The 72,089-nt window shown below is 34.3% G+C and overlaps 1 protein-coding gene across 9 annotated transcripts; it reads left to right on the forward strand.

Moving 5' to 3' along the window:
* Positions 1-24,341: 24,341 nt before the first annotated feature.
* Positions 24,342-49,858, forward strand: LOC149568681 (uncharacterized). Of its 9 annotated transcripts, XR_016362631.1 has the most exons (7): positions 24,366-24,729; positions 28,209-28,256; positions 30,868-31,060; positions 46,064-46,245; positions 48,760-49,187; positions 49,328-49,375; positions 49,528-49,803. XR_016362631.1 is itself a non-coding variant. In XM_089821568.1 (5 exons), exons 3-5 carry the CDS (start codon positions 30,959-30,961, stop codon positions 48,797-48,799), a joined length of 324 nt encoding a protein of 107 aa, XP_089677694.1. In that variant the 5' UTR covers positions 24,366-24,729; positions 28,209-28,256; positions 30,868-30,958; the 3' UTR covers positions 48,800-49,803. The 9 variants fall into 9 exon arrangements, 3 of the variants coding, with proteins under 3 accessions (XP_089677695.1, XP_089677694.1, XP_089677696.1); XR_016362634.1 differs by adding an exon at positions 46,464-48,282 and having other exon boundaries at positions 24,342-24,729; positions 46,086-46,245; positions 48,382-49,858; XR_016362629.1 differs by having other exon boundaries at positions 48,760-49,375.
* Positions 49,859-72,089: the final 22,231 nt, after the last annotated feature.

The raw sequence follows: 72,089 nt of genomic DNA on the forward strand, positions 1-72,089 counted from the left end.
TAAACACAATCTCTATTGACAATGAAATTATAATCTGTGCCACATTGATTCCTTCTTCTAACAATAATAATGGGAAAATTTTGTATTGTGTGTGGCAATATTTTTGAAATCTATTGTACATTTTGAGGAAAACTTAACGTGTGCCCTTTGTATTAATATTGACCACCTGTTGCATGGATCACTTGTAGTATTGGGCTTACACGTGCAATCAACATTTCCTCTACTTGTGTCAATTTTGAAAAATCCTCTACTTTTGGCCTAGGATCCATATTATTTGAAGATGAAAATCTATGAATTCCTCTTTCTTGTCTACATCTATTGCATATAGGAGTTTCATAACTTTGGGATACTTTGATTCCAATATATGATTATTGATAGGCATAACACATCTTTGGGGTTCTAAAAACTATCTAGTTGAGATCTAAACTACATTTGGAATCTTTTCAAATCAAATTGAATTGAACCAATAGAATTCTGTACATTGTGGACACTACACTGAACACCTAAATTCATTTGTAATGAATTTTCATGTTGAGGTATTTCTTGAACATGATCTATTGAGACTGAATTTTCATATTCATCATTGAATTGAATATTTCCATTCAAATGAGGATAGGCAGTCTCATTTGGTTTGACATGATCCACTTGTCTTTCTTGACATTGAGAATTAGAGGTTTGTGCAGGTGTCATTTGATGAACATTTATTTGCAGAGTTGTATCCTCACTATTGTCAACTTCCAAATGTTTTACACTTTGATTCTCCTTTTTTTTTTGCATATCTTTCTCTATCAACTTTATTGCGTGTTCTTTTTTGCTTTTCTATTTGAGAGCCTATTTGTTGTTCTCTTCTTTGTCTATGATACTCTCTTTGGTATTCTTTTATATATAGTTTCTGTTGGTCTTCTGATTCAAAACTTCATTTTGGACATCCCATAGCTGATATTGAAAAAAATATAATATAAAAAAATAATGTATATTTTAATACAACTAACAAAAATATGATTAAATATATACTTCTATATAATTCATGACTAAGTAATTCATCTATCTATTTTAATATTGTGTTTGTATTTGTAGAATAGATGCTTACTTATCAAAGACACATTTACTTTTTAATTGATTAAGTAATACTCATACAGAAATAATGAATAAGAATATAAAAGTACATTTACATTGATCTGGTGGGACAAACATTATCAACAATTTATTTATTTGTAGTTTTTGCAAGTACATGAATTCAAAGAAGCCTCGGTGTTAATATCTCCTGTAACATTTGAGAGTTGAACAATTTATTTAGTTGTGGTTTTTGTAACTACACGAACTCAAAGAACCTTATTACAATATCTATTTGTTCAAGTGATGTAAGAAATCGTCACATAATATTTGAAAGTTCCTTAAATCATAATGTTTATTATAAAACATCTCTTTGACAAATACTTCAATGCTTCATATTTTGCAAATTGATTTTTCAGATGAAGGATGTTATTTCTCTAGATACATTGACATTAGTCTTGTCAACATCATATATATGTACTACTAGGTTCTCAATATTAGTTACCATCTCTTGGAAATGGCCACAAATTTTTTTCATTACATTTTCAATGGGTTTTTCTATGTACCCATTTGAACCTATGGGAATCGTAGGACTTGATGGAGGTGGCCCATTTATGGTGTCTTATGTATTTGATATTTGTATGACACTATTTTTTTCATTGAAACATAAGTCCATTGTATATCTAACCTATGAATATAATTAAAATTTATATCATGTATAATGTCAACTTCATAATTCAAATCTCTATATAATCACACAAAAATATAATACAATGTAAGAAATTTATTTATTAAAATAATAACTGAAAAATATTATTGAAGCAAGACAATAGATATAAAGTACCTGGATAATGATCTTTAAAGCAATCAAATGAGTTGTATGAGTAGTATACTAGATACCTACAATTTGAAAGAAAATAATATAGTATTAGTCTTGAAGGTGATGTGATTTTGAGCATGTGTTTTATTTAAATAAAACATTTATATGAAATTAACAAATTCAAAAATATTTTAAAAATTAAAAATTTAATGATTAATTTTTAAAATAATATAATTTATGAAATCTTAAACCATTTAAGATAATAGATACAAAATAAAGCTAAGTATTAACAAACTAAATATAATATAGAATAAGTTTGTTCTAAAGTAAAAGTTAAGATTAATCTATACCTCTTACTAATTAAAAAAGAGGTCTGCCTTGTAAAAGATGGCAAAAAAAGTGAAATTGCAAACAAATGCAAACGCTCCAATTTGAGAATATCGGCATACCAACAGCAGAAGAAACCTATTCTTCCTTTGAAAACCAATAATAGATATGAAGCCCTTTCATCGTAGAAATCCAACCAAAGCAATTCCCATAGCAATGGTGAAAGCAATTTTGAGACCTTGGTCAGGCAACATAACAAATGAAATAAAGAAATCCAAGAGAGGCAAAACTACAAAATCGAAGAAGGATGACAGATGGTGAAAAATAGGAAAAAATGAAGCCAATATCGACAAGAGAAAGTTGGAAATGAAGCAAGAATTCAAAGGCAAATGATTTTTTTTAGCAAAACTAAATATGCACCAGTCTATGAGAAAAACCCTAGCCCTAATATGGACAAAAATCCCTACCAAAAGAAGCAAGTAGAATGACCCAAAGTTATATTAGAGGCAAATTGTGTCCCTCTAGGGCTGGCATCAAAGAGTTTTTCCAAATTCATAAGCACACTCGATCATCTAAGGAATAAACATGACTTTAATCCACGAATAGCATCCCCTTCTCGAGGGAAAGCAGTTTATATTCTGCCTCATCAAAAGAATGATGTCAAGCAACTATAAAGAAAAAAGTAGCAAGAAACACCAGACAAAGATTCCCAATGAAGAACAGAGACTGTGAAGAACCCATCAAGGAAAAGTTCCAAACTGGTATGCATCATAGCTAAAAAATGGGGTGACAAGGTAAGTAACATTACCTCCTTTACAGATCAATATTGGTTTATTCTTTGTAGAAATGCTAAAGATAAAGAGGAAATTCTAAAATCAAATAACTATTTTTACAAAGGACATCACATTAATTTCTTAACATGGAAACTAAATTTTAACAAATATCACATTAAAAACATTGAATTGATCAAATGGATGGAAAGTGCTGAAATTCCATTAGAATTAATGGAGGAAAAAAATGTTAAGAAAATTAGTAATTCATTAGGAACAGTTATAGGGTTTGAAGATAATATAAACAAAGCAAATACAATTAGGGTTCTAGTAAAATTAGATCTAAATCATCCAATAAGCAGGAAGATTATCACTAACAGATCCATCTATTACCTAACTTCTAAAGAATATTTTGGAGAAATCAACAAAATTGTAGATTCAAACTTATCTAAATCATATTTCAAAAATAGCATTAAAGATAGCATAACCTTAAAAAGATGCAAAAGCAAAAAGAAAGCATGGGAAGATGAGGCAATCACAGAATCGAAAAACTACAGAGGAAATCAGAATGCAAAGAAAGAAGCCAACAATCCAAATAAAAGGTAGCTAGAAAATAGTAAAGAAATAATACAAGAGGAAATTGATGGATTGAGAGGGAATGATTGGATGGATAACATAAACTACAAGCACTCACTAAAAATTCAAAAGGTGTAAGGGCTGTCATTCGGAGAAAGAGACTATAGAAGAAATGGACTCCAATGTTACAAAATTAAACAAGCTCCTTCATGAAATCCTCTTGATACAAAATGATCTAATAGATTAGAGTGCACTAGTAGAAGAAATCCACAAGGAACACAAAGGGAAAAGGATAAAAATTATAGAAACTAGGGAAATATCTAGCACTAGAAGGGAATAGATGGAGAAATTGAGTCACGAGCAAATAAAAGATTCAATAGAAAATGCTTAAATTGTGCATCAGGCTCAAAAATCAAGTAAAGAAGATGAACAAACCACAGATAACTTACAAGAAAAATGTACTCAAAAAGAAACTATAGAGGAAGAGGTCATCATCCCACCAGCAGATTTTGCTCAGTGGAGCAATATAACAATCAGGGAAAAAGGGAAAAAGAAAAGCTAAAAATTCTGGCAAACTCCTAGCAATGGAAAGGATATGTTTGAACCGGCCTTAGAGAATATAGTATTAGATTAAAAAAGGAGAGGGTCATCTATAGAGCAGCCACATTCTTCAATAGAAGAACAAATAATGGGGATTGATTCATAGAATAGCCCTAAAGAAGATAGTGGCAACAAAGAAGTCAAGGACACTAGGCTAGATCGAACCTCAAAAAGCAAGGAATACCATATTTATAAACTAATGATCAAAGAAATTATATCAAAAGATTTTTAGGAAATAGAGGACTCAACAATTGTGAAAAAAGTAATAAAAGAACAAAATCTTGAAAGAATAGGCATATCAGTGAATTAGGAGGGAATGAAAACTCCTAATTGTGGGAAATCAAATCAGAAACATGGAAGGAAATCACTCAAAGAACTTAGAGAGGCAGCTAGATAGGTAAAGGAAAAAACCAAAACCTTTGATATTCTACAAAGTGGGAAGGGGTCCTTCCCAAGGAACAATGAAAATCACAACTTGAAATGCTAGGGGCTTAAATGCCCCTAGCAAAAAATGCTTGTTAAAGCGTAACCTCACCTTATTTGATTCTGATATCTCATTACTACAAGAAACCAAATTAAATAAAGAAGAGGGAATAAAACTCAGTCAGAAATTGGGAAAATGGAAATAAGAATTTCATCAATCATAGGGAGCCTCAGGAGGACTTGGAATGATTTGGAACCCTCAGCAAATAAATATTGAAGTACTCACCAACCATACTAATTGGATGGGAGTGAGAGTAGTCAGCATAAAAACAAATTTGCAGGTAATCATAATAAATGTTTATGGGCCTACCCAAACAACAGGCAAACTAGAGGTTTGAAATGAAATCAACACTTTTATCAATTCAATTCATCTTAGGAGGTGAATTCAATGTGATTTTAAGAAAGGAGGAAAAACATGGAGGAAGTAATCCAGCATGTAGAGCCATGGAAGATTTTAAAAACTAGATCCAAAAGGACTCCCTTATTGATATCACTACAAAGAATAGAATTTATACTTGGAATAACAAAAGAAAAGGATTCAGTTACATAGCAAAACATTTGGACAGATTTTTTCTAAAAGGTGAGCTCAATATGGATAAGCTAGTAAATGCAAAAATACTAGTAATGGCAGGTTTTGATCACTTCCCAATGAAATTGGAAATTAAAGAGTTGATCAAACCTAGAAGGAATCCTTTCAAATGTGAGAAAATGTGGTTTATGGACAAATCATTTATGGATTAGATTAGAGAATGGTAGTAGGAGGAACAGTTTCAAGGATAAAAAATGTTTTGCTTTGTATCAAAGTTAAAAAGTATTAAAGATTTTTTTTTAAAATGGAACAATACACATTTCAGAAATATCTTTAAAGAAAAACTAGATATTGAAGAAAAGATAAGTAATTTGAACAAAGAAATCATTAAGAAAGGTATGAATAATGAAGCCTATCTTCTTGAAAAAGAATACCTACTAAAACATGAAGAAATTTTAACTAAAGAAGAGATATTCTGGAGACAAAAATCTAGAGAAAAATGGCTACTAGAAGGTGACCGTAATACAAAAAAAATTCATAACAGCATTTTCCATAATATAAGCTTTATTAACATATCAAAGATTAGGAGTTTGGAGGGGGAGCTAACTGAAAATCCAAGAAATAGCAGATATTTTTGTCCAATATTTCAATGACACACTTAACAATTATGACTCATCAAATAGAATAGCCCAAGAGGAGATGCTTAAATATATTCCAAAGTTGATTTCAGTAGAGTATAACAGATTCCTTAACAAACCCTTCTCTCTTCAGGAGGTCAAAATAGCACTCTTCAATATCAACCCAGACAAATCACCAGGTCCAAACGGCTTTCAAGCCCTCTTCTTCCAGCAATGCTAGGACATCCTAGGATAAGAATTATGGAAAGCCCTAGAAGCTACACAAAATGGAGGATCAATATTAGCTAAAATTAATCACACCTTTATCACTCTTATTCCCAAAAAAATGAAAGTATAATGCCTAGGGACTTTAGACCAATCACCTTATGCAACACCATTTACAAAATATTTTCAAAATTTTTAGTTAACTATCCAAAGAGATTTCTTCCAAAGCTTATTTTGGAAGAACAAACAGGCTTTGTCCCTAGTAGATCTATTTTGGATGGCATCTCCATCATTCAGGAAACTATTCATTCAACAATTAAAATCAAAGAAGCGAGCATGTTATTAAAATTAGATATTCAAAAAGCATATGATAAAGTAGATTGGAGATTTCTTTGTAAAACCTTGAAGGCCTTTGGTTTTTATCAACATTATCCTTCAATGTATATCAACCCCCAAAATTTCCCTTCTTATAAATGGTACCCCAGAAGGTTTCTTTAACATCTCAAGGGACATTAAATAAGGAGACCCAATCTCCCCATTTTTATTCATCATCATGGCAAAAAAGTTTGGAAGAGTAATCAAAGCAGTGCAAGCAAAAAGTAAAATTAAAGGTGTTAAAGTTACTAAAGAAGTAGAAAACACAACCCATCAATAATTCACTGATGACACAATACTTGCAGGTGTCAGCACCTTAAATGATAAATGCTGAGAAATAAAAAATCTTCTTCTTAAATACAACTGAAGATATAGAAGATCAAATTGTTGAAATATCTTAATGGAAAGAATGCTTCTGAGAGGGGGGGGGCGTGAATCAGAAGTACTAGCTTCTATCCTATTTTTCACAAATCCTTAATAACATTATATTGAAATGTACTTGCATGCATATCAACATTAAGCAATTATGAAAAATACATGTACATCACCACATAACACTAGAAATTTTGGTAACCCAGAAACCCTCCAGGAATAAGAAGGTAAAACTGGGGTGGAGATGATACCCACAAAAATTACTGCAGCAATAATGTTTAACCACTTCTGATGGTTTGCCCTATTAAAGGCCTACCCTATTAAAGGCTTTACACTATATCAATAGTGACCTGGTTAAAAGATTTACAAACACTTTACAAGAAGTGTTACCTTGTTAAAGGATTTAATCACCTATTTAAAGGATCTACAAAATAGCTGTTAAGCTAACCTATCACCATAGGATTTCCTTTCTAATACAGTTGCTAGAGAGTATTAAGTAAAATAAACCTAATAGTTTACAATCCTTTGATTGTTGAATACAAGCACTTGATCTGCTTTCTCTGATCTTGATCCTCTGAGATCTAATATTCTTCACTCTGAAAAAAAAAAGGTTTCCCTTACATATCTTCGTCTATTTTCATACAATGAGACTTAGTCTTCCTTATAAAGACATTTGAAAACTTAGGGTTAGATGTGGGTCTATGATCCATATTGAATCTCTGTTTCCCACTCATTCCTTGCACTTTTATTATTGGTTGCATGCCTTCTCCATTTTTCTTATTGGTTGCATGTAGATTGCATAGGAAATACAAAAGATTTGATCTTATCATTTAATCCCTCGAGATTCGTCATATGTCGGCCATGAAAATGGTTTACATCTAAATTTGTAAAGTTACAGACTTACATGTGTATTTTTTATTACTCGGCACTTACTGATCCAGATGCTCGGCACATGTAACAAATTGGCTTACTCGACTCCTGTTGTGTTTCTGTATTGCTCAGCATCGTCTATGACTCGACACTCAAATATCACTCAGCACTTGTATCATGCTCGACATCTAAAATCATTCGGCACTTGATCTTCACTCGGCACCTGAAGTCTACTCAGCACCTGAAGATCACTCGACACCTATTGGATTTCCTGACTCGGCTCATGTTGTGGCTTGGCATACATAGTGTGCTTGGCTCCAATGTATAAAATGGTTAAGTGTGATGACACTCAAGTGTCAAAACCATTTTGAGACTAACACAAATATGTAATAAACTAGGGTTCAAAAAGGGTAAATTGCTATTTAAGTATCTAGGAATATATCTTGACAAGAGCAATAAAACCAACCCTGGTTGGGAACACATCCTCAGGAAAATTGACAGTCAAATAGAATCATGGAAGGGAAGATGGTTAACAAAGGCTAGAAGGACTACTAAGATCAAATCAATTTTATCGAAAATTCCAACATACCAACTCTCTTATTCACATTTACCCCATGATATTAACCTAAAAATGGAAAATAAATTGCACAATTTTTTCTAGAAAGGTCTGGAGGATAAGAAAAAAGTGACCTTAATCAGTCAGAGTAAAATCTATAAACCTAAAATTTCTGGGGGCTTAGGACTCAAAAATATAGAATGGCAGAATGAAGCTCTTGGGGCTAAACAAGTTTGGAGACTGTATCATGAAAGGGATAGGAAATGGGCTAGAATACTATACAATAAATATCTTGATCCCATGGATAGCACATATTCAAAATGAAAAAACCTCCTAAAGGCTCTGCGTGTTGGAATTTTATTATCAATTGCAAAAATCTGATTTCTAAAAACCTTACTTGGGATATAGGGAAAGGTGACAATGCTTTGTTATGGGAGGATTCCTTGAATAGACACCCCCCCCTTGATCTTTTTAGATTCAACATCAGAAGCAATAACTCACCTCAAAATACTATGGGGAACAAAGGTGAAAGATTACCTAGAGGAAGTTGACTCTAACACAGGCAGGATATTGAAATGGAAATCCTTCTCTAATTGTAGACTTAACCAATCGGATAGAGGAAAAATTAAAAGTATTTTAAAGAATCAACCAACTTCTATTAAGAACAGGGAGGATAAACTAATATGGGCTACATCAAAGGATGGGATGTATAAAGTCAAAGAAGGATATAAAAGGATTACAAACTCATAGAGATGGGAAGCCAATACCCTTCCAATCAATCTTTGTTGGGACCCAGTAGGATTTTCTAAAGCAAGTATGTTCCTCTGGGCTACTATGCAAATGAGAATACTAATGGAAGATAGGATTTAAAAAATGGGCTTTGAAGGCCGATCAAGATGCATACTATGCAAAGAACATGAAGAAAATGCAAAACATCTTCTTTATGGGTGCATTTTTTCTCAGAAATGTTGGAAGTGGCTCCAAAGTAAATTAAATTGGATAGCCCTGTTTGCAGGCAGATGGATAGATCATCTGATGGGTTGGCCCAAAGAGGCTTCAAATAAAGTCTACGGAAAATTATGGAACATCTCCCCAACAATTATAACATGGGAATTTTGAAAAGAAAGAAATCACCGCATCTTCCAAAATCAAAGCCTCTTAGAGCAAGCTCTCTTCGCAAAAATAGAAGCGGCTATTTTGGAAGTTATGAATAGTGATCTTAGGAAGAGACCTAGAGAAGAAGGATCATTCTTTGAATGGGATGCAAAGATCAATAAATTATGGCCTTCTTTTATTAACACCCCCCCTCCCCCACTTACTATAAAAAGAAAAACAATCTAGCCAAACAAACATGTAAATGGGAACCCCCTCCGCCAGGATGGAAGAAATTAAATTTTGATGGGGCTTCGAGAGGAAATTTTGGTAAGGTAGGCATAGGATGTATCATAAGGGATGATAAAGGTAATTGGCTAGTAAAACGATCCAAATCGCTAGAAATGGCATCAAATAATATTGTAGAACTAGAAGCAGTAGAAGAAGGGATTAAATTATGTATAGAACTAAAAATAAAAAGGATTATGATTAAAGGGGACTCCTAGATTATTATATATGCTCTTAGAAAAGGAGAAACCCCAAATTGGATATTGAATTCTAAGCTTGAACCAATCATCGAATTGCTTACTAAATTTGACGAAGTAAGGTTTTTGCATATTTACAGAGAAGGCAACAAGGAGGCCGACACCTTAGCTAATTTAGGAACTGATGGACTTAATTCCTTATCATATAATTTTATCTTATAAATCATTACAGAAAGTGGCTTCAATCATAGCTACTTCATATCTTGTGTGAGAACTTATTAATAATGAATCGGACCTAGTACCTAATTTTGAGGAAAATCTCTCACTCGAGTTAAACAATCTTCGAAATGATGTTTTGTGAGGAGCTTTGGCATTCATTAGGATGTCATTTTCATTATTATGTTCTCTAGATCTTTCTCCCTTGTTTATTTAATCGTGGATTATAGACTCTTCTTTTAGTTCAACCTAGCCTGCAATTGGTATGAATTAAGATATAGCCTGCAGACTACATTTTAGGTCCTCCATGGATACCAACATTTGCCTTTTCCATGCTTTTGAAAATTGAACGATGGCTTTCTGAGGCCTGATCAAACAGGAAAGATGGAATAGGTTGTTTCGGCCTATTGACAACATGAGTTGAGTTGCAATTAGCTGAGCATTGGGAGAGGGGGTTTTTAACTACGAGTATTCATAGAGGACTAATAGTGAGATCATAATGCTCTAGGTAGGGTGTTTAGCTAGGGTTGGAGTGGAGAAATGGGATATCATCAAATTGACATATAACATCTTTGACCCCTGCTGGTTAATTGGGTTGGAAATAGTGATTGCCAACATTGATGCAAGGCTTTGGATTCCTCTCCCTAAGGCATACATAGAGCTTGAAGTGGATAGCCCGAAACTAGCTAGAAGCTCGAGGCATCCTTGTCTGGTCATAAGGGACAATATTCAATCTTTTAGAGAGTGGCCGAAAATGGAGGCCAGTATCAATTTCCTATTAAGGTGGAGAGGTATCATTGAAGACCTTGGCCAAGACTGGCTCACTATTTACCTTAGGGCTTTTGATGCATATATACATCCGGACGTTGATCTCTCCAACTTGGAGGATGTGGAATTCTACCTGCCCAACTACAACAAATCAAGTAAAGGAAGGTCAGCATATGAATTTTCCCAAGGCTCAAAAGCCAAAAATTTGCTTGAGGCCTCAAAAATTATCATGGTTTTTAAGAAAACTTAGAGTTTTTTGTAGTTGATGGGTCACTTTTGTAGTAGATATTGACCCAGTATTATAGTTTTTAATCTATGCATAGATATGGGTTCCCTCTCTATTAATAGTTTATTTGCATTAATTCTAGAATCAAATACTAGGATTTAGGACTCTTTTTACATTGTCCTCTTCGACTGTACGTTGCAAAAATTTTGATATTGTATATAACGACTTCAATATAAATGAAGATAGTTTTTTTTACTAAAAGCAAGCCTTAAGATTTGGTTTTCATTTGCAATCTTTTCGATTTCATTATCATTTTGGTTATTTTCTTCGAGCTCTTGTCATTTGAATTAGTGGCACCCCCAATTTCAGTTCGATGACACGTGATCTTTGCATAGTTTTTTGGTTTATCATATATAATAGTGAATTAGCAATACGATTTCAGTTTGATTCACCTCGCAATCTAGATATGATAGCATTATCAAACACATATTTATTGCTTAATATATTAAAATTTCATTAATATCTGCTAACACTTGGAGTTGGCTCCCCTGGATTCCAATCATAGACATTGTTAATTAATGTTTACTAACCTTAACATTTTTACTGGTTATTTGTGATGCTTTTTATACGGGGACTCAGTAGTTCATATTATAAAATATTTTGAGATACACCAGAAGGATTTTGTTGTTACATTTTTTACTCTCATTTTGATGTAATAAATTGGGGTATGCCCCTTTTATCAATGTATAATATAGGACTTCAGTTCTAGGCAAGACTAGAGGTTTTCTTTTCCCGTTCTTTACTTCCAGTGCTTGTCAGAATGGTGGACACATTGTACTTTTAATTTTTAATTAATTAATAAATAAATCAAGGCTACGACCATTTACCGATCAAAAAAGAAGCGGTTAAGATTAATCTTAAATTTATTTTGTATCTATATCATATATGACTAAAAATTAATTTTTAATTAATAAATAATAAGAAACTTTGAAAAGATATGATCAATCTTATGTAAGATATTAAAAACTAAACGTTTCTTGATATGATAAATAAGTTTTGATTTTGATTATAAAATATCTTATACTTTCAACTTGAGATCATACTCAACAATTCGTCAATCATGATCTCAGCAATTCGTCAATCGCAATGACTTAAAAATTAGAAAATTTAATGATTACTTGTATAATTTAAAATATTACAAAATCAAAATCTTCATTAAATTTTTCAAAGAAAATTTCATGGAGTCACATTCAAAATCATTTCGTGCTGACACACCCTATGAAAATACGTATCAAACAGAGTAATCCGAAAATATTTCAATCTAATTTTATGATTTGCTTTTGATTATAAAATATATTCTACTTTCAACTTTTGATCATACTCAGCAATCCATCTATCAGAATGAATTAAAAATTAGAAAAATTAATGATCACTTGGATAATATAAAACATTACAAAATAAAAATATTCTTTAAATTTATCAAAGAAAAATTCATAGAGTCACATTCAAAAACATTTTGCTGTGACACAACCCATGAAAGTAGACCCACTAACAAAGGTATCAAATAGAGTAATCTAGAAATATTTCAATCTAATTTTATGAGGTGTAAAAACCTGACATGATCGATCTTCTGCATATTTTTATCCAAAAATCCTTCTTTTAAGAATCATAGGTCTTACAATAAAAAAATAGTTTTAATAAGAACGATGTCCAGATTGATTCAAGCACATAATCCATATTCTCATCAGTTTTGCTTTGAATTTTATTTGGGAGAAGAATTTCAAATGAAGGAGAATAGAATAAATTAGCAAATCAAATTATACGATAAAGCATTTTAAGTTATTTACATATATAATAGAGTAGAAAATAAAATAACTAGATGATTTGATTGTTGAAAGGAACTATTGTAAAATGATACATTTCAACAAAACTTACTCAAAATAATAAAAAGAAAGAACAAATTCACTAACCTGTGCACTTGATTTCTATGGGGCTATTGTTTGTGAAGAGTTAATGGTAGATTTACCATTTATAAGATTTTTTTAGTAACGATGTCTCCAATTTTGTGGAAAAATGATGACACAATACAAGTAGTTGAAGGGTTAAAATAGAGAATTGGACTTGTCAGCCACAAGTATTTAATTTTGATCTGTAGTTATAATTGAAAAATGATGATAGAGTGCAAGCCTAAGAAGGGTTAAAACGAAGAACTGCAGTTGTTAGCCTGAAGTGATCATTATAAACTGTCAAACTATAATTGATATTTATTGCAGAAATATCAATGCAAAAGTCAAACTACAATTGTCATTGGTAAGTATTTCTCACTGAATAACTATGGCATTTATCGTAGAATCATTAATGTCAGAAATTGCACAATTAGGTGGATCCAACTTGATGTGCGGTTGATTGACAAGGTCACATGAAGATGTCAAACTGAAGATGAAAAATTGTAGTTGTATCTATTTTTTTGCCTATACGACGTATTTCCCACCATTACTTCTATCATCAAAATAACTCATTGTAGCTAAATGTAGTTTTGATTACAACGATAACTTTATTTGGGTGTTTGAGTGGGGATTCAAAGTAGGTAGAGCAAGATCATGGACACGAAATATTTCATGATCCTTCTTCCATTATAGGATGCCTATCAGCGTAATAAATATAAAAGTACATTTATATATGTAATTTCATAAGTAATTACATATCCTCAAATTGACTTAATATCCAACTATAAGATACATCTAATTGGCAATTCAAATCTTCATATCCAATTTTATAAATGCATAAATACAACTAGTAATTGTACCTAGGTGGGGATTATTAAATGTGAATTTCAAAATGAATTAAAAAAAGGTATATATATTATCCTTATTAATATTTTCTTATGATATTATGCGAATAATGTTTATTAAGTTTAATGTTGATAATTAGAATAATTTACCAAAAAAAAATAGTAGGAAGGAGCTAAATTATTTGTAGGAATGATAATTGGGTCATAAGTTAGGAAAAATAAATATCAAGAAATGTGAACAATATTTAGTGATCTTACTTATTAAAAATGTTAGTTTTTGTAATGTTGATAATTATAATGATTTACAAAAAGAGAAGGAAGTAGCAAACTATTTAGAGGAATGATAAGTTGGTCACAATTTACATAAAATAAATATTAAGAAATATAAAGACAATCTATCTAACATTTACCAATATAGAGTGAAAATAAAATTGCCCAATTTTAAATACAAAATCCTTTACAACAACAACATATTTGTCATATCACTTTGGCAAACACAAAAAATGAGAATATAAGACAAACAAGAAATAAATAAATTTGGTTTTTTTCAATAAGAAGATCAACCCTATTCTTGCCTCTATAAAAATACATAATATGAACCAAAGTGCTTCAAACTATTCAAACTAACAACATATAAGTCTTTAAATTGAAAAATAACATAATGCTACGCCATGCAAGGATGATAATAACATTCTTTATAAAGTTTGGATAGCCTCTCATGTTGTTACAAACTAGAAAACAAAAATTAACAAAAAATATAAAACTTAGTGTTTAGCATCTCCTCCCAACCGCTTTGACAAGAGTGTAGTGGCCCATTCCTCCTTGAGGAATTTAAACAACTTCTTGTAGTCTTCATTATTCTTCTGATTAATTCCAATGATCTGCTCCTAAATCATGCAAAGGGTGATAGAGAAAGCATGCATGGCCTTTATTATGAACTTGTCAGAGTCCTGGATGTGCTTGTTGAACCCTTTTACATCTTTCTTAATCTCTTGCACAAAACATTCAAACATCGCAAGCTAGTTTTTGATATTTCCCAACATCCCACCCACTTTAGGGGTGATGGTGCAATCTTAGGAACCTCCTGAAAAGTAATTTGTAAGGATGGGGGGGAGGGGAGGTGTGGCCTTTGTGTCAGGGGGAGTGTTAGGATTAGCAAGGAAAAAATAACAATTACATCCAAATGTATTCAATATTGAAAAAAAAAAACATAGAAGAGAACACAAGACACAAAGATTTAATGTGGTTCACTCAATCCTTAGGCTATGTCCACCAAATAGATAGTCCAATTTCTTATTATTATCTAATGATTACAACCTTATTTCAATTTGTAATCCCTTATAGCTCAATATTGCCTCAAAAAAGCTACAACCTAATCACACATTATTGTTAAGTTTGTAGTTGCAGTTGGATTGATTTGATCATGAAATACATTGTTGATGGTAAATCATCATTAGATATATATTCTTGTGTGTGTGTGTGTGTGTGTATTATACATATGGTTATTTATATTATTAATATATTAACTAATGATGATTGACCATAGAGACATGTCTCCTCTCATATTTATGAGTCTTCAAATCTGGATTTGGAATACACCAATTACAATGGCAAAGTTAGTACATTTGTAGAAAATGATCCATACAACATTAACATGGTATCAAAACCTGATTGCAAATGAATTGAATGAAATGACATGTTCACCTTGAAATTTTAAAATTCCTTTCTGTCAAAGGAATTCATCATCATACCATCCAAGAGAAAATGAGGATTCATATAGATGGAGATATATATGATTATCTCTTTTAAAAAGTCCTTGCATTGTGTGAGAAACTCATCATCTCATGATTTGTTCCATGTGTGTGTGTGTAAAATCAATCAAATAGAGTGTAGGAGAGATTATGAGGAATAAATATATATCTTTCATGATCAGAGGAACATGGGAAAATATGAAATGGAAGAAGACACACACTTTGATTATATTCAAAATGTCAATAGTTAGTAGACCAAAATCACAATTAGTGTCTGAGATGCACAATCAATAAAGACATACAACTCAGAGGTAATTGGTAGTAAACCAATGTAGGGAATGAAGTAGGTGAGGAACATATGCATAGTGTCACACATCGATCATGAAAATAATGCTCATTTACCTTATTGATAATACTTTTTTTCTTATTTTAAAAAAATTTCTTGTACCATTTGGTGTTCGATCAAATGTTGCACACTCTGCACAAAAACATAATCCCTTATGCATACATGTACTCAAAATCCTTCCTAGAGTAGACACAATTATTTTTCCATATATCTAAGAGCATTCATCAATATTCAAAATACCCCTTATGTGTAGAGTCAAAACTTCATTGCTTTTTACAAAGGCGCTTATAAGACATATCGACTATATTGAGAGTGTTAAGCATATTAAGAATGGGTAAACTTGTTACCTGCATCTCTTCTTTTAAAAAGAAGAGAGTAGCTTGCGAAGAAAATTTATCTGAGATAGATCACATATCTAAATTAAGTGTAATTTTATTGTGCATGATGTTGTCCTGTATTTTGTCACCACAAAATGCAGGTAATAGTACGAATTTTTTTGAAACAAGTTCTGCATCTCTCTAAGTTGAAATTGATATTTGAATGCTTAATGTTGATCAATCAATCAACTCCAATTCATATATCAAATTATTTTACTGGAGGCTTTCTTCAAGTCTTTTTAGTTTTTCTTTTTGTCGAGCCTATGCTTGATTTTTGAGGCCTTCACCATCATTTTCTTTTCTTTTGAGTTTGTGTTTGTTGGTTTTTAGTCTTTTGGTTTTTCTTAAATCATGGCTTTCAGTTTCTCCTTTGATTTGATCTAACATAGAGCTAAATCAGAGTTGTCAGTCAAGAGATATGGTCATTTTAGTGCCCAAAAAGTGAACCTTTTTTATGCAACAACACGAATTAAATATATCATGTCATGTTATATTTTTAATTTGATATTCACTTTTTCAAAATTATAACTTAAATTCACTTTATGTTATGTTTTTAAATTTACTTTATCAATTAAATTCCCACTTAAAGTAACTATAGTGCACTTAATGTTATATTTTAAAGTTGAGTTTACTTTTTGACTTTTCACTTAAGTGACTATATTGACTATATAGTTCAATTTAATTTTTAGCATTTAAATCAAATGCTCTAGTAAATATTACTTTTTAAATGATATTTACATGTTATATTATTAATATAATATGTAAATATAATTTATGTCCCACTTAAGTAATATTTTAATGAATTTAAATTGACATGTGTTTATTAAAATCATTTAAAATATCAAAAGTTGGCATTTTATATGTCATTACATGTAAAATCCATCAAAAGTGGACCTTTTACATGCCATTGCATATAATTTTCAACTTAAAAGCATGAATCCATCAAAAGTGGACATTTTATATGTCATTGCATATAAAGTTCAACTTAGAGTGGACCTTTTTGGTGTCATTGCATCTAAAATGTGAGCTTTCACTTAAAATATGCAATGACACAAAAATGTGAGTTTTATATCTTAAATGTGCTATTGCACCCAAAATGTGAGCTTTCACTTAAAATATGCAATCCATCCCAAAAGGTGTGATTTGCATTATGTAGAGTTTTTAAAACATGCAATCCACCCCAAAAGGTGTGATTTTCCCCTTATGCATATTTTAAAACATGCATTGTCTTCTAAAAAGTGTGATTTGCACTAAAGTTCATCTATTTGCTCCCAAGAAACCCATTTTTGGAAGAACACATGCAAAGAGCCTCCAAGAACCCGATTTTGAAGATTGTGGGAGATTTACTTCATGATTTTCCATGAAATCTTCTCTACTAGGGTATGAATTTATCTTGCTAAAAAATATTTTTTCAAACTCCTTCCAAGGGCATGTTTTTGGAAAAATCTTCAAAAAAATACCACTTTTGGCTCACGTTTTGGCCCAAAGAGGAATCAATTTGTCATTTTTAGTGGTTTGCATTGCATCTTGGCTCACATTTTGGTGCTTGGAGGCCAAAACATTTTTGTTTCATGCCTTTTATGAATCGCGTTTTTGCTAAAAATGCGTAGAAAATTGAGGTTTTTATCAATTTTTATGCATTTTAAAGTCAGTTTTTTGCATTTGGATCCATGTATTAGCATTTGGGAAAGTCATTTTTGCATTCACAATTCAAAAATGACTCAAAAACATGCATTTTTTGGCCACATTTTCACAAAAATGACCTAGATTTTTTTCATAAAAAAGTCACGTTTTTGTTCAAAAAAACTCAAAAAATGGCATTTTCAGCCCATAACATTGATCAAGAGGGGTCGTTTTGAGTTTTAAATACATGCTATTGTCTTTGGAGACTACATTTTTGGCATTCTCATGTCAAATTTGACCATTGAATGAACATTACATGCAAGTACAGAAAAAGTCAAAAACTTGTTTAAAAATCTAGATTTGAGGAAGAATTAGTCTTCAAAATCTATAAATCTTGCTATTTTGGCTCATAACCTCCAAGTAAGTGGACATTTTCAAAATTGCTCATCAATTCATGCTTATCTTGCTATTTCCATGCATATTATGACTTGTCATTGCACGCTTGTCCACATATATGCCATGAAAAGTGCATTTTGCCTTTAAAAATGACGAAAACTTTCATTTTCACACTTTTGGAATTTCTCCAAATTCTAAATTCAAATTTGCACTTGAAAGCAACTTGCTTGTTGACATGTTTAAGACCAAAGGAAAGTGTTTATTTTGTGCTTGTTTTTCATTGTTTGCTTGTTTGCTTTTCATTTTTCTTCATTTTGGAGAAGTTACAAATTCTTTCCCAAGAACTTGTTCTTGCCTCACTTCATGCAAAAGCATCATCACATTCTATTTCCATCTTCCATGTCACAACACTTCACATCTCATCTGTCAAATGCGATTACATGTATTCTCATCCACCATCCACATGTGCATGTAATCTCATTTTCCACTTCCATTTTCACTCATCTCACTTTCCGCATTCACTTGCACAAAATGATTACATGAAAAGTCTTACGTGTAATTACATCTTCAAAACTTGTTTTTGACTTAAAATCACTTTTTGAAAAGTCAAAAAATGTCACATGCATGTATTCCCATATACTTGGACCTTGCCTTTCCTCAAAGACGTCTATAAAAGCTCACTTTGCCTCAAGGCACACATTGCATTCATTCATTCCATATGCACTTACACCTCCATGAGAAAATACATGTTATTCCACTTCTCATGTCATTACGCATTTCATCTTATCCATCATCTGTACTTATATAGAACTCATTCTCCATCCGCATTCACATGTCATCTCACTTTCCATTCCTCATTAAATGTTGCATTTACATGTAATCCATTTTCCATGCAATGTCATCTTGAAAGCCCAAATCACTTTTTACAAGTCAAAAGTTCTCATTTGCATGCATTCCCATGTGCCAAACACTTCAAAAAATGAGTTAAAGGCGTTAATGGAAAGTTATTCCGAGTTTACATCTAGACATCATCAAGAAGGTTTTCAAAGAGTCAGAGAATCTAAAATGTGTCAATCTACAAAGGAGAATTCACGACAACTTGAACAAGAAAAAGTTTGATCACATCAAGATTTCAAATGACAATGGACAATTCATCAAAGAGAGTTAGAGGCTATCAAAAGATGCAACACCATGGTTATCAAGGTGAATGTAGTGGCACAAAATACAAGAAATCTCAATCTTGTTATCATTTGGGATTGCATCACCAAGTACAAGGCCCTTCAGAACAATCTCTAGGATTGTTTCAATTCTCTTCTATCTTTCTTTTTCTTCTTTTTTCATGTTTGTAATTGAAGAGAATATATCAGATGAAAATGTGTAATTACATGTAATATGACTTACATGTGTAATTACATGTAATGCAAGTTACATGTGCAGTTGCATGTAACCCAATAATTTTTCTCATTAGTTAGATCATGTCAAAGTTGGTTGAGTTGCTCTCACTTTTTCCTCCACCTTTTTCTCAACTCTTGTGCGTATATAAAAGAGTTCTCCCCCATTGTAAAAATCATCTTTTGTTGTATGCAAGAAAGCTCTGTCACATTTGTGCAAGCATAACTTTGATTGTGTAGTACAAATTTGGGAGAAAAGTGAATAAAAAGAAACAATTGGATTCAAAGATTTGACTGGAAGCAATTGTGATAAAGAAAATTAGATGCTTTGACTATAATTTGTGCCTATTGTCTTTGATTCATGTTATTATTGTGTGTTCAATAAAAGAGCATAGTGATTTAAGAAGCAATTGGAGCCAAAGCTTTGACTTGGAGTGATTGTGGCAATATATAGCTAGGAGCTTTGACTGTAGCTTATATTACCATCTCAAATTCACGAAAAATAGTTAGAATTCTCTACTTCTAGAAGTCTTTGTGCCCCAATGGTAGAGGTTATTCTTATAGAATAGGTTAAATAGTACTTAGAGCCAAATTGATACACTTTCAAGTAGCCTTTGAGTTAGTGTTAGTATATCGGTATCACCATTTACAACTTTAGATAGAAGTATAGTTTGAGGTTTCATCTTGCCCATTTCTCGCTCCACGGGTAAGTGGATTCTTTCCTGAAAGCTAAGAGGAAAGAATATTAGTAACACCTCTTACAAAATCTCTCGACTCCTTGCTTACCTTGAGTTGATCCAAGGAACGGTGAGAAGGGGGAGCCTTCCCTTTAAGGTAGGAGAGACTCTAACTCACATGTTGTGGTTGGTCATCCTATTTTGTGACTGTATTTTACCCAAAACTATCAGTTGCAAAATATCCACCCAACACATGACAAGAAAATAATTATTTACAAGAGGCGAGACCATTATACCCAGTGAAACTATTATATCATGGCTGGGTTTTCTTTGGACTTTGTACATACTGAGAAATTATAATTTGAAGTAATTGGTGTTGCATAAGATTAGGTATCGAAGCCAATATCACCTATAAATAAATGTGAATTGATACTCCTGTCAAAGCATTACATTTTACTCTCATTCATTTGACACAATATGAAAGATTCAATCAACACTAGTTTGAATAACTAAATCACCAAAGTCTTTTAGTCTAGCTCTTGTCATCAATAACATATTAATTGGCCCCACTATTTGTGTCTTGTGTGTTCTGTATTGACAAGAGTTTTTAGTAGGAGCTACATAGGGGTGTCATGCCCAAAATTTACAAGGCAAAAACCTAACTACAATTTTTTTTTTTTTTTTTGAAGATAGCCTTTAGGATCTCACATAAGGGACTATACATTGTCAACTAGGTTATTGATGAGCCAAATATTTGGGATACCTAACAGTTATGTTTATAGGGTTGCATGAACTTTCAATTCCCTAAATGTAGTGATCCTTACTGGGTTGGTTGAAGGTTCATCTCTTAATTGGCATTAGAAACTAGGGAGTAGTTTATTGATACAACTTTATAATCAGATGGAACGATGGTCACCTTCTTTGTGTTCTTGATGGTAGTATACATTAGGGTTTACCAGTTGTTTTGTCAAGGGGTTCAACTCAATATAAACCAAGATTTCTACATCTAGGGTGGGGTTACATTAAATGGTATACATATTGAAAATATAATGTTTGTGTTTTGCACTTGATTAAGGGTCAAGGTTATATTATCAAACATATTGAACCATGACTAGCTATCCTACATAAGATGCATCATTACATTTCAATTCCCAAATTATAACTCATTCACCACTAATATTGTAGAGCTAGATAATTCCCATTTGACCTTAATAACCTACATCTTAGATATCTTATTTTGTTTTCACAATTAAGTTTCTAAACATGCACCTTGCTTAAGTGTATCGTATAATATGAATTCAAGGTTCATTAAATAACATGTGGTGATACTGGTACATCCTAAGTTTTAAGTGTGATAACTAAATTACATGGAACAATATGATTACCTAGCAACATAAGTGATATATATATATATATATATATATATATATATATATATCACTTATCATATCTGTAACATTTAACCCTAAATGATATTTCAAGCATCATCTCTAATGACTCGATCCCCTCCAATTGCCAATCTGTCTAACTATATATTAAGAAACCTCTAATTAGGTTAAAAATTATTATTATTTAGTACCAATTAATAACAACTATACTAATTTTTAGTTTATTGATGAACCGTATATTTCCTAGAATAATTCCTAGCTAACCACCTATGTTAGTTACTAACTTAATTAATTTATTAATGTTACTTACTAATTAAATTACTATTACTTATTGTTACTTTATACTTCCTCATTAACATTAATGGCTACAAGGATCTACCTAGATCTATAATATTTAAACTCATATTATTTTAGAAATTTAATTCATATGTACATATATAATATTGCTACATAAATAATAATACCCACCTACACTTAAAATTCCCCTAACTACCATTGGATTTCTAAACCCCAATCGTTTAATCCCCAAATCATACTATTTACGAACTATGTGATTGGATAGCATTAAACACCTATTAATTCCAATACTATTTACTAACTAAAATGCTAAACCTGAATCCACATAACCCAACACTCTATCCACCCACCCTTTTCAACATAACAATTCCTTTTAAAACATCCTATAACCTTAACTTTTAATACTTCCCTAACCTCACATTACATATTTACCAACTCAAACCACTACCAACTTTTAACACAACACTAATATATTTTCTAACCCTACACCTAACTATGCCTACGCTCTTATCACTAAGCTCTTACTAAACAAACCAATACCCTAACTCCAACACTTCCTCCTTAGGGTCACGTGCTTCCCAATTCCTACCCACATGGCTAGTGGGGTCGGTGGGGTGTGGGGGCTTGTCTCAAAAAGCACACATTCTTCCAAATGGAAGGCACAACACTCCAAAAAACATGGGTGAATGTTTGGGGTAGGGTGAGACCCATTTCCCACCTCCCAAACCTTTAGGGTCTATTTGGATCGCAGATTTGAGTGGGAATTGAAATTTAGAATCTTCAAAAATTTCTAATCCACTGTTTGGGTTTGCAAAATAGAAATTGGAATTCAAAGAAATGTGGATTCAGTATCCCCATTTGACCCCCAAAACAAGAATTTTGTCTCCCCTCAAAATACTTGTTATTTGGAATTCCCATTTTAAATCCCACTTTTTGAAAATGAGGATTTCAACTAAATTGAAATTTAATTGGGTTTGACATCTAGATGTCTATTTGGGAGCACCTACTTTTGCACATATTTTTGAAATTTAATTGAGTTGTAATCGAGAGAGTTGAGGTGTTTCAAGAAATGATACCCTTTGCATCTACTTCGAGCACCCTTTGAACGCCATTTTGTAAAAATTAGTAGGTGTCGCTTGAAGAAATTAAAAAGATTATTGCAGATATTCATACAAATACAATTTTTTTAATTGGGGGAAACATTTCGACTATTGTTGCACTTGCCCATATGTTTGGATTAAATAAAATAACTAGTACCACACATATCTAATTTCTTTCGTATTTCTTTTAATTTTTTCTTGAATTTTTATTTTACAATGAACATCGATATTTTTGGCATGTGTGGAGTTGGAAGCACCATGAACAGGTCCTTGAACAAAATGGAGGTATGAATCGTCTTTCTCACTGTAACTTTTATATTCATTTTTTGAACCAAATAGGCTTGGAATAACAAATTTCGAATATCAAATATTTTTGGGTTTGAATCAAATAGTCCCTAAATAAATTCTAGAAACCATAATACGAATTTTAAGTTCCAGAATCCCAAATCAAGGATTTTAGATTCCTATTTCTAAATCATATTCCAACAACCAAATGGGCTCTTATGGCCCAAGGTGCCTTGGCCATTAACATGATTTTCATGCCCAGTACACTCGGCGGCTGAACTGGCCACTCACGCATTGGTTCAGGAACATGCAGAGGAATTAAACTTCCGTTTGGTTGCAGACATATAAATTGAGAATAAGAATACATATTAGGAATATGAATGACTATTCCAATAACAATTTTTTTTTGGAATGGACATAAACTCATTTTAGAGTCAAAATGGAAATATATATTTCCATTCCCTTTTCCAATTGACGGACCAAATGAAAAATAGAAAACATATTCCTAATTTCTTAATCCTATTCCGACAACCAAAATATTTGCTTGGGATTGGAATGAATATCCCGGCAAAGCATATAACTTTGTACGAGAGTGACAATTTGCATCTTGCATGGAGTCCATTAATTTAGCCGGGTCGATTTCTGAGGACTTACCAAACGAAGTCTAAGTTACATATTTTCGTTGTTTCATTGTGTACACTCGACGGCTGAACTGGCCACTCATGCATTGGTTCAGGGAAATGCAGAGGAATTAAACTTCCGTTTGGTTGCAGACATATAAATTGAGAATAAGAATATATATTAGGAATATGAATGACTATTCCAATAACAATTATTTTTTTGAAATGGACATAAACTCATTTTAAAGTCAGAATGGAAATATATATTTCCATTCCCTTTTCCAATTGAGGGACCAAATGAAAAATGGAAAACATATTCCTAATTTCCTAATCCTATTCCGACAACCAAAATATTTCCTTCGGATTGGAATGATATCCCGGCAAAGCATATAACTTTGTACGAGAGTGACAATTTGCATCTTGCATGGAGTCTATTTATTTAGCCGGGTCGATTTCTGAGGACTTACCAAACGAAGTCTAAGTTACATATTGAGATCAATTACAGAGCCAGGGCAACGACACAAGAAATGACGGATGTTGGCAGTAGTATTATTTTGCATACTTTTCGCTGTCTACGCTGGCTTCAAAATAAATGGGTGAACAAGAACTCTAATTAAAAAAATTGGGAAAAGGAAAATTCATGTTTCAAGAGGAATTGTTGTCAGATTTACACATTTGCTGCAGTTTTAGCTGAATCTATCGAGGGATAGGAAGTTTACGACGCAAGGTAGTTAATTTTCTTCTTTCCCTTACATTTTTAATCAAATTGCATATTTCGAAGCGAATTAAATGCGGGCTTCACTGGGTTACCCAATAAAGAATTCATGCATTCCAACTATGCCTCATTTCCCAAAGCTACTACAGACTGAATTTAGTTTACTTTCTCTTCTAGCTTCTACTCTCCCACCTTTGTCGAGGTTTCTCAAGCCTGCAACTGTAGGAAAATAAAGGGAAACGATGGAAAGAACCCAGTAGCTCAGTACCATATGTATTAGATTATTTTATGATTAACAATTGTTTTGTTCCGACATATATTATTAGAGGAAAATTTGCATTATGAAATGTCTTAATTATACTAAAAATTCTAGTGGTTTTAGATACAGAGATAGTAAGTTAATGGGATGGCACTTGCTAAGTCATTAGAATATATTGATCTGTTCCTTGCATGTTAATATCTCTCTGTCTCTGTTATTTTTCAATGGACTCTTGTTATCAACTTATATTTGGCAGTTATTCTGCGTTTAGCTGTGTAAGCTTTGTATTGCATCATAAGCATAGACAAATTGATCAAAATACAAAGCTTACTAAGCTAAATACAGAAATCATACATGCAAATTATATTGTCAGAAAACCTAGATAGAATTGTCAATTTTGTTCAAACAATACAGAAATCATACATGCAAATTATATTGTCAGAAAACCTAGATAGAATTGTCAATTTTGTTCAAACTCTTAACAATTGCAATTACTTACTGACCAATGCTTTCTAACAACAACATTTTAGATATGTTTGCAATTTCGTGTATCATATGTGCAATGTGTCCCTACACTAAATTACAGTCCTAGTGGTGAAGATAAGTCATCAAAGATCTAAAAGGCAGGGGTTTTATATATAAACAAGGCCTTTAGTTGAAACACACATGCTTGTTGTATGAATTCATTCCCTCAAATTGATTATCCATCAGATTAATCTATTTATGCAGATCAAAGGACAAAAACCCCTTGTTTTCCATCTCTGGATTAGCAAATGGTTGCTCCTGATTCAGATTCAGCTGATCTCATTCAGAGATTAGATTTGAGCTTCATTGTGGTAGACAACTGAGGATTTGAGGTCACTTGTGTAGGCTCTAGTTGTGACTTTGCCGCAGAGCTTTGTGATTGTTCAGTGTTATAGTTGCTGTTTTTTGTGGCTACGTTGGTAACGTTTCGTTGCATTTGATGGACAGGTTGTTGAGCACCATATGTGATAAACTGATTGCTGGTTTCCCGTGATAATTTATTTGGATTTGTAGTTTCAGAAATATATGTTATTCTTAAACTAAAAGTAAATAAATATTTTTTGACTGGGCTGCTGTGTTGATAGTACTGTTTGTATTTAATTGCTGCAAGCATACCTGATTTTTCTGGTAATCTTATCTTGATTTGTGACATTACTTGGTTTTGAAACATGCGAGGCCAGCAATTTAATAAGATAATACTCAATATTCCAAATGGGGATATTACTATATGCAACTTGCAAATTGCCTAAAGTAGAATAGATCAGCTTAGCTTCCATTTTGAAATTATTTGTAGTGATGATAAAAGAAAGTACAAATATCTTGTGATAAGTAATTATGGTTATAATTCTCATTGCCTTATTTTATTTTATTTGCAAAGAGTTTCTGGAACACACTATTAGATGTATTGCGAGTATAATCATCAGATTTTCAATTTTTCACGGCATTGCACTTCTCAATAGATGAATTCTTGAGTTGTCAATCACTTATCTCTATAACTGTTCAAGCATCAATGGCATATCTTCAACTTTCCTATCCCATCTGCTTGACTCCTATAACCTTCAGAAGTTTGTATGGCATGAATGTACACTGTCCTCTACATGAGAAGGATCTGATGACGGTCCTACTGATGCAATAAGGTGCTGTTAAAATATATCCCTTTTGATCTTGTATTCCACAGGCTTTGATAGTGAGAGTTATGATGACTTAGCAGTTATGTCTCGAAACAAATCGCCGGTCTTTCCCACCTGTTATCTCCTTTTGTGCATTCTTTATATTTGAACTCTACAGAAAGTTATTACTGTTTCTTATGTGGAACTGATGCGTAAGAGCAATCTTATGTCTTTCCCACTTGTATGGCATGAATGTACACTGTCCTCTACATGAGAAGGATCTGATGACGGTCCTACTGATGCAATAAGGCGCTGTTAAAATATATCCCTTTTGATCTTGTATTCCACAGGCTTTGATCGTGAGAGTTATGATGACTTAGCAGCTATGTCTCGAAACAAATCGCCGGTCTTTCCCACTTGTTATCTCCTTTTGTGCATTCTTTATATTTGAACTCTACAGAAAGTTATTACCGTTTCTTATGTGGAACTAATGTGTAAGAGCAATCTTGCATCACCCAATAGTAGACAGGGGGTTACTATTTCTAGGAACTTACTATTTTTAGTAAGTTTGTCATATGAGCTCGGAATGTCCTAATTTCAGATGTGGATATTCATCTTGGATATATCAGCCTACCAGTTGAGGCTCAGTGACATATCATGTGTATTCATGGATTTATTGCGGATTATTGGTTTGCAATTTTGGTAAATAAACTTCAAGCTCACCATTGGAGGCCTTAGAGTGCCCGAATGAGGTCCAAAAAATCGACGGAATGGGCGCTTTTTTGTTAAACAAACTTCAAGCTCACCGTTGGAGGCCTTAGAGTGCTCGGATGAGGTCTGAAAACTCGATGGAATGGGCACTTGCACAAAGTCGAGCCTATAGATCAGGAACTGGGGTTTCCCGAAAAGTGGTTATAATAGCCAATTGGAGCAACGGTTCAAGAGTTTTGGTCTTCCAAAGTTGGGCCAACCAAAACATCCAAAATAAATGTCAAAAATATATTTGTTCGACTTTATATGTATTGTTAGGGTCTGTCGGCCCTAGGTATTAAGTTTGAATGTCTATAACCTTCCCCGACAACATAAAATTGCCTATTTAAGAAATACCTGAACATTGTCTAGGATAGTTGTGGGTGATAGTTCACAGCTTAGTCTTGCAGATTACTGTAATGACGGCTCCCATGTGGGTTAGCATATTGTAAATCTGAATTTTGTAATTCCACATTTGTGGCAATAATAAGAAGTCCATATTTTGTTCTTGCATTTGCTGTTGTTTCTTTGTTTCTGTTATGTGTTTATGGTATTAAGGGTAGCACTCTTCATCAGGAACCGAACAACTTATAAAAATATGTTGTCTTAGATACATTTCTAACTAGTTGTCATATGTTATTTCAAGCTCTCGAGGATTTAAGAATAGTGACAAAAAGCACATTGTCCCAGTAATCATTTTCATTATCACATATTTGCATGTTATTCTTAAATTTGATTGAGACATAATTGTTATTGAAAAGTGAAAGAACATTCCTATCACTTGGTGTTTAGTGTTTGGTCTAATATATTTTTTGTTTACAAGAACTAAAATTAATCATATCCTGCAGTTTCAGAGGAAGGAAGAGAAAAGTTGTCTTCATCAAAATCTCAAGCAGGTAGTGCTATGCTCTTTTTAATTTCAATCTATTTTTTTAGATAATAACGAAACCTAGGTTAAGCATTGTAAAGCCCTTGCATTTGGGAAGAACAGTAGTTCATTCATTCACCTGCCCCAGTACGGAAGCAGAAAGCTTTTTCTATTCTCAAAATTTATTGAAGGTTAGGATTAACAATTTCTGAAAGTGATGGGAATTTAATTTGTGAATTGGTGACCATTCATAGCGTAAGTGAGTTGGGTGATTCCTACCTGCACCCTAGATAACTTCTCAGCATGTATTCATAATTTTTGATAGCTCAACTTTAATTTTCACTAGGTAGGTCAAAAGGCTCTTTGCACTGCTGGTTGGTCCTTACATTTTTATTTGTGTTACATCACATTTTCATTTTTATTAGGTTGTCAATTTGAGCCACATAGCTCAAAACACAGTCACTTGAGGCCACATCAATCCTTTCTATCTTACATATCACATGCCACTAGACAACTCACAAGAAAAAGTTTCCTCGAAAATCTACAAATATTGGAGTAAGCCACTCATAACCTTTGAACTCTTAAAAGGGTTATACATGTCTCACCATGCATGTCAATGTGCAGGCCACCAAAACATGGGCTTAAGAATAAGCAAGCACACAATCACAAAGGTTTCACAAGATGTATAATAATTATGCAATTATTACGAGGTGTAGCACCAACATCAATAAGTTTTAATATCTAGCTAAAAAAAAAACTGACAATGTCAGATGGTTATGAGAGGATGTAGGTCCAACCGATCAACAGTAAATCGGTAAGTCTAGGCTAATTGCAATGCAAATAATAAACATAAAGTGAAACATGTCACAGAACAAGCTATCAATCCGACCATAAAATATGGTTAATATTTTTTATTTTTAAATAAGTACGAATAAAAGAAGAGGTGTTAGAGAATGTGCTGCTGACAACTTCTTAATCCGTACATGAACATATGAATGTGATACAAAAATGTGAGACCTTTACTGCAAATCTAGCATGAATAACAATGGCCATACCCATGATATGCATTGGTGGCAGTGGCAGTCCATATATTTCCCCTGACATATGTAGGACCCTTAATAACCCAAAATGGAGTGTACATTAATCACTAATCAATTTTCGAGTATTCCTCATTTGTATGATAGCATTGTGTGCGAAAGGTGCCAAGAATTTGAAGCAAATGAGTAGCAATCGCTTGATCAAATTCCTACTGGTGAACACAAAATAATGTCAGTGAAGATGTGGAATAATTAAGTGGGTGAGACATGCAAAAACAAAGTTGAAGTCTTCTGTATGGCTGCTTAAATGAATCTAACAATTATAGATGAGCTAGGAGAAAAATAGGTCTAAGCATTTGTATAGGTGCAAGTGGTACAATTTGTCTTCATGTAATGGCAGACTTTGTACTCAGCTATTCATGGAAGGTAAAGGATGTGGAGGGACATATAATTATGTCATAATCCTAAAATAGAGGGTCCAAACAACCAAAATATAAGGAAACTAGCTGTCAACAAAGCCCCAGGGCAGAACCTGAAGAACACTCACACGTAGAGACAGCATGTTTTTTGAAAACCCAGGGCATTTCCTCAATGCCTCAGACTTTCAAAAGGGTCTTAGGGGAGCTACAAAATGACCTTTTGAAAATTAGTGGCCTGTAGGGAACGTGGAATTTTCAGTCAGGTGTAACCAAATAATAAAAATAGCATGTTGGATGTCTCAGCCTTGCACGTATCTGTATATTTGAAAAAGATATAAACAAACATATCTATAGTATATTGTTCTCAATCTCAATTTATTTTTCTTGCAATTTTGCATAATCATGACAAGAGATTCCAACTAAGGGTGTAAATAAACAAATAAACTAGCAGGTTTTTCTGCAAGCATGGGCATGAGTGGACTAGTATCATTATTCGACAAACTGTTTTGCAGAATTGCTATATAGGAAAGACTTCTCTAAAAAGAATGCATACAAAGAAAAAGACCAACCATCGTATCTAAAATAGAAACTTACAATTTCATTTTTTTGTAGATTTGCCTTCACTTTTAGCATTTCAATGTCTTGTTCTAGTTGAAGTTTGCAAGCAGCAAGAAGGGCTTCATCCATTACATGTAAAAAAATGAAAGCAATTGAGTGTATAAAATATTCAAACACATTTTAACTACCCGAGGCATATCCACTGTTACTTTAGTTGTTAATGCCTCTTTACCACGTTTGTTCTTTGGCCCAAAATATTTTGTATCTATGTTCAATTGCTTGTATGAATTGCAACTTGCAAGTCTATTTCATGGGTTTTATAAAGAAGCGAGAAGCTCTACGCCATATCTGTAGAAACTCTGCATTATATCTGTCTAATCTGTTAAGCAGAGATAATTAGAGAAGTGAGGGTAGATTGTACTAGTAGGTAAAGGATCATTTTTTTTATAACTGTCTATCCAGATTTAGAAAATAATTCTTAGATTGATAACGCAATGAAAATCATTTCTCATGTCATATATCATTTTTTTTGTAGAATTGAAAGATCTGCCTAGTAATTCATGTTTCTTCATTTTGTTTCATATATCATTCTGATTGTGAATTACCTTTGGTTGCTTTGAAGCAGAGAGGTTTGAAAGTCTATATGGTCTGCTAGCAGAAATGTATTCAAAATGTGGGAGTAAAACTAAAGTGCAAGCTGTCTGATAAAAAATACCATGATTACGGGATTTGCACACCATGGGTATGGTAAAAGAGTCACGGACATGGTCCGTCAGATGCTGAAGGAAGGCATGATATTGAATAAGTATACTTTTTGGGTAAGTTTAATTGGCACCTCTGATGAAAGTCTCTTTTGGCTGGAACCAAAATTTGTTGCCATGTGTGGATGTTTGAGTGCAAACTTGTCTCACTGATCTATTGCTACAAGAAGTAGAATGTCACATCCGGATTTCCCCGGTCTAAATTTATCATTCAACATTCTCAAAGAATATAGTTACTACTTCGTTTCATAGGAAGACAGTTTATCATTCATGTTCATGTGAATAAGATTTACTGTTAAAAACAGTTAAACAAAATTTCTTAACTAAAAACTTGAGTTACCATCAAATGAAATCACTACAGAAATTGAAAACCACATACCTTGTAAAACTGAGTTAGAATCAAACTAGGGATGCTTCTGCAACCACCCAGGTTAGTCCACAAATACACTAACAATTTCACTTGACAATTATCATCTAAAATCTGCCATCTTATAATCAAATGATAATTACAGTTAAATACTTCTATTACTTTAAATTAGGGCATCACATACCATTGTATCAATTAGGGCATCATTTACCAGGGATTCAATTTAGGGCTTCCACGACGACAAATTCAATTTAGGGCTTCCGCGACCACGGATTCAACTAGGGCTTCCAATACCATTGCATCATTTAAGGTTCCAACTGTCACACAATCAATTAGGGCTTCGGATTTCTTTTCCTTTCGATTACTTATCTGTGATAGTAACTTAAGATTAGAAAATATACTTATAATCATTATTCATATATATACGAAAGTAAAATGATGATAACAATGAAATACTTCAATTTAATCTTACCTCATAATTAAAAATATAATACCTGTTTCCAATAAACAATTGAATGCATGACTTATCTCTGTCTGATGCATATCCAACATGTTGAGAGAGGTGAAACATTGTCAGGGGCTTAACCACCCAACCTCGGACCACAATATATCCCCACATGATCTCTAATGAGAAAGGCCATCCCTACCCGGAATTGACAGGGAACATCATTCCATCCACTGGGCATCGTGATATATAACACGCCATACGACTTGACAGTAGGAGATCCCATAACAGGAATATGCATGAGCTAATATATATTAGTTTTTTTATGTATGATTGTATAGGTTACTGATTTCTTTCTTGCTTTTCTTTTTCACAGGTTCATCAACACCTCTTCACCAGAATCAGGCCATCAGGCCGATGACTCCTTGGTGCTTGAACAATTAACCTTTTTGATTTGTATTGTACCTTATTCATGTTATTCTTGCTCACAGCCTGGTGAATTCCTTGGTACTCTGTTTTATGTAACTCGTCTATGTTTTGGTTACTAATTCCAAATCTTATAGTAAATACTATCAAAAGATAAACTCCTCCTTAAGAAAAATTCAGAGTGATTATCCATTCAGATATCAATCCAATTATCTGATTTGATTAGCAATTAAGACTAAAGAGATTGACTGATCTAGAACAGTTTATAATGATTTAGTTATTGGAAAGAATTACTATGGATATCTTCTTCTGGTTTTTGGTCACAGCAAGAATCAAGTCATTCTACAAATGATTAGACAATTCTGGAAATGAAAAGACCAACTGGGAATGAAGTTCGTTGGGTTATATATATAGATTGATGATTCAAAAAGACATAATAATTCCCAAGACGTATGTAAAATTCTGTACGTCTGCCTATAGGAAAGACTGCATAAAAAGCCGACTATGGGTGATTATGGTTTAAAGAAGGAATATGTTCATGAAAAACACATTAAATCTTTGCCTATTAATACTGACTAACAATAGTCATTGCAATCCATGAAAATCGATTTGCCTTGCTTCTTTGGTATACCGCTCAACAATTTAAAAGAAAAAGCCGACTACAGTCGGGTTAAATCTTAACAGAGATAATAAAAGATACATGACCTGTGAAACGACTCTTCCTTCTACAGCCTGAAACTCCTGATCACTCGTTGAAGGTATTTTCCTCAGACTTCCTACCGCCGGTGAAGTTTAGGAAAGAATGGAAAATTGGGACTATGAATAATGGTTGTTTATTCTCCTGAGGACGTTCGACTCGACCTGGTATAATTTGTAGCAGATAAGCGATGAAGGAAAGAGTGGAGAAAAGATCGCTCTCCAATACGATTCATAGCATCTTTAAAAAGTTGGCCGAGACTCTTTGACCACCACCAATTATCAAAAAAAACTATTCGAATACCCATCAAATCGAATTTTTTTAAAAGAAACATAAAGTTGAAAAATTATATAATTCAATTTGTCAAGAGTTAATCGATTAATTATGCTAGTTACATTATTAAAGAATATTAAATTAGAAATAATAGAGTTGAAAGGTTGTAATTGGAAAATAACTCAAATATTCTTATAATTCGAAAATTATAAAAATCTTATAAGTACTTTAAAACATCATTTTATTAAATTATTAAATTATAAAGATGCCAAAACATTTTTATATTCAAATGCACATATATATAAACTATTATTAAAAAATAATATGATGAAAGATAATTTAAAATCCTTTAAGAATACGTTTATATCTAAACTTAATTAATTAAATTAAATTAATTATTAACAACTCATGTAGTTCCAGAGATGCATCCTATTTCAAATTGCTAGGTCCTCTACCTGTCTGTCCAATGATGGTGATGCCCTGCCTAATTCTTTTCTGATAGTGCTTCCACCCCCCTTCGACATTCTCCCTGCAAGGAATTTCTCTGTAATTAAATTATAAATTATAAATAATCATATTAGTTAACCTTTCATCTTAATTTCATGAATTTGCAATTAACGATCAACTAACATGTCATCTTCACTTGAAATCATAACGAACATTTTACCATTTCGCCAAATTATATCAAATTAAACTGCCAACTGACTTCATGTGAACCTCAACGTCTATATTTCAAGCTAGGTCAAAAATTGGGATGTAACATAGAATATATAATTAAGTAATTGACTTGATTCTGTCAGCCTTCAAGGATTTTCCTACTAACATTTCCTATTTCTGGAAGATTATTCCTACTTGCAGAGAATACCAGACACAACGTTATTGAGCTTGTGTCAATTTAATGTCATTTTGACTTGTCTTTGGTTGTGCTTGGATGTTTATTATGTTTTAGTTTTGACCTGGCACAAATATAGCTAGTAGCGAAGAGGTGGATCGTTGGTAAATATTGCCAAGTGATGAAGCAATTAATTGTCATGACTTCCATTTAGTTATATGTCAAAACTTTTGAAATATCTAACATTTCATTTATATGAAAAACTAACTTTGATTCAAAGATAGTTGATTTTGTATCTATTAGTGAACAAGGTATTTACTATTTAGTAATTAAGTTAAACTGTGGTTTGAGTTTTGTTAACTGCTAGGGTTGCCATTGCACCAAAAGATCGGCCTGTCAATGTGTGCTACAACCCCTAGACTTATAGAATACACAGGAGGCTGTTAAACGATGTCGCAAATCCCGCGAGGGGCACTGACCCGTTGCCACTACCATCAATCCCCCTCCTAGCGTTACTCACCACAACCTCAAGGATTCAAACCCGTGATTATGAAATGTGCTAGGGCAGAAACAAACAACTGAAATTTACAAATTCATTGCAAGAGAGGCTATGCACCCTGAGTACAGAGGCTGAGCAACTATGCCCTCAAGCCAACAAATCATTTTTTCTTATTCCAAAACAAAATTGTGTTCCAATATGGAAACACTAACATTCATATATACCAACCTAAGGCCTCCCAAGTTGGCCACCTAGAAAAAATAAAATAAAATATAATAAAAAACACTTGCTGGGTCGGCCGAGCTCAATTGGGGATATTACAGTCCCTTCCCTTAGATGGTTGCTTGTCCTCAAGCAATCTTAAACTTGGATGTTCGAAAATTTCAACCCCTTCCCAAGTAGCATCTTCAACTAGGAGGTTCTTCCATTTCACCAAATCCTTTGGAATGATCTTGTTCCTCAGTCGCTTCTCCCTCACATCAAGCACCGTCTTAGGTTCAAGGATGAGTTTCCCCTTCATTGTCAAGTGGCAGCAGCTCCTTGGATGGAGTAATCTGCTGTCCAATCGCTTTTTTTAGGCATGACACATGGAAAATGTTATGAATTTTGCTTTCTGGGGGTAACTCAAGCTCATAAGCGACCTCTCCGATTTTGCCGGTGACTTGGAATGGCCTGTAGAACTTAGGCTTTAATTTTTCTGCTCCATTCCCTTTAAGCAGCGACTAACGGTATGGCTATAGCCTCACATAGTCCATATCATCGACCTCAAAACTCCTTTCAGTCCTGCATTGATCTGCGTAAAGTTTTTGTTGATTTTGGGCATGCTGCAAGTTCTCCTTCAAGGAGTTCATTATATCCACATTTTCATGGATCAAATCTTTAGCCCTTGGAACATGGCTGTCGGCAAGAATTAAATTCATGAAGGAGATGGCTTCATAACCGTAGAGTGCTTTGAACGGGCTCATTTTGATTGACACATGATGTGTGGTGTTGTAGTAAAATTCCCCTAGGTGTAACCATTTCACCCAAGCCATTTGTTGCTCTGTCACATAGTTCCTCAAGTATCCCTCAAGCCATTTGTTTACGATCTCTGTTTGCCCATCCGTTTGGGGGTGGTAGCTAGTGCTAGGAGTTAGTTCTGTGTGGGTCAACCGAAAGATTTCCTGCCAAAACCTGTTGATGAACCAGCTATCCCTATCACTCACAATATTCTTTGGCAGCTTGTGAAGATGAAAAACCTCTTTCATGAATAAGTCTGCAACCTGGTGAGCCTTGAAGTCTGATGGAATGGCATAAAAATGTGCATATTTGGTAAGTCGATCTACCACAACATAAATGTAGTCCTTACCTTGCACCTTTGGAAGGTCTGTGATGAAGTCCATGGAAACACTTTCCCATTTCTGATTTGGAATGGGTAGGGGCTGCAATAACCCAGCTGGGAAGACGTGCTCTGTTTTATTTTGCTGACATGTTGCACATTCCTTCACATGCTGAAAAATATCTTTCTTGAGTCTTTCCATGCGAAATGCTCTCTCACCTTCTTGTAAGTCTTGAAAAATCTAGGATGGCCTGCAAGAGGAGTGTCATGACATGCTCTAGTTATTTGGTTTTTAAATTTGGACTGTGGTACTAGGTAAATCCGCTCTTTGTAGAAGATGAGTTCACCGACTACCTTGTATTTGTCATCAACAATCTTACCTTCCCAAACATCACTAGCAAATGAATCTTTAGCATATTCAGCGGTAATCCCTACTCTGTAATCAGCAGATATATTAGTCATAGCACAAAGGTGAGGTTTTCTAGAAAGAGCATCTACCACAATATTATTTTTGCCTTTCACATATTCAATATCAAAATCGTGAGCTTGGAGTTTGCTAACCCATTTTTGCTGTTGATTGTTCAAATCACGCTGATTGAGGAAATATTTCAAGTTGTTATGGTCTGTCTTCACTACAAATTGACCACATACCAAGTATTGTCTGAACTTCACAAGGGCGTGCATGATAGCCAACATCTCCTTATCATAGATAGAAATACCCCTTTCCGGATTGGTGAGCTTCATACTTTCATAAGCAATGGGGTGCTTATTTTGCATCAGCATTGCTCCAATGCCCTCCCATGAAGCATCGCATTCTAACATGAAAGGAGATGAAAAGTCTGGAATAGCTAAAATGGGGCATGAACTCATTACCTTCTTGAGTTTGTCGAATGCTTGTTGAGCCATGCCACTCCAAGAAAATGCTCCTTTCTTCATTAGATAGGTTAATGGTGCTGCTAATTGTGAGAAACCTTTACAAACCTTTTGTAGTAGCTGCATAAGCCCACGAATCCCCTCAGCTGTGTCAAATTTTTGGGTGCAGCCCATTCCTAAATTGCTTTGATCTTTTCTTCATCTATGCTAACCCCTTGTGCGCTAATCTTGTGGCCCAACTAGAGGATTTCTATCATCCCGAATGCGCATTTTGACATCTTGGCATAGAACGAATTCTTCTCGAGAATATCCAATACCACTTCTATATGTCTCAAATGTTCCTCCCAAGTCTTGGTATAGATTAGAATATCATCAAAGAAGACCAACACAAACTTCCTCAACTGTAGATTGAATACCTGATTCATGCAAGACTAAAATGTGGCGGGAGCATTGGTCAACCCAAATGGCATTACTAAGAATTCGTAATGCCCATAGTGACATTGCAATGCAGTCTTCTGCACATCTTCATTTCTAACTCTGATTTGATGGTACCCAGAATGTAGATCAATCTTGGAGAAATAGACTGCCCCATACAATTCGTCTATCAACTCATCGATCCTAAGGATTGGGTAGTGGTTTTTGATCATCTTCTTGTTGAGGGCTCTATAATCAATGCACATCCGGAATGTCCCATCCTTCTTTTTGACCAGCACAACTGATGATGCAAAGGGGCTTGAACTTGGCCTTATGAACCCCATTTCCAGCAGCTCCTTGATGGCTTTCTCAATCTCTTCCTTATATACTCGTGGGTGTCGGTATGGGGTGGTGATAACGGGTTTGGCCCCTTCCTTGAGCTCTATCACATGCTGAAAGCCTCTATCAGGTGGTAACCTTGCTGGAATTTTTTGAAAAACCTTGTTCTTTTTGTCCAAAATTTGTTGAATGTCGGTAGGGAAAACTTCTTCCTCCTTTGTTGAATGTGGATCCATGACCAAGCACTCAGCTGCCTAAGCTAACTCCTCTCTATGGAAGAATCTCTCCATTCTTTTAACAGAAACCATCATAGGCCCGTTTTGTGAAAGGCCTTTGAGGACCACTTCCTTTCTGTCCCATTCAAACTTAAGCTCCATTGTACGGTGATTGATCCTATATTCTCCCAATGTTTGGAGCCATTGAACTCCTATGACTACCTCGATATCGCCTATGTCCACCACATAGAAGTCATCTCGAATTTTGATGCCCCCAAGTGTAAACTCCATCTGGTTCACTCGAGTGGTGCAGTAAGAATGCTTCCAGCGGTAGCAACATCAAACCCTTCAAACTGCTCTGTCTCCAAATGCATCCTGAGCACTGTCTTAGTGTCAATAAAGTTGTGAGTAGCTCCTCCATCTATCAAAACTGTCACTCGCTGTCCTCAAAGTACTCCTCTAACTCGGAATAACTTGTATCGAGGGGCTGCTGAAAGTGTTGCCAAAGTACCTCCTATGTTTTCTCCTTCAACTATAACCTCTTGCTCTTCTTCATTGGTGGTTACTTCATCTTCTTGGAATTCGTCCTTAGTGTGTATTTCTATGTAGTAAACTTGACTCCTCCCTTGACACCTGTGATTGTTAGTCCACTTATCCTTGCAATAGAAACACAGACCCTTCTTTTGAAGTTCATTTCTTGACATCTCATGAAGCCCTTGAGGAGGAAATTTGGGTGGCTGATTGGCCGGGCTGGTTTTAAAGACAGGCTTGGTTTGCTGTATTGCTGGTATGTTCCTGACCCCCATCTTCCCTTTCTTGGCGGAGTCTTCCAAGTTTAATGCTCTTCGGGTAGCTTCTTCTAACGTGGCTGGCTTGAAGGCCCTTACAAGTCCTCGTGTTGATTCTAATAAGCCTTCAATGAATAAGAACGTGAGTCTTTTTTTAGAAATATCTGTCACCATAATTGCAAGCCTTTGGAAGTCTGCCACATAGTCTTCCACAATGCCTATCTGCTTGAGCCTAGTGAGCTCCTGGAAGTAGCTTTTAGGATCTTTCCTATTGAACCTTTCTATCAATTTTTGGGTGAATTCAACGTATGTAGTTATTTGCTTGAACCCGTGAGTAACCAAGCCGTGATGCCACCATTCGTGAGCTAAACCTTCCAAGTGCAAAATTGCGAACTTGATAGCCTCATCTTCTACCATGGGACTGAGAGAAAAGTAGGTGTCTAACTTTTGGATCCATGCTTGTGGTAAACCTTTTTCTGTACCATCAAATGTTGGTAGTGTCAACCTGGACATCCTATTCTGCAAATCCCTATTGAAAAAATGGTTTGTTTGACTTCCCGTTGATCCAATCTTTAAGTTGTGAAATTGGATAAATGGGAGTTGTTGTCTTATTTCTGGATCAATCTTCATATAAGCCTCCATGCTGGCGTCGAGATTGTTGTTTAGTGTGGAGCCTGATCAGTCCCCAAGTGGGAGATTGTTAGATTGTGGTGACTGATCAGGAAAGTACTGTACAGACTTCATAAATAGTAGCCTGACATGGTAGCCGACATGGTAGCCGACATATTATGGCCGACATATGGCCGACATGTTATAACCCTAAAGCGGTTTAATACTTGTATAAAAAAGGGCTTAGGGTTGGGTATTTTTTATGTGTGGTGATACGAAATTGGTTCTTGCGGCGGTATTGAGCTGTAAGGGATTACGGATTGTAATCAGGTTGTAATCACTGGATTGTAATAAGATCGGACTTGCTGTTTGGTGGACGTAGCCCAGGGATTGGGTGAACCACGTTAAATCTTGGTGCCTTGTGTTCATTTCTGTGTGTTCTATTATTTTTTTTTTTGTTATTGGTTATATTTGCATGTAGTTTTTTATTTCTGTCCGTGGTTTATCCTAACAAGTGGTATCAGAGCCTAGTTGTTTCTCAGTTATCCTCTGCAGGAAAGTCTCACGGTTAAGTGGGAGTCTCACGGTTGAGTGGGAGCAATGGCAGATGATGGTAAGCTGAGGGTTGATAGGTTTAATGGGCAGAACTTCCAGTTATGGAAGATGCAAATGGAAGACTATTTATATCAGAAGGATTTATGGAAGCCGTTGGAAGGAAAAGCCAAGAATCAGGGAACTATGTCAGAGGCTGAATGGGATCTTTTGGACAGAAAGGCACTCGGAAGCATTCGGTTATGCTTGGCACCATCGGTGGCATTTAATATTACAAAAGCAAAGACGACAGAAGATTTGATGAAAACCCTAGCGACACTGTATGAAAAGCCCTCCGCTTCAAATAAGGTATTTCTCATGAAGCGTTTATTTAATATGAAAATGGCAGAAGGTGGATCTGTTGCAGATCATTTAAATGAGTTTAATACTATTACTAGTCAATTATCTTCTGTGGGTATCAATTTTGATGAAGAAATTAGGGCTCTCTTGATTTTGTGTTCTTTGCCTGAAAGTTGGAATGGCTTGGTAATGGCGGTGAGTAATTCTGTTCTTGGATCAAGTACCCTAAAATATGATGATGTGATCGGTGTTATTTTAAGTGAGGAAACTCGTAGAAAATCCTCAGGTGGATCTACATCAAGAAGTGCTTTAAATGCACAAAGCAGGGGCAGAACGACTGAAAGAGGAAGTAACTCTGGAAATCATGAGAAATCAAGAGGAAAGTCAAAGGGGAGGAGGTCTCAATCGAGAGGACCAAATGATTGCTGGTACTGTGGGAAACCAGGGCACAAAAAGAAAGATTGCTGGACTCGAAAGAAAAATGAAGGAGATAAATCAGATGGAGACAAAGAGGCAAATGTGGTAAGTAATAAATCCGAAGAGGATGCTTTGCTTCTGTCTTTAGAGAGTGTTGATGATTCATGGGTTTTAGATTCTGGTGCTTCTTTTCATGCTACACCTCATAGAGGTTATTTCATTGATTATGTCCAAGGGGATTTTGGGCTTGTTTATTTGGGGGATAATGAACCCTGTCAGATTGTTGGAAAGGGAAAAATTAAGATTAAGTTGCAGAATGGGAATCATTGGCTACTACATGAGGTAAGACATGTTCCAAAGCTGAGTAGGAATTTAATTTCAGCAGGGCAACTCGGTGATGAGGGTTGTGTAATTACTTTTAATGATAAAAATTGGAAGGTTTCAAAAGGTTCCCTTGTAGTAGCAAAAGGTGTGAAAGTAGGCACCTTATATCTTTGTACAGGTCATATTGTTCCTTCTACTTTGATTGTTTCAGAGAAAAATGAATATTCAGGAACAATTACTGCAGTTGAGCAGGGAGAACAAATAGCTGCTGTAGATTCTGATACAGCGCTGTGGCACAATAGACTTGGGCACATGAGTGAGAAAGGTATGAAAGTACTTCATTCAAGGAAAGTTTTACCAGGTCTAAAATGTGTGAATATGGATTTCTGTGAAAGTTGTGTGTATGGAAAACAAAAGAGAGTGAGTTTTGTAAAGACAGGGAAGGAAAACAAAAAGGAGAAATTAGAGCTTGTGCATACAGATGTATGGGGACCGGCTCAGGTATCTTCCCTTGGTGGTTCTCATTATTATGTTATATTTATTGATGACGCAACTAGAAAAGTATGGGTTTATTTCCTTAGACAGAAATCTGATGTATTTCAAACTTTTAAGAAATGGAAATGCTTGGTTGAAAATGAGACTGGTAAGAAATTAAAATGTCTCAGATCTGATAATGGTGGTGAGTATTGCAGTCATGAATTTGAAGATTATTGCTCCACTAATGGTATTCGTAGACAAAAAACTGTTCCAAGGACTCCACAGGAAAATGGAGTGGCTGAACGCATGAACAGGACTATAATGGAGCGCGCAAGGAGCATGAGGTTGCATGCTGGGTTGCCCTTACACATGTGGGCGGAGGCTGTCAATACTGCAGTATATTTGATTAATAGAGGTCCCTCTACTCCTTTGGGCTGTGGTATTCCAGAGGAAGCATGGACTGGTAAGAAGGTGAGTTATTCTTTTCTCAAGACCTTCGGTTGTGAAGCTTTTGCTCATATAGACTCTGAAAATAGAACCAAGCTAGAAGCGAAATCAAAGAAATGTGTCTTTATTGGATATGGCATTAATGAATTTGGCTATCGGCTTTGGGATTTTGAAAATCATAAAATTATAAGAAGCCGGGATGTCATATTCAATGAAAAAGTGTTGTACAAAGATCTGTTGCAGCAACATGAGAAGAAAGAAGATGATTATGTAGTGCTGGATGATACTCCAAAAGCTGATGTTCCAGCCATTCCTCATGATGTGCAACACCTGCAACAACAAATACCACACACACCAATGAATGTTAGACGGTCAACAAGGAAAATTAGACCTCCACAAAGGTTTTCTCCCTCTTTGTATTCTATTTTACTTACTGATGCTGGTGAACCTGAAAGTTATGATGAAGCTGTGCAGGTGGATACTAAGATTCAGTGGGAGTCTGCAATGAAAGATGAAATGGACTCTTTGCTGAAAAATAAGACATGGGATTTGTGCAAGTTGCCTGCAGGTAAAAAGGCTTTACAGAATAAATGGGTTTACAGGTTGAAAGAAGAGGAAGGAGGTAAGAAAAGATTTAAGGCCAGGTTAGTTGTAAAAAGATTTGCACAGAAAAAGGGAATTGATTTTGATGAGATATTTTCTCCTGTTGTTAAAATGACTTCTATTCGTACTGTTTTAAGTCTTGTGGCTACTGAAGATTTGCATTTAGAGCAGATGGATGTTAAAACAACCTTTCTTCATGGTGATTTGGATGAAGAAATATATATGGCTCAGCCACAGGGTTTTGAGGTCAAAGGTAAGGAGAACTTAGTGTGCAAATTGAAGAAAAGTTTATATGGCTTGAAGCAAGCACCTCGGCAATGGTATCTGAAATTTGACAGTTTTATGCATGAGCATGGATATAACAGGTGTCATTCAGATTACTGTGTTTATTTTAAGAGGTTGGATGATGATAGCTACATTATTTTATGTCTATATGTTGATGATATGCTTATAGCTGGGTCTAACATGCATCATATTAAGGGGCTAAAATGCCAGTTAGCACATGCATTTGCTATGAAGGATTTGGGGGCAGCAAAACAAATCCTTGGTATGAAGATTTGCAGAGATAGGAAGAACAGAACATTGACGCTATCTCAAGCTGATTATGTTGAGAAGGTGTTGCAACGTTTCTCTATGGAGAATGCTAAAGCTGTCAGCACACCTTTACCTGGTCATTTGAAATTGACTAAGGAGATGTGTCCCAAGACACAGGAAGAGGAGGATAAGATGTCCAAGGTACCCTATGCTTCAGCTGTAGGAAGTTTGATGTATGCTATGGTATGCACTAGGCCAGATATTGCACATGCAGTGGGAGTCGTTAGCAGGTATATGAGTCATCCAGGTTTTGAGCATTGGAATGCTGTCAAGTGGATTCTCAGATATTTGAGAGGAACATCCAATAAGTGTTTACACTTTGGGGGCTCTACTACTGATTTACAGGGCTATGTTGACTCAGATTTGGCTGGGGATATTGATACCAGGCGGAGTACTACAGGTTATGTCTTTACTGTTGGTGGGCAGCCGTGAGCTGGGTTTCTAGGCTACAGAAGATTAATGCTCTCTCCACTACAGAGGCAGAGTATGTTGCTGCTACAGAGGCAGCCAAAGAGATGATATGGCTTCAGTTCTTCTTGGAAGAATTGGGACATCCTCAAAAGGATAATTATTTGTTCACAGATAGTCAGAGTGCCATTCATCTTGCTAAGAATTCAGCTCTGCATTCTAAGACCAAACACATACAGTTGCGGTACCATTTCATTCGGTCAGTTTTGGAGGATGGACAGTTAAAGCTGGAGAAGATACATACCAATGAAAATCCAGCAGATATGTTGACAAAGGTTGTCACAAGGGAGAAGCTGAACTCCTCTTCAGCTTCAGTTGGTCTTTTAGACTAAATGTGAATAAAAGAACAGTAGAGTCCAGGGTGGTTTGATCCAGTGGGAGCCCCATGCGGTAGTTGTATTGCTACAGGATCAGTCTCCAAGTGGGAGATTGTTGTTTAGTGTGGAGCCTGATCAGTCCCCAAGTGGGAGATTGTTAGATTGTGGTGACTGATCAGGAAAGTACTGTACATACTTCATAAATAGTAGCCTGACATGGTAGCCGACATATTATGGCCGACATATGGCCGACATGTTATAACCCTAAAGCGGTTTAATACTTGTATAAAAAGGGCTTAGGGTTGGGTATTTTTTATGTGTGGTGATACGAAATTGGTTCTTGCGGCGGTATTGAGCTGTAAGGGATTATGGATTGTAATCAGGTTGTAATCACTGGATTGTAATAAGATCGGACTTGCTGTTTGGTGGACGTAGCCCAGGGATTGGGTGAACCACGTTAAATCTTGGTGCCTTGTGTTCATTTCTGTGTGTTCTATTATTATTTTTTTTGTTATTGGTTATATTTGCATGTAGTTTTTTATTTCTGTCCGTGGTTTATCCTAACAGAGATCTCCGTCTGCAAGCCTTAGTTCTTCGCCTCCATTGCTAAGGACTTGTTTGGGTATGAATGAAGGCTATGTAGGGCATGTGCCTTTGTTCTGTGACTCGGAACCATTGCCTTCTGTCCCATTGTTGGATGCAGATTTGCCACCCATGTCTCTCATAGTTTGCAATACTGTTTGCATTAGCTGGTTATTCTACTCCTGCTATTTGGTCATTTGGTCTTGCATTTGACTTATGAAATTGAAAAGTTGTTCATCCTTGTCCATCTTATTACCGCTGCCTCCTATCCTTGATAAATTCATTGTTGCCTTCTTTCATTCTCTTTCATGAACACGCTGATCTCTTTGACTCAATCACATAACATCTCCACAGGTTGGCAGAGAAATTGGGCTCTGATACCACTGAAATGTGCTAGGGCAGAAACAAACAACTGAAATTTACAAATTCGTCCTAGGAGAGGCTACGCATCTTGACTATTGAGGTTGAGCAGCTACGCCCTCAGGCCAACAGATCGTTTTTTCTTATTCCAAAACAAAATTGTATTCCAATAAGGAAACACTAACATCCATATATACCAACCTAAGGCCTCCCAATTTGGCCACCTAGAAAAAAAAATTTTAATTTAATAAAAAACACTTGCTGGGTCGGCCTTGCTCAATCGGGGTTTTGTTAACTGCTAGGGTTGCCATTGCACCAAAAGATCGGCCTGTCAATGTGTGCTACAACCCCTAGACTTATAGAATACACAGGAGGCTATTAGACCATGTCACAAATCCTGTGAGGGGCATTGAGCCACTGCCACTGCCATCAATCCCCCTCCTAGCATTACTCACCACAGCCTCAAGGATTCAAACCTATGATTAAGTTTTGATACCACTTGTTACAAGCTAGGGCTGTCGTTGCACCAAAAGATTAACCTGACAATGCTTGATACATCCACTAGACTTATAGAATACACACGAGGCTATTAAACCATGTCGCGAATCCAATGAGGGATGTTGGATTACTGCCAACAAGTACATGTTCCCTACATAATCTACATTGTATTTTAGTAGTAATATATGAGGAGAGGAATATTTTTTTGCCATATCTATGCAAAGCATTGTCTCATCATGAAATAGTTTCAAGTTTAGATGATATGAAGATGATTCTTTTGAGATGAAAATTAGATAGATAAATAAGAGGCTTCAAGCATAGAAGAGGTTAAATACCTTGAAATTCTTCAAGAACATCCTAGAAATTCTTCAAGAACATCTCAAAGGATATAATGAGATCTAGATAACGGAGTGACACATCAATTAGAAGCTGCAAATTTGTTTGTTCACAAATACACAGGTTGCAATAAAGAAAGCTATATTTTAAACGAATCTGCACAATCCTTGTAAATTGACCAAGATATATTTCATGCCCAGCACAATCCATCCTTGTAAGTTAACCAAGATAGATTTCATGCCTAGCACAATTCATTACAATCTATGCCCTTGGTTGACTGAACCTTGAGGTTTCTTGAGTGCAATGCATCTTGAGTACATAGAGCAAACTATAATAAAAGAATATCCTACATATCATCTTTCTTGCACTGGTATTTGTAAAAAGATTTTGTGTATTTCTCTAGATTACAAGTGTTATCATGTTACCCCTTACATATCATGTTGAAAGATGATTTTACATGAGATGAACATTGGGGTACAATAGAAACTTAAAAATTTTAACTGGCCGTTATGTTCAAATGCTAATTAAGGAATCTTGTTAATATGCTTTAAATAATGAAATGCTTTTTAAATTTTTCTTTATCTCTTTATAGATGAAGTGGATGGGCAACATGTTTAGTATAGTTGAATTTCCTCATTTCTTGTTTCTCAGGAGAGCAGTGTTGCTGTGTCAGGTGGTACTTTACCTGATGACAAAAGACTCCATGAGTTTCCAGCGTTGAAGTTTGTCTCCCTACAATTTATAGAGGTAGCTAGGGTGAGAATTATAAAGGAAGAAGGGGAAAATATGACCTTGATCAACTTGCATTGCTTTCACCACTGGGACAGAACATGGTACTATAATAGAGCATAGCTGTGTTAATGCAGTTTTTTATAAATATGAATCAGTTGTTTAAGATTGTATTATTTATCTGCTCATTGTCTGCAATTATATTATTTTTTGTTTAGTAATGATTATTGAACTTTTTCTTTGGTTTTCTCTAAGATCACTTTGCCAAATAATGAGTTTCATAGTTGGCTTTGTGCTTAAAACAATGTTTCATGTTTCTCAGGTTATTTTGTGTAGACCTTGAGTTACCATGAGGGTGTTAAGCACTTTAGAAAGGCGCCTGATGTCCCACACAGTCACACCAAAGTTCCAAACCCTATGTCTGATCTAAGGGAAGAAAATTTTAGAAACATCGTGATGGAAGAAGTAGCATTGGGTCAAGTTTTAAATCATTCAATGTTCAAATTTCCTTCTGTTTAGCTTCATAAGTAATGAGCAAAATTAAGGCTTCACTCATCTTTAATGCATGCTAAGTTGTGTGTTTACGGCAATAATAGGAAATTTTGGAGACATGTTTTTACTACTCCTTATATGATCATTGTAATCAGTAATGCTATATGGGTGTTTCAAGGACTTCAAAGGCTCATATTAATTCATCAGCACATAATCAGACTCTTCTTCGGAAGCTTGGAGGTTCATCTTCAATTCTTGAATGTTAACTTCCTTACCATGTTGCTCTGTTGAATGACCATTGTTGGACAACTTGGGTCTGACAATATGGAAAGCACAAGGTAAAAGGAGCATAGGAGACGAGGAAGGCCTAAAATGAGTAGAACATAGTGTTTGGCTTTTCATGACAATTAGCCTTCATTATAATTGATCATTATGTGTTCTTAACTATTGAATCTCTTTTTGCATTTCAAGGAGCAGCTTGGATTAATTGATTTAAACTCGAGTTTCTCCAACCCTTCATTTACAAGGCAGACCTACAATATTGTAGGATTTCCCATCAGAGATTTTTTTTTTGGCCTAGTTCCAAACAAAAGTAAACTACACATGAAGCATAAGAGATGGGTTCTTGTGAACCACTACTCGTGGAACGTGGGTCAATGAGTTCGACTAAAAGTCTACATAGTTGAATCTTAATAGAAATATCACAATTGAATTTGCTATGGAAAATATTTTATACTTATCAATTAGTGAGCTTAAAGGGGCTTTATGATGAATGATTCATAAGGCACAATGCTTGCTGAAGGTTTTGCAAATGGGGTTACAAGAAAAGTGGGTTTAACCTTAGAGGAAACATCATGATTAAATGCACTCAAGTTGGAGTAGTATTGGGATAGTTGACCTTCGAAGAAGTCCGAGTTTTCACCCTCTATGAGCATCACCCAGAGGCAAGGCTAAGTATTCCGTTCATTCTCATGGATGGGTTCTTGTGAACCACTTCTCATGAAACACGGATCAATAAGTTCGACTCAAAGCTACATTGTTGAATCATGATAGCAATTTCACAATTTGATTTTCTGTGGAAAATAAATCATACTAATCAATTGACGAGATTAATGGGCTTTACAATGAATGCTTGTTAAGGCATGGCACTTTCTGATGGTTTTGCAAATGGGGTTGCAAGCAAAGTGGTTCAGAGCATTTTAATTTTTCCATCAAAATGTCTATAGGCCTGCATAGCAAATGAGGGTTGAGAAACTCAAAGTCCAAATCAAACAGTCCAAGCCGCTCCTTGAATGCAAAAAGAGATTCAATAGACATGAACGCAGAATGATTAGTTGCAGAAAAAGGTTAATGGGTAAGGAAAACCAAACACTAAATTCTACAACTTTCTGGCCTTCTCCATCTTCCATGCTCCCTTTACCTTGTTTGTTCTATATTCCCAAGCCAGAGTTGCCCAGCAATGGTCATTTGACATAGTAACATGGTAAGAAGCTTAACATCCAAGGACAAAAGATGAACCATGAAGCTTTCAAAGAGGAGTCCGACCATTTGAAAATAGAGTCCTCTTTGAAGGAGAGATAGCTCACCACCCATCTGAAGCTCTAAAAAGCAAAAGCAACATTAAGGATCCATTTTTAATACTTCTACAGGTAAGTCACATTTTTAATTAGAATCACATATTGTTTGGACAGCAATTGTCCTTCCTGAGTTATGTATGCTTGTTGCTTATATTCCAAATCTGTATTCAGAAGCAGGTGCGGGCCAAGAGACAGACTGACTTATGCCGAGTAACTTACTAGTAGAAAGCTGTTCAAGACATGGGTTTTTCCTCTGTCAGGCAGCATAAATTTACTAAGACAGTCAAAGGATTACAAAAGGCGTCCCATTAAAGATCAGAGTAGCATAGTGCAGATAAAGAGAAACGTTAGTGAAAAATGAAAAATAAACCACACAAATGCGAATAAAGAGTGCCTAAGAAAGCCATCCCAAAAAGACCAGTAGCTTGGTGACAGAGCAACCCAAACTTCAAAGTGTAATGAATGCTTTATTGTCTCAGTTGTTGTGGCCCATGGGAGATACTCCTGTTCATATGGATTGCATGTCATTTCCTCATGTTTTCTTCTCAGGTTTATGGATTACCAAAGCTTGAAGTTTCTTCAGCCATGAGCTATTCTCCACATGTGAATTCAGCCAGAAATTTATCGCGAAGGACCTGAGTGACATTCCACATATTGAGTTCAGAAATTCCGCATCTGATGAGGAATTTCCAGAAAATTATTTCAACTCATACTTGCTATAGCCTATAACCATTGTACCTCTGGCTATCTTTGTCCACTTCTCTCTGCTGCAAGGCTCAGAGCAACTCCACATGTAAGATGTGCACCAGGAAAAGACTTGGAAAAAGTTGAGTTCTCAGATTTGGCTTTTTAAAGCAGAGACAATCCAGGCATGTCAGTGACAGGCTGAGGTGTTCGATGATTCAATTTGATAAATGCCATTATGATGAAAATATGGAACATATTTCTTTGGACCGTATATTGTGTAAGAAAAAGTGGTATGCTGTTTTTACTTATATTCTCACTATTTTTGGTCATGCTCTAAGTTGGAAGATGCTGTTCTGAGACAAAATCTTAAACATGCTGACTGATTCGATGAGGCAAATTATATTACAAAACATTTGGAAATGTTTTGCAGGGCTGTGTTTTTAAACCATAAGGATTACCAGGAAGGAGAGATTCTAAGGTTTTGCCTTGATGCCATTTTTCAAACACTTTTCTTATGTTCTCTATTGCAATGGCTGTTTTTTAAACCATAAGGATCTCCAGGAAGGAGAGGTTCCAAGGTTTTACTCTGATGTCATTTTTCAGATGGTTTTCTCATGTTCTCAATTGTAGGGAAGATACATAGAACAACGGAAGATCAACCACCAGCATGATAGAATTAAGTTCGAACTGCTACAATTATATAATAATGCTTTGCTCTAAACAACTCCAATGTTAAAACTCAGCTTGTAATATTTCATTATTCCATGAGATTGCTTCTCTAAAGCTCTGTTATGGTTGTACGTTTAGTGTTAGGGATTGCTAAGCTTTTGTGACAGTGGTGTGATTTTTGTAATTGTCATCACAGTTGTGTTGTCCTTTATGATCAGTGTTGTATGATCTCTTGAACTGTTATGGTCTGCTGGTTCTGATTTGGCAACAATTTAATTGTCTTTATTATGCATTTTTCCGTCTGCTTTGTTCAATAAAAGAAAAGACATGAAATGATTTGGCATTGTCTATAAATGTATGTAAGAAAAACAATTGAAATTTTCTTTGGAAGATGGACAAACTTATTGGAAATTTGAGAAACGTATATTTTTCCCTAAAATATTTTGCAAACATAAATTCTTGTGAGTAGACAGTTAAGAATTTTATTTGTTTATTTAAATCAATAAAAATATATCTTAAATATAAGAGGAAATACTCACTTCAAAACTTTAGCATGTACAGTAAAATGTTTTGTGTGCTGTACTCAAACTTCTTGATTTAAGGTGCAGAGACAATCGGAATAGCTTGGACTGCATCTGTAGAGCTCTTTTTACAATATTTTCGAAATGAAACTTGGGCAAAGTTTAGGCAAATATGGAATCATATCTAGCATGAACAACCTACCTGGACTATGACAATTTCTCGTATGTTTTACTTTGATTGAGTACGTTTAATGCTGTATTTTAGAGGGATTGACGTCACAAGAAGAGCGCAGGCTTGGTACCGATATTAAAAATATTATGTGTTATATCATAAAAAGCTATCAGCATAGTTTTGTAAATATTTTGTGCAATTTTAAAAAGATCTTTCCGCGTTTTGCAAAGCTGTTTGCAGATGAAGTTTCAAAAATTTAGCAGAGAAAGAGAAGAAGAAAATGGAGAAAGCCTCGGAAAGGTGTTTGACTTTTGCCAAGCGACACGAGCTTTGCAATTTGTGTGGCCCAGATGTCGGGTTTATTATTTTTCTGCAAATAGGGTAGCGTTTCTAAAATTTAATTCCCAGATATTCTGCCCCGTGCCTGCTTTCAGAGCATTTTTTTCCTTAATTAAAGGGGTGTTCCGCTACCGGTCCATTTAAGGCGAGTGGAGCAAAGCTAGTCTTACCTCTATAAGATTTATTTTACATTAAGATAATATATATTCTTCTTACATTATTTATATTGCTTATTTTATGGAGTGTTATTGTTCTTTCTTAATTCTATGTCATTTGGTTTGCTGCCTAGAAGATGAGTGGAAAGACACATCTTTTGTGTTTGGTTTGTAAAGTTGGAATTGGAATTGGAATTGTCAACCAGGGATAAATATGTGATTCCAAAAGGGCCAAAGACACAAGTTTATTAACTACCATTGCTGCAACAAGAACATGGTCTATCACATTTTTGTCTTTGCGTTTTTGACACAATATAAAAAGAAAAAATTGTATAAAACGCTACAAAAAAAGAGATGCAATGAACCTAACAAATAAAATGAACAAAAAATTACAAAGAAACCCTTTTCCAAAATAGATGAAAAATAAGGAAAATTGTGTGAAGAAAGAAATTTTACTGAATAACGATTGACTTAGACAATGGATCACAGAGAACAACTAGAACATTACCGAATCCAATGGAAACTATGTTACCTGTAGCATAGAGTTGCATTTGAATGTAAAAAAAAAAATCACCTTGAAATGGTGAAAATTGTCGTGACACAATGGTTAAAACATGTTTTTAAGTTAGTAATTCATCAGACTTAAAAACTTGTTGATTTCATTTTTTTTCTAATCCTCAAAATGTCAAAGCTTCGATTCCATTCCCAATTCCTACTTTCTCGATGGAAGACTAGTATCCTCATTTTGGGCCAAACTTAGAAGACTACAATTATAATTCTGTTTTAAGATTTTTGACCCAAATACCAAATTTTACTAAACCTGATTTTGCATATCCCAATTCTGGTCCAATTCCATGAAACAAACGAGCTCTAAATAAAGAAATATTCACTAAATAAAGAAAATATTGAGAAAAAAACTTACGATCTCTTCTTTCCAAGAAATAATAATAATAATAATAATAATAAATAAATAACTTGTTAGTCACATTAATTACATATAAACCACAATATTAATGATATTATTTAACTTTTTGCAATAAAAGTGAATGAATTAATGGGGTTAGTGGAGTTGATTCCTAGGCTTTGTAGAGTTGATTATTGTCTTTTCAATTTTTTATAATTTGTAAATTACCATAAATAAGTTGTCATAATCCTAAATTTTGACACAAATCATTGAACAATCTTGGCCTTTCCAGACTCGGTTGCATTTTGTGTGATTTATTGGAATGCATACTTTTCACATCCTCTATATCCTTGGTTATTTACACTAACAATGATGTCAGTTCCATGCCCTTCTTCATGGCCTCAAGCTCTTCGAAGCAAAACATGTAACATATCAAGAAATAGAAGGAGATTTCTTAGTAGTAATCAATGCAATGTGTCATTAATCTACTCTTAGTTGATGACTTCAAGCTTTGCTTAGCTTCTCCTACTAATCCTCGAGAGAATTCACAATATCATGGTGTGTTGTCCTAAAAAGTGTACACTTATTTTTTAAGACCTTTTAACAATCTCCTAGATTTGTGAATGCATTTATGCTCAAATTGTTGTGTTTCCTCAAGTTTCTTTTCCATTTTCAACCCTTCTTTCTCATCCTCGAGATCCTAGTGGTCATCTCGAGGCTCATAAGCTCTTAAGTAAGGGTCAACATTGTCCCCTACCCTCAAGTTAGGGAATAGCTCATCCCTTACCCTCTAGTAAGGGTTGAGGTCATGCCTTAGCTGAGTTGTTTTCCCTTGGATCTGAGACAAATCTTGAGATTTTCAATTTGTTTTGCCACCCAGTGTAGTTGACCCTTTCGATTTTGATTATGAAACTGCTATAAAAGGAAGTTAACTTATTTCATTTGAGTATCCACTATAATCCATTATGATCTAAGGGAATTCATCATTATTGTGCACAACCATGCTATCAATTTCAAGTGCAAGATCCAATCAAGTCATCATCCATCCAAGCAAGCTTTCAAAGTGCATTCAAGGAGTTCAAGCCAAGCAAGCAAGGATTCATTGAAGGGTCTCATTTCCATGTCAACAATTATGAATTTCCTTCTAAAGATCTAGTGTCTTTCTTCATTGGAGATAGTGGAGTTGGCCATCAAAGAAGGAGATCCACATTCATCAACCTTGCACAAGCATTTAAGTGTTCAAGATCATACTTACATTCATAGATTGATGATTTGACAGTGGCAAATCTATTGCATTGGTGAAGACATCTTACATTATAATTCTACATGTTTCATACATCTACATATAAGAATTCATACATCTTTGTGGATAACGGATCCAGATCTATCCATAGAGATTTGATAAGTGAGGTGAATATTTACATTTGTCTTGCTTTTACATATATTTTTTCATTTCAAGGTTAATTCCTAAGCAAGGGCTTGACCAAGGAAAACCCCTCCCCCCTCCCCACTCCACCCCCTCCCCCGCCCCCACAAAAAAAAAACCATTGTTCTTGTGCACACATCCATATCTATAGGTTTTTTGAAGGGGCGAATTCGGATTTGGAAACTAGGCTTTTAGATCTCTAGTCAAGTTTTGAATTTCAAAGGACAAGCTCATCTATGACCCAGGTCATCTTTGACCCTCAAGTCATACCTATCCAGAGACATTTAGATTCTTAGATTCTACATATATTAGTTTTCATGTCCCAATTCAGATATGTTTTAGTGTTTATCATAGTTTACTACCTAGTTCTCAAATTTATAGTGGTCTCTCCTATTGACCGTTATGGCAAGTTTTGTTTCTCATTTTCCATTTCATAGTATTTACTTTGATGTATCATATCTGATCCTTACAAATACTTTGTTGTCATATGTGTTCTCCATTACTTGCATTTTAATTGGTTAATCTATGTGTACTAAATTTAAACACAATCAAATTAATCAATAATACAACAATAAGGAGAAATAACATCCTATAGAAAGAGATCCTGTAAGTAAATTGTTAGAAAGTAAAGTTCACCAATATAACTGAGAGGGTGGGTGAATCAATTATATGCTTTAAAAAATGTTTATCAACTTTACCAATTTTGAAACATGTAATTGCCATGCAATGTGACACAAGATGTATTTGTTAGAGAAACAGGTTAATTTAATTTAATTTATTAAATTACCTTTTCCCCCTTCTTAAGATTTCACTTTATGCACCTTGCATTCACATTTAATAAATAATTAGTGATTATTAAATGACTTTTACCTTTTATGTTACCCTTTTTTAGGTTTCAATCTCCTTTTATAAGGATTGATCTTTTGTAATTATCTCTTAACTTTTTCATTTATGAGAATACAATTTGTGTATTTTCAGAGCAAAACCCTTACCTCTTCTTGCATTTTTCTTCTATGTGACATGGTTTTACATGTAGGTATTCTTCGGGCTTTATGGATTTGTATTGATCAAATCATTCATGGTATCAGAGCTAGATCTGTTGTAGCTTATTCATTATTTGGAGAAAAAGAGGAATTAGGGTTTGACAAAACAAATTTGGTATTTTTCAGGTATTTTTTGTGAAAGTAGGGGGGTCTCTAATTTTTGGAGCACTTTGAGGCCAAATAGACCTCACGGTTGGATTCAGAAGGCATCAAAAACCCCATTTTCATATAAAGCTTGTCGATTTTGGACAACATTGATCTGGGAGGCAATTTTTTTTTTCATAATAAGGTTGTGCGACCTCTGGCATGCATATCGAGATGCATATTAAAAAATATTAAAAAAAAAAAAAAAGAAGCATTTCCATGCAATGTGGTTAGAAAAACTGTAGCGATTTTCCTAAATCACATGGTGTTTCTTATACACCATTGCAATTTACTCACACATCGATGGGTTTTGTTTTTTGGTTGCTGCTTTGCACTTTTCTGGCTTGCTTACCTTTTCTGGCCACCGTCAAACATGTTCCAACACCGATCCTTCCCGCGATCATCGCTCCTCCAAAGCTACACTTGCCCGCCACTCTACGAGGGTCTTTTTTTGATCCAAAAGAAGTACCGAAAAGCTGGTTTAGATATGGAGATGATGGAGTAGGTATTTTTTGGATTTATTTTTAATTTTGTACCTATTTTTGTGCTTGAAGTCCATTGATGACTTCTATCTTCCAAGGGCATAACTTCTTTGTTATATCTCCATTTCTTGATCCGAAAAAAGCGTCGAAAAGCTCTTCTCGAGCACTTTGTAGATTCTCTATTATTTTAATAGTATTTTATGCCACGTATTTGTGATTCATATTTGAAGCTTTTTTTCTCTTCTCTCATTTACGCATTCCTTCTAGCAGCTGGGGTTTGATTTTTTGTATTGTGGGTTAGTGTTTTTGTTATTTACATCAGTAAATTAGATTTTTTTAAAGATAATCCAACACCTTCTAAAATAATGGCCGAGACCTCTTCTTGTCTAGAACTTTTGACCCCTCATAACTATCACACGTGGAAGACTTTGATGACACAACTTCTTTGATCAAAAGACTTGTGGTCTTGTTTAGATGTAGTGCAACCAGTTTTATAGAGGCCTTTTGAGGTCATGCAACATAGGAACAAGATGGATGAGGCAATAAGATTGATTTCTTTATAGGTATCTGATAGTCTACAATTTCATTTTGATAAGTGCAATACCCCTCTTGCTATGTGGACCAAGCTTGAAGGCTTGTTTGGTACAGTGAATGAGTTCAAGGCACTTTAGATTGAGGCAGAGCTTGTCTCTCTTGTACCATATTATTTTCCTTTTATTGAAGACTTCTTGATGAAGTACAATCAACATAGATCTTTATTGCATGGTTGTGGGAAGGCCAAGACTAACACTGAGTTCATTTATCTTATTCTTTCTAAGCTTCAAGGAAACTTTTAGATTTTTGCTTCTACTTTCTATTCCACCAAAGATGCTTTGGGTAATAGATTTACCATGCCATTCTTTGAGGTTTTTTGTGATCGTTTGACTTGAGAAAAATCTGATCTCTCTCAATTGGATTCTCTCACAAGCTCACAGACTTATGCATTGATAGCTCAACCATCTTCAGGGACGAAGGAGAAGACACATAAATCTCATTCTATAGAGTCTCAAATTGATCTAACACTCATAGTTCATTAGGGCCACCTCCTCCTAAGGGGGTAAACCAAAGCCAGAAAGACCAAAGTGTGCTTATTGTAATAAGCCTAATCACGATGAGTCACATTGCTATGAGAAGAAGTTACATGGCTATGCCAAATAGGTTTTAGATTTGACAACTCTCCTTTAGAAGAGAAACATTGATATTCCTTCTACTTCTTACATATTTTCTTCATCATCATCATTTCAGTCAGATGGTAAAGATATAGGAAAGGGTCATGCACTATGTGCAACTACTATTCCTCATTCTTCTAGACGGTTACTAGATTCAGGTGCTTCACACCATATGGCATCTTCTTAGGATTTGTTCTCTTCTTTTGAGGCTTCTCCTACTCTACACATTTGGATAGGGAACAACATTGTTATGACTGTATGTGAGAAAGGTTATATTGACATTGATGATGGTACATTTTATGATGTACTTTGTGTTTCATCTTTTTCCTCTAAGCTTCTCTCTATTTATCATATTACACACAATGGGACAGGGAACAAATTTAAGTTTGCACAAGATTCAATGCACATCAAAGATAGTGAGACATATAATATTATTACTGCATGGATTGTTGATCATGCTTCCCACCTATATTCCTTCTCACACTTTGGTCCACCATCTCCATTATCAGAGACTAACTCCCCTTCTTCATGAGAGACTACTGAGGTGAAGTTGGGTCACTTGAACTCATGTGTTGTTCCTAAGACCAATGTTGTGAGTTTTACATTTCCACCTCTTATTTAGATTCCATCTCTTGCATAGGATTACTCTTCAACATTGCCTATTATTGTAGCTCTAGTTATCGAGACACCTACTATAGTTGTTGTGGATATATCAGAGGACACACATCTCCTCTCAGATGATAGAATCATCACACCTGTTATCACACCTCCAATAGAGATTTCATTTCAGGATTCTTATGCTTCCTCCTTTGAGCATCAGCTAGGACTTCCAACTGCACCATACATATATGGGTTTTATCATCCTTGTCCACTATCTTTGTTTTCTTTAGATTGGAGCCACATTGGTATTTTCATCGACATAGGAGTTTAGCCATTCTGGGGGGGGCTATGGAATCTCAAGCTTCTATCATCGGGGCTTTCATTGTACTTATGGTATTGAGAGATTCTCTTGAGATGTTTCATTTGTGCATCATTTTATATCTCTTTTTGGAGTAGGGTTTTTCCCACTGGGTTTTCTCTATTTATCTATTTCATAGAGATTTGATTGTAATTGGGGACCTCATTAGGCCTTGTTGCCAGGACCCAAGTCTTCTTTCAGCATTGTAGTTTCCTTACATTGTTTGTAGCTGCATTGTTGTTCATCTTAAGGGGGGGTGTGGTGTTAGAGAAAAAGGTTAATTTCATTTCATTTATTAAATTATCTTTTCTCCCTTATTAAGATTTCACTTTATGCACCTTGCATTCATATTTAATAATTAATTAGTAATTATTAAATAGATTTTACCTTTTAGGTTACCCTTTTTCAAGTTTCGATCTCCTTCTATAAGAATTGATCTTTTGTAATTATCTCTTATCTTTTTTACTTCTAAGAATATAATTTGCATATATGCAAATAATTTTTTTTGCCTCTTCTTGTCTTTTTCTTCTTTGTGACAGGTTTTTTTAATGTAGGTATTCTTTGGGATTTGTGGATTCGTATTGATCGAATCCTTCATTGTTAACTTGGAAAACCTTAGTGGGGATGATGCCCATGAGATGATATATTAATAAAAAATTCATTACATGAAAGGATGCGACCTTGTTAGGAACCAAATGAAATACAATCAATACATATTGTTGAATTATAGCATCAGTTGAAGTGATATACTCATTACACTGAGTATTTGTATTTATTATATATGTATGTATGTATGTATGTATGGATGTGTGTGTGTGTGTGTGTATTTATTTATAAATGACTTTACTTGACTCTAAGGGGACATGACCTTGTTGTTAAGGTTGTAGCTTTTGTTAGAATTTTATCATGAGATACCTTGTTGATGGTAAATCATCTTTAAGATAAATATCTTATATATATAATATATATTATATGTTATACGTTATATATTATTGTATAATATAATAACATATTATATATGCTTAAAAATGAGTTATACATATGGTTATTTATATTATTAATATATATTAACTAATGATGATTAACTATAGTGACATGTCTCTTCATGAGACATGTGTCCTCCTCTCATATTTATGAGTCTTCAAATTTACATTTGGAAGACGTTAATTAAATTGGCAATGTTAGTACATTTTTAGAAAATGATTCATGTTACTTAACATGGTATTAGAGCAAGGCTGTGAATGAATACAATTAAAATGTGATTAAATAATTCAGCATTGCCAATAATGGAGCATTCAAAGCATAATGAGATGAATATGGAGTGTGCACAAACATACACGGTCATTGTTGATAGTGAATGCTCTATTAGAAGTAGTGATATATAATCATTTCTGAGAGGCTAGACTCACAAGCGACAAGAGTGCCTAGTGAGGAGGAATAAAAATAATACATAAAATAGACATCGATGGAATGAAAATTTCCATGGGTGTCAGAAAGGAAGACTTGAGTCTGTTCAATTGAAGGAAAGGCCATTTTGTTTCTATGCAGACCAAATAAAGCCAAAATAGAAGTTCACTTCTTTTCCATAGTAGCTTAATCTAAGATACTTAGCGAATGAATGGGAGAACAAAAATCTTTCCTTAACAAGCATCAAAAGAGTACAATGATGTTAGCCAACCATCAATACCACCAGAAAGAAATTTAATATATATTTGGTAGAAGCTACCAAGAGGAGACCATTCAAAGGTAGATATTGGTAGGTGGTCAGACATAAACCAATATAATAATAGGGGGATATACATTGACCCACGAATGAAATAAGAGATTACATCGATCAACCAAGATAGAAGACTCCCATATGCAAGTATCAATGGTGATAAGTGAGAAGCTAGGGGAATACAATCTCTACCTACATAAGCATCAACATGGAAAGCAAATAGACATGAAAGAATAGGAGTGATAACACTAAGTAAACAACATATCAAAGACATTCTTCATGGTAAATGCAAGGACAAGATTCCTATTATAGTAAGCAGAGATTAAGAGGTACAACACCAAGCCATTGCCAAATGCATATCTAATCCCCACAAAATGACAATTGGAGAATGTAATAATATAAAAGAGAACCAAACAAACATTCCTTTTAAATATTTATATCGAATCATAGCAGAGCCAATATCCATAAAAAATCATTGAAGAGTTGGTAATTATTACTATTTCTACCAAATAGAAAAGACCCAAACTATCCATCATGAGAAATGGTGATTAGGCATATCTATGAATCTTGTGATTTCTATCAACCAAAATAGACAATGGGATCTACATGGGAACATTGAAGGAGGAAATATCAAGGGTGGGCAGTAGTTAAGAAGGTATTGATAAAGGAGACCTTTCATTGGGAGGATACATCAATGAACTACCAAAAGGCCCTTCGAGTGTAGAGATTGCTTCTTACTTAGGAGATACATTTTATAGTACCTATCCACCGTACATTGAAGGTTACCCATGTGAATGGAAGGTAGAGGTACATATTATTCTATTTCATTATGAATATGTTACTTAAGATTATTAAATATGTATATGGTATTAATATGAGAATAATATAGATTAGATTGTTTATGTTATTCAAAGTTATGGATTATTATCAGTATTATTTTAAGGTAATGTTATATTATGTTTATCCTCAATATTCATTTAATGATATTTTATTATCAAGTTGAATACAAATATAAATGATTTTATTTATTGACATAAAATAAGAATATTTGTGATCAATTCTTTATATAAATAAAGCTAGTCATTACATCAATCATGAAATTTATAAGGGTGTATGGACAATACATACATCCTAATTTATAGCTAGGAAATATTATATTGATTCCATAGGAAAATAATAATATGTTGAGAATATCAATTAAAGTATGTCTATAGAAAATGAAATACATGTATATATGGTTAATGCATATACTTAAATTATATATTTATTATATTGAAATAATTGAGATCATTCTTAGATTAATGTCTAATAGAATGAAATATAAGATAAAAGAATTATTGATGTACAAATGAGAATTTATTATCCTTGAGTATTTTATTTATCTAATCTTTATAATCTCTTGCCTACTTGTTTTTCTATACGAGCATTTGCCTTGATCTTTTCCTCTGAGGATGCTCTTGCAAGAAAAGGAAGACTAATATCAGATTCAAAGAGAGTCTAACACTTTTTTAAAGGGAAGTTTATTGTAGAAGCTTAGAAGCTTTATTTTCAGAAGGATTCTAACACATTTGATAGACGAAGCAGATAGAGGATATGATTTCATCAATCGTCAGTGATATCGATCATATTGATTCAGAGGGAGTAAACCAATGTTGTGATGGAATCTTCAATGATCGATAAATTGTAACAGTCAAGAGGGTTGTAATTCATGCAATTATGTGAATAAGCCAACCCCTTGTGTACATCATAAGAAAGTTGTGACTTTAATTAAACTATCTATGAGTCCCTCTTTGATAAATGAAACTTGACGTATGAGTTGTAGAATCATTCAAGTGGCACAATTATACTCAATCAAGATATTGGAGTATTATGAATGAGTTTGTGTTCACTTCTACTATTAAGCTTAATGAATGTTTGGAGCTCCAATGGATGAAAGGAGAAAGTTGGAACTTAGAAAGGAGTTGTCATATTTGATACAAAAATGAAACATCTCCATTTTTGTATCAAATATGACAATTTTGGAATCTTCATGTGCACATAAGAAAAGAAAGTTGGTACTCTACACATGCTACCAATTATTATGCAAACTCAATCGAATGATAGTAGTTCCAAAGACCCTAATGATTAAGATAGATAAAGTGAGACTCTTAAAGAAAACATCTTTGATGATTAAGGTTATGAGATTCTTCTACATCAAGAGGGAGTATGACAATTCTTCGAAGGCAACATGGGAGCTTAGATGATTGATACTCAGAGGTAATCTAGAAATACATTTTTGTGAGTGCATGGTTTTGATGGGCCTGCTCATATATATATATATATATATATATATATATATATATATATATATATATATATATATATATATATATATATATATATATATATATATATATATATATATATATATATATATATATATATATATATATATATATATATATATATATATATATATATATATATATATATATATATATATACATCATGAGGAAGTAATGACTTACCACCATAAAGTCAGAAGATTGATATCAGATTTAAAGGGAGTTTGAAAGGCATCCTTGGATGAAGAGAGTTTCTAAGGAAGTAACTAGAGGACTTGACTTCCCAAGATTGATGTTCGAAGGGAGAAATTTTGAGATGTAATCCTTTGTGGATGATAATTTCTCTACGAGAAGAAGTTCTAAAAGAAATTCTAAGTATGAGGTGAAAACCCTTTGGACCACCCTATGACTAGGTTCATGGTGGTTACTATTTCACATATGATATGTAATGAAAGGTGACGATCTTTTATTGACATATATAAATAAAAGGTAACCATTATAAGATGACGATCTTATAAATGACAGACCTATTATCATGGTTCTTTGGGCTGAATTTTTTCGGACACCATGATAACAAACAAATAGAAGGTAATCTTTGTAAAGTGATGATCTTGTAAATGATGGGCCTATTATTATGACAATTTTATTTCGGATACACTGGAAGTCATTGATAATGAAAGCATTATGATTACTCTAGATATTGTTTTGGACAATTAGAGATCATAATATATGTTATGCTAGTGTTCTTAACATTGTGATTGTAATTATTTGACAAGTCACTATTTTAGAGTGTTAAAGTCAAATAATATGTTGTGTATAGATATCCTTGATACTAATATCTCATTAAAAAAAATTCACTTCTCCCTTGCTAAAAGGGAGTCTTGAAGTATAACATCAATCAAACTGATATACTAGTTACATTGAGTATTTGTATTCATGATTTATATGAACATTGTTTTATGTCTTATATTATTGATAAGAATTATGTGTGTGTGTGTGTGTGTGTGTGTGTGTGTCTATTTATTTATAAATGACTTTACTTGACTCTAAGGGGACATGACCTTGTTGTTAAGGTTGTAGCTTTTGTTGGATTGATTTTATCATGAGATACCTTGTTGATGGTAAATCATCTTTAAGATATATATATATATATATATATATATATATATATATATATATATATATATATATATATATATAAAATAGCATATTATATATATGCTTAAAGATGAGTTATACATATGGTTATTTATATTATTAATATATATTAACTACTTGCATTTGGAAAACATCAATTAAATTGGCAATGTTAATACATTTGCATAAAATGATCCATGTTACTTAACATATATGAGTTTATGTTAGGAGACTTTGAATCTATGTTACAAGATTTTGACTCTATTAGGAGTCATCCCAGCCCTATTAGGAGTTAAAAGGAAGACAACTTAAGCCACTTTTCAAATTGCTTCAGAACTGGAACCAAGACAAATTGAACCCACTATCCAAATTGCCTCAAGAAAATATTCAGGATAACAAATCCAACATATGAACTGACCAAAAAATAACTTATTTTCTAATACAGATCCTTTCAAAGCTCACAACTCATCCTCAACATCAAACTTTGTTTTGGTCTTCACAAATTTGCATCCAAAGCTCACATAACATAATGGTATAGGATCTCACTGATTACAAAATATACACACTCGATACTCAACCATAATAAAAGTATCCTTCCTTTATACCAAGTCCTAATGATAATTGAGTCATCCTTGAGGCTTTCCTGATTTACAATGAGTAATATATGACCATCATAAGATATTACAATTAGGTCCCACGTGTTACAAAGAAATAATACATCAATTACAAAATTCAATCGTCCTCCAAGGAATAATCTACACATTATCCTTCTCAACTCTTCACAGAATGATCAATTGATTCTTCCACATTAACCATAGTATTACAAACATGTCTTCAACTAGCATCCAATCTCTTTGAACAAACTTTTACCTCTCTAGAAAGATACAAGCCAATTATTGGTACTTTGTTCATGCGACCTCCTATGAAAGTTGTCACCATAAAAGTTTGCATAATCCTATTCTCTTTTCATATCTCTTTCCTCGAACATAGACATAACATCTATACACATCTAGGAAAAAACTACTAACATTGTATAACATAACTATCAATACAAAATAAATTGTAACTCTTGCAATACTCATTAGAAGGCTAATATGTTGACATCAATGAAAAACCAAGTCATGAATGCAATACATAAGCACTCAAGAATCTCTAAACTATTCCATTCAATCTCCCATAAGTATTCATGCCAAAAATCTCCCCCCCTAGTATTGATGGCAAAATACAATGAAAAACATCAAAGTACCATGAATACCAAATTATTTCTTCATCATATGCTTTTACTCCTCCATTCATGCTACTCATGAACGTAAACATGCATCTTCCTTATAGATAGGTTGTAAAGATTTTTTCATGTTCTTATGTCCCTCATTGATCAATAATGCATATCTCTCCCAAATTAGGTATAAAAGGCATTTTTCATGTATTACTCTCCACCATTGACATCAATGACAAAGTTGTCATTATGCCAACAATAATCATCTCTAATACAATCTGAAAAAGGCTCTTCACATTGCAGCTTCAAAATTCATTTGATATGCTCTACAAGTATACAAAGATACTCTTTGAATACCTTTACCAAGAGTGCTCAATGACTTAGCTCAAACACAAATACTCCCCCACAGGAGAAGTATCAAACATCTAGTCCAAATATAAGATATTGCTTTGATCATACCAAATTGATGCAATCCAACATCAATTACTATGAAGAAGGTTGGGGTATAACCTTGATCGTACCTCACAAGTACTCAAATGTATCCTTAGCCAAAGGTTTTGTCAAAATATCTACTGCGTTCTCCTTTGTGCCAATAAACTCTAATTTTATTTCCTTCTCTGCTATCTTTTCTCTCAAGAAATGATATTTTATTACAATGTGATTTTTCTTTGAATGCAATACTAGATTATTTGACATATTAATCACTCTTGTGTTGTCACAATAAATAATAATAGGGTTAGTAAACTCAATACTAATGGCTTGTAACATTTACTTCATCCAAATTATTTGATTACAATTATTTGTTGATGCTACATACTTTATTTTTGTTGTAGGGTATGATATACACTTTTGTTTCTTACTTAGCCATAAAACCACTTCCTCCCAAGAAGAATGCTCCACCACTGGTGCTCTTCATATCATCTACACTTCTTGCACAATCTACATTAGTGTAAGAAAATAAGGAGATCTATCATACCATAAGCCATAATCAGGTGTACCCTTCAAGTATTTCAATATCCTCTTTACTGTTGCAACATGTGTCTCTTTAGGATCTATTTGGAATCTTGATACTACTCCAAATGCATTAGATATATCAAGTCTTGCATGAGTCAAATATTGCAATCCTCAAAGTATAGATCTCTACCTTGTCTATTATGCATGACAGGATTCATCTTTGCTTGACAGTTTGCATATAGTAACCATACATGTTGTGACTAGCTTACAATTCTCCAATCCAAACTTCTTCAACAAATTCTTAAGATAATTAGTCTATAATATGAAAATTCCATCCTCGTTCTGATTTATTTATAGTCCTAAGAAATATTTCATCTCACCAATCATACTCATCTCAAATCCATTCTTCATTTCCTCTAAAAATTGAGTTATAGCTTCACCATTTCCTTCAAAAATAATGTCATCAACAAATACAAAAACAATTGAGAAGCCATCTTTACTCTTTCTCAAATATATTCTTAAATCCAAAATTTTGCAAATGCTTATCCAATATTGCATACCAAGCTCTAGGTACTTGCTTCAAACCATACAAATAGAATTTTTTCACAAAACCTTGGCTAACAATCCATTTGAGTACTTGCACTGTATGCTTGGGGTTATGTCATGACCTTCTTCAGAGGAATTGATGCAGTATTGCACTAGTCCAATATGATCATAGCACTATCTTCTATCTAGACTGGATGCTTGATGTTTCTCCTATGGGGGAGCATATGTGTTTGAGATGATTCATTAAGGAGTCTTGGTAAAGGTATTCAAGCAATGTCTCTAGACACTTGTAGAGAACGTCAAATGAATTTTCAACTTGCAACTTCAAGAGCCTTATTCAAATTGTATTGGAGATCATTATTTTTGGCATAATTGTACCTTTACTCTATTCTTCCCTTTTTAATCGAGTTTACAAATCAATTTTAGTTTCATAAAATAATTCCTCCTCAACATTTTGATTGTTAGTCCTTTGATTAGTATTGTCATCAGAATCATAATCAAGTATTATTTCCTGGATTTTGAAATTTTTATCAACTTTCACATTAGCATTCTCAACAATAGTTTTCAATCTCTAATTAAAACATGTATATTCTTTACTCTTAAATGAATATCCAAGGAACACGCCTTTGTCACTTCTAGAATCAAACTTCTCAATATCATCACCTCTTTTGATATAACACTTCTAAAGATAATAAAGTACTTTACAATAGGTGTATGTCCAAACCAAAGTTCATAAGGTGTATGAAGTTTTGAGGAGTGATTTGATATGCAGGTTGAATGGGAGGTATAACTCTAGATTTCCTTTGAATATCTTCAACCATTTGATTAAGCCAATTTGTATCCATGGAACTTAGACGAAGAGTGATGAAAGATTTGATGATGGATGAAATATGACCTTAGGACTAGGAGCAATTTTGGACTTTGTGTTAATTTGATTTGGATTGGATTTGACTTGATATGGATTGGATTTGATTTGATTTGATATTGATGAAGGTTTGAGATAACCTTGATAAGATTTGGGTCATTCAAGATAATTAGGATTAAAGTCCAAGGATTATGATGGTGCTCCTAAGTCTGAAGTAGAAAATTTTATGAAAATTGAATTAGAAGAAGATTTAAATAGATGAAGAAAGATTGATTTTGGATGAAGATGTAAATGGATTGAATTAAGAATTGATTAGAAATGAATGAGTTTTTCAAGGGATTGGATTGGAAGGATGATGATTTGAAGGATGTAATTAAGGGTGAATGATGAGATTGACTGAGAAAATTGGATATTGATGTGGCTTATGAATCATGACTAGAATGAAAATTAGGAATTTGATTGAATGAATAGGAAGATGAGGAAATGATTTAGACAAATAGAGATAATTAAGACTTCGAGGAATGGTTTGAATGATTACGACAAGAGATGCATGATAGTGATGAATTTGATGAATAGAAGAAGTGATGTGGAATTGATGTGGACAACTTGACTAAGAGGACTTAAAACAAGACTTGTTTTTTTTTTTTAATAGATTTTTTTGTTTTTTGAACTTTTACGATGTTTTTTGAATTTTTATGTTGTATGATTTTTTTGGTTTTTCATATTTGGAATGGAAAATCAAATAATGAAATATATACAAGACAAGTGTAGACAGTGTGTCCCTTTAAACTAGGGAGGGTTTCAAAAACTCAAAAATGTCAAATACACCAACAATCCTAAAAGGTTTCAACTACAATGTACAAGGATCAACTAGAGGGCGTCCTCGATATACACAAGGTATGTGAGGCCCAAATCTACAGATGAAAGAAAATAATGCCAACAAAGAGGAGATGGTAACCCAAATCTCCACCTTCACTTCCCAAAAGTATAAAGTTCTTTGGGGCTTAGCCAAGAGTGACAAGGTTTTACTTCCAAGAGAGGTGTCTTTCGATTCACCTCCCGATATTTATACTCCACCACAACGCTAGAGTTGAGGTCATCCTAAGGGGTGATGAAATCTCCAAGCAGGCCTCCTAAAAAGTGTAAAACAAGACCACTTATTTCTTGTGCACTCAAGATCACCCAAAGGTGCGAGAGGAGAGAATACATAAGTGGCCCTAGGGTTAAAAGACACTTTTTCTTTCCCAATGAAGCTTTAAGTTTTGTAATCTACTCTTGAAGACACTCGTGTTTATAGCATACAATGTTCTTTCCAACTTGATAGCATCGTCAACATAATAAAAATTGAGAGTTCTCCAACATAAGTAAATCGAGCATCATCAGCATAAAAAAATTTCATAAGGAAAGAATCAATTCCTTATGCATTCAAGATTGAGTGAGTGTTTGCCTTTAAGCACCAAATTGAAATGTTTATTGCAATGTTCTTTGATCCTTAGACATTCAAGATTGTGTTATCATTCAAAATGTTCAATTTCCTTATGGCATTCAAGATTGTGTGGAAACATGCATTCCAAATGAAAGGTTTTGTTCAATTACTTGTGCATTCAAGATTGAATTTGACTGTTTTAGCTTTAACCATTCACGAGTGTGTTTGAATTTTGAATTTAATTTCAACATGCATTCAAAGACAAGTGTTTAAGCATTCAAGTTCATTCCAAAACAAATTTAACGAAAAACCTGCAAGAACTATGGTTAGTGATTTCTAGAACTTTTCAACATGCAATGCACGAGTTAGAAAATATCCCTGCAAAACCACAAGTTAGGGAATCAAAATTGTATAACAAACATGAAATAACCCTGCAATGAAAATGTTAACAACAATTTTTGGCCTTTGACAGAAATAACAAGTATCTAAAGAACATCACAATCGAATGAAACCAACACCATCATGATGGGCACAGAATTAGCTTTTCGGCGATATTTCATTTTCTAAAAATAGAGTCTAGATGCTCAAGTTATGAGCAAAAAATCAAGCACTTCTCCTTATGGTCTAGAAGAGCATGTGGAAGGCTTACGTAGTGATGATATTAGCAACCTGCAAGCATAAAGTTGATGGCCATATGGTTTTCATAAAAAAAACTAACATGGAAAATCCAATGGGTACTAATTGTGTATGATTGGGTGTCATGTGTCAATGTTGATGTGGCTGGTACCTGACACATGGGTGCTACGTGTCAGCCAGTTGCGAGTAGATTTGTCAGGAAATGATCATAGTTGCTGGAAGGTCACTAGAGGTAGGTGTTTGTTAGGGTTTAGAGGTATGGGAGAGGCAAAGGAATGTGAGTGGTGGAAGAGCATAGAAGCACGGGTAGAAGGATGAGTGAAGGAAGCAGAGGAGCATAGGTAGAGGGACCAGGAAAGGCTTAACGATGGTGAAGAGAGGTGCAGGTGGGTGAAGGGAGCAGAGGAGGAAGTGAGAGGTAGGGAAAGGTTGCAGAAGGCGGGGAAGAGTTGAGTGATGATGGTGCAGGGAGGGTTAAGCAGTGCAGACAGCAAGGAGGGTTTGAGAGAGGTTGGGTGAGGGTTGAATAATGGTAGTGAGGGGAGGGTGAGTGGCGCGGGTGGCGAGGAGGGTTGAGTGGGGCAAGCCAAGGACTAAGCGACAGTGGTGAGGGGAGGGGTGAGTGGCGCAGATGACGAGGAGGGCAAGTGCAGGTGCAAGGCCGAGGGAGGAGCAAGACCGTAGAAGGAAGTAGCGATGGAGGGCTAGTGCAAGTGTAGAGCTGACAGGCCGTAAGCTACGCGATGGTGGCACTTGTGGGTGTCGCTAGTGGTCGTGCCTGTGGTGCCAAACTTGCAAAAAAATAATTTAATTTTTTTTAATTTAAAAAAAAAAAATTAATTTTTTTTATATTTAGACTTTGACAACATTTTTTTTAAAACAATTTGTATATATATATATATATATATATATATATATATATATATATATATATATATATATATATATATATATATATATATATATATATATATATATATATATATATATATATATATGATTTTAAAAAAAAAGATAAAATAAAATAAAACAAACTTTTTATCTATTTATTTAACAACAAATACAAATTTTTTTTTTTAATAAATAATAAAACATAGTCAATGTATACACACTCCTACAACTTGAAAATGATAAAATGAGCAATATGTTAGAGTGTTATGTGTTGAAATATTAGTATTTGTGTCCTTTAAGCACAATGGTGAGGCTTTTGGCTTGCTTAAAGGCTCTTCGTGAAACTTGATCTCCAAGTGCTTCTTCAACCTACAAGCTTGAGAACTCACAAATAAACTCAAAAACACATTAGATGATTAGTTTGAACTTGTGAAGTAGGTCCCACCAGGTGTACCAAAATTTATTACATAGAATGTAACTAAGGAATAAACAATAAGCAACTAAGCCTATTCCTACATATTCATGCAAACCTCAAATATGAAAGACATGGAGAAACCATGCAAATGTATTGAAATAAAAATAAGAAGCTAACTTAATATACTCAATACAACACATGCAAACCTCCCCAAAATGAAGAAGTGTTGATGTTGTTGTTTTTGAGGGTATTTGGTTGCTCACAAATCCCGCAACATAATAATGGACTAGATAGTGCTTATGGAGATGAGGAAAGGATTTTTATTTTATAGGAAATGAGATGAAATGGACAGTTGAGATTCAATGTAACCTAAAGGGCTAGGATCTCTTAGGATCAATGAGGTGTCCATGAGGTGGAGGCCAAGTGGACTCCATGTGGATTAGGGTTTTTGACCATTCAAAGGGGCAAAGATGCTCACACATGTGTGGGAAACCTTTGATGCAATGGGTCAATGACAGGTGTAAGAGGTGTAGAGGATCAAGGTTTCTCACACATGTGTGAGACACTTTGGTTCTCATGTGAAGGGGGACAAATGTGTAAGAGGTGTGAGAAGTGTGAGGGTTCCTCACACATGTGTGAACACACACTTAGGAACTAAAAGGGGTTTACCAAGGTGTTTGGGATAAATAAGTGGGATTAAGTAGTGGGTAGGCTTAGAAGGATGAAATCGATGGTTGTAGACTAGGTTTAAGACTAAATTAAATAGGATTTAATTTAATCATAGGTTTAGAGAATTTAATGAAATGGAGGGAATTAAATAAATAATATTTATTTAAAAGGGGATTTATGGAGGATCATGCATTAAATAAATTTAACACATTAGGGATGGAAGTATTTAAATTAAATTTAACACATTAGAAAAGTTAACCTATTTAATTGAATAAGTAGAAGAATATGACAAATATAATTAATTAATTAATGATTAATTATAATGTGAAGGGAAGTATTAAATGAATTAATATAGTGTTTAGGACAATTTTAAGTGCCTTTTTTTGCCCCTCTTTGATGTGATGTTAGAACAACATTATATCAAAGAAAAGAAAATATAGGTTGCCCCAGAAAGGATACGACTAGCAGCATGATGCCCCAATCATGGAAGGATGACGAGGGTGGAATGGTATGCCCCCTCGAGAGGACATTTGGGTTAGGAGAACATGAATGTGCCCTCGAAATGGATGGGAGTGGAAAATAATAAGATTGATAAAGTTATGTTGCAATGGTGTGAACAACCTAAGTTTGATATTGTATTCAACACTATGCACCAAGGTATGAGGAACCAAGATGACAATGTGTCAAGTATGTGATAAAAAGGGGTCTAATACACCCATATGTCTTATGAAACCATGATATGGAAGACCATGATTCTTTGGGACAATAGGATGCAAAGACCATGATAAATGCAGAAAATACTAATACATACAAGTAACAAGCAATCATGCACAATAAATGAAAAAAAAATCAAAATTTTGCCCCTAGTCAAGCTGAAAACCAATTAATGGATTGATTGATGATGACAAAGCTAACGATAAGCACAATGCACATCTAAGGATTGGGAAGGAAACATCCCATGATGATGTTTAAATATGGTCAATGGATTATCAACTGATTGGGTCAAATTGATGAATTGATTAAGGATTGATGTACAAGATTGCAAGATTGGATTGATTGGATTAGTATTGATTGCACATTGATTGAGATTTTTTTGATTTTTTTGATTTTATGGAGATTTTGATGAATAGATTGAATTGAAATGCAATTGGAAGAATGAACTTGGATGAGATTGGAAGAATGATTTTGATAGGATGAATAACAATTAGAGTAGAATATAAATTGATTTGATGTGAAAGGATTAGAAGAAGGGAAAATTGATTGAATTAGAGGATAAATGACTTTGATTGAACTGAGTGGAAGAATTAGATTGAATGTGATATGAACAGATGTGGGATAGAATGGATTGGGACCAATGACAAGGGAGAGCCAAGGCATGGTAAATGGAGGAAAAGAAACGTGATTTGGTGGATGAAAGGAATGGTGAAAGGATATGAGGGGCCAAATGATATGGTATCAGAAAATGGGGAGCCAAGGACCATGTTTCAAAGGAGTTCAAATGCCTCATACCAAGGATAGGAAGATGGAAGAAAATATGGTGGGGAAGGATGTGTCAAAATAGAAAGATGGTGTAAAGGTTATTGCACAGAGGAAGTGAAGGCATGTGGATATCCAAAGCATGTATGATCATTTTTTTATATTGTGCCTCTAGTATTGATCATGAGCATGGGCATGAAAGTGGAATGAATAAGGGATATGGGAGAGAGGGTATGAAAAAGGGATAATGATATGAAGAGTATGGATGAAATGTGGGATATGAAGTGGATGGGATGGATGGGATAACCAAGATCAAGGACAGATGAAGGAAGCATGGAAGTATGCAGGAGTATGGATGGAAAATGAACATGACAAGGACTATGGGATGCAAGATATGGATAACATATCAAGATCAAATATATGAAAGGATAATGGAAGTATGTAGGATAATGGACAGATATAAGAAGTGAGCATGAATGGATGAAAGGTAAATAATAGTCAAGATCAAGGATGGAAAAGGATGATGAACAACAGATGGAAGTATGGAAGATATGTATGGAAGTGTGGTATGGCTGGAACTTTCCCCTAGTGTACAGTGCAAGTGGAAGATGAAAAGTGAATGGATGGATAAGTGGAATTGGAAGATAATGGATACATGATAAGGACACAAATAGAGGACTCAAGCATCTAGTTACATGGATGGGATCCCTTGATATCATTTTCTTTTTTCTTTGTTATTTTGAAGGAATTTTGACTATCTTCTCATAGATGTTGGTACGATAATGAAAAGAAGGATAAAGTGGATTGGGCAATGGAGGACAATGACTTATGAAAAAGTTTGGATTAAGGGGGTGGAGTGGTTGGGAGGAAGACATGGTTGATGAATTCTAGGTTGGAAG

The sequence above is a fragment of the Cupressus sempervirens genome, chromosome 3 (genome assembly GCF_028749045.1).
Source record: "Cupressus sempervirens isolate cs-2001-9-10 chromosome 3, ASM2874904v1, whole genome shotgun sequence".
NCBI classification, from domain to species: domain Eukaryota; kingdom Viridiplantae; phylum Streptophyta; class Pinopsida; order Cupressales; family Cupressaceae; genus Cupressus; species Cupressus sempervirens.

Coding starts and splice junctions, on each gene's coding strand:
- LOC149568681 (XM_089821569.1), top strand. CDS start 30,959: ATGATTACGGGATTTGCACACCATGGGTATGGTAAAAGAGTCACGGAC. Junction 31,061..46,063: donor TGAATAAGTATACTTTTTGG/GTAAGTTTAATT, acceptor CTTGTTTCTCAG/GAGAGCAGTGTTGCTGTGTC. Junction 46,246..48,759: donor CACCACTGGGACAGAACATG/GTACTATAATAG, acceptor TTTTCTTCTCAG/GTTTATGGATTACCAAAGCT.